The sequence below is a fragment of the Dipteris shenzhenensis genome, chromosome 6 (genome assembly GCF_047967505.1).
Source record: "Dipteris shenzhenensis isolate YYH24624 ecotype China chromosome 6, Dip_SZ_1.0, whole genome shotgun sequence".
NCBI classification, from domain to species: Eukaryota; Viridiplantae; Streptophyta; class Polypodiopsida; order Gleicheniales; family Dipteridaceae; genus Dipteris; species Dipteris shenzhenensis.
Window position 1 is genome coordinate 47,637,793 of NC_141601.1, and position 61,659 is coordinate 47,699,451.

At 40.9% G+C, this 61,659-nt stretch overlaps 2 protein-coding genes across 2 annotated transcripts in view; one reads left to right on the forward strand and one right to left on the reverse strand.

Moving 5' to 3' along the window:
• The window catches only part of LOC147901258 (stellacyanin-like), a 1,180-nt gene extending 572 nt beyond the window's left edge, over positions 1 to 608 (forward strand). The window contains exon 2 of the mRNA XM_087376264.1: positions 38 to 608. Coding sequence (XP_087232390.1) covers positions 38 to 432 — 395 coding nt within the window. The 3' untranslated portion in view covers positions 433 to 608. The remainder of the gene's footprint in view (positions 1 to 37) is intronic.
• A 49,852-nt stretch (positions 609 to 50,460) lies between these two features.
• LOC147901259 (protein transport protein Sec61 subunit gamma-like) lies at positions 50,461 to 51,631 on the reverse strand. Its single transcript, XM_087376072.1, has 3 exons — positions 51,423 to 51,631; positions 51,190 to 51,305; positions 50,461 to 50,669 (listed from the first exon to the last, which is right to left on the reverse strand). The coding sequence occupies exons 1-2, from the start codon at positions 51,514 to 51,516 to the stop codon at positions 51,190 to 51,192; spliced, it is 210 nt and encodes a 69-aa protein (XP_087232198.1). The 5' UTR covers positions 51,517 to 51,631; the 3' UTR covers positions 50,461 to 50,669.
• Between the last annotated feature and the right edge of the window lie 10,028 nt (positions 51,632 to 61,659).

The following is a 61,659-nucleotide window of genomic DNA, read 5'->3' on the forward strand; positions in this document are numbered from 1 at the left end:
TGTTTTCGTGGTTGAAACCCACTATGTGGCTGTGCAGATTTTCGTTACGAGAAAGGAGATCATTCGGTGCTGGAAGTGACTTTCAAGGATTACCAATACTGCAGGAATGCAAGGCCTATTGCTACATATGCAGACGGAAATTCTAGAATTCCTCTCGATAGATATGGGCCTTACTACTTCATTTGCGGGACACCAGATCACTGCTACTTGGGTCAGAAGTTTGAAATCGATGTCTCAGATCTTGAGCGCGGGTATTCGCCCCCAGCGAAACCGACCTCGCGCACTCTAAGCCCTGTAGAAGAACCAGCTGTAGCGCCTTCACCAGGAGATGCGACCATAGAAACTGCACCGAGCTCAGCCGCTTCCAAGCTAAGATCACCGATTTTCGCGCTACTGATTTTCGCTAGCCCTTTCGCTTCTACCAACTCGTGAAAAGTAGTGCCTGTCTGGATTTTGAGGTTTTCTGCTGTCTTGTTTTGGTCTGTTTATACTTGTATGAAGTCTTTCATGAATTTGCAAGAAAATCCAAGCCCGGAAAAACGGATTTCAAACAGTTCGAGACTCATGGATACAAAGGATTGAATCTCTTACACTCGTGCTTGCAAAGAAACAGCCTTCATGTCTCAAGGTTGATAGTTACTGGATAATTATTTTTAATATAAGTTGCTCATTGTGACATTTGTTTCGTTCAACTTATTTCGCGGTTAGCGAACTTAACATTGCTCTTAAAAATAGCATATGCCAAAGTTGAATGGATGTTTAACTGGAAATTTTGTAAAGAGGCCAGCAAATCATTACGGGGAGATGATTATTGAAGATGTTCATGCAATCCTACTCTTAGATTTATATACGAACAGGTTTGGTAAGACCTAGAGGAAAGAATTGGTCATATTTGGATGTGACCTCCCATAAAAGAAGTTTGTGAAGGACAATAAGACGTGAAGAAAGCTTTAGAGCATTGGAATGGAAATGTCCTTTGAGATCATGTAGAATATAAGTTTATGTGGGTTGTCTTCAGCAGTTTGAGAAGTAACCTTTCTATTGTTAAAATGGGTGACCTTTTTGTGAATTGTTTTTTATGAAAAATGAGAGGTTGAGAATCTTCAAACATATTTATCCTCAAGTTGAGCTTCATCATTAGCGATCCATGCTTTTATTACTTGGTGAATCTAAGGTTGGATGGAGAATTTTTTTGTGATCTGGATCAATGCTTTTCTCCCCCCTAAATTAAAACAAGGTGGCAAACCATTATAGTCTTGCTTTTAACAAGGTGACACAATCACTATGTCCCTATTTAGCAAAAATGTAAAGTAGCTTTGATAAATTTTATAATAAAATTTTCTAAGAACTTGTAAAAGTGAAAGGAAGTTGGAAGGAAAGGAAATATGTGAAGAAAGAAAAGTAGATGAGTGAAAAGAGACTAGAGAGGATGGGCCATTAAATATGAGTAGGGACTTGAGTGGAGACTCTCTTTTAAATAATCACATGCCTTTAATAAAGGTGGTGTCATACAAGCTAAAAGATAATAATTTATTCTCTCATAAGACTAAAAATGGAATCCCAAACACTAGCTTAAATGTAAATTAACATTAAGTAGCATTAAGAAGTCTTGTTAATTTAGATTTAAACTAATGCTAAGCAACGTTAAGAAAGTCAGCCTGACATTTTGAATTAGTTTTTCAACATTGGTCGTAATTATAGAGAGCTGTGATGCTTGCAACATCGACCTCAATGTGGTATGGAGTACTCAAAAGTGCCTTTGGTGGTGGAGATAGAGGTTTGAGGAGTTGTGGAAATTGCAGCTACCTGGGAAATTCAAATTCTTCTTATGGAAACTTATGCATGGGTGGCTTTCAGTGAGAAATAGGTTGGTGAGATGGATGTAGGTTAATCCACTATGTCCGTTTTGTGGGGTGGCACAAGAAAAAGTGACGCATCTTTTTTGGGAGTGTGAGCTAGTTAGGGAGTTATGGAAGAGAGTAGCCTTTGCTGTAGGTGCTAGTGGCTTATGGATGGGGCGTGCAGTAGGGCCCAATTGGCACTTGGCCTTGCTTGGGGATTTGGGGCATGCTCCCCCCTTGTTTTTGAGTTATTGGTCTTATGTACGGGCTGCTTTTTTATTGGTAGTCTGGTCTATTAGAAACCATTTGATCTTTCGAAGCCCCGCTCCGTTGGGGACGAGGGTGCCATTGGTGATCAGTGAGAGTAAGGAAAACTTGAGGGATATTGGAGTGTTGGTTGGCAAGAAAGATGAGTTGATGGGGCAGTTGTTGCAAGGTATGGGTGTCTGGATCTAAAGGAGGTTGTACTGTGAATGCAGTGTGGGCCTTGGGCGAGTTGTCCCTAGAGGTGGTCTATTTGTTTTTGTTATATTGGAATTTTTTTATTAGAAAAAAAAGTTTTTCTTCTTAAAAAAAAGAAAACATTGGTCGCAATTAGCAAAAAACATCTCCATCTTTAAAAATAAACCCTTCTAATACATCTTGATGTGCAGAGAAGTTGTACATCTAGCACTAGCTTATCTCTACTTTTGTTCATACTCGTAGTAAACTTCACACCTCTTATAAAAACCTTCCTCAACCCTAGTCCTAACTTTTATTAGGGGAGATTTGGGGTCTCAAAAGGGCCTCCAATTAGTATTTCTTAATTTCAAGGGATTAGAGAGGGATTTGAGGTGTACTAATGAGAGTGCTTCTTTGTGTGGGGCAATGGTACATTGAGGTGTACAAAAGGACATGTTGAGCATTTATGGGTAGGGAGACTTCTCACCCATGGTTTAGACTCATGATCTTCACTCCTAGCCATTGATCTCATCTACAATCCAAGGGATACATTCAAACTTGTGGTAGAACCCTCCAAAGCCATTAGATCAAGGTGTAGATCCAATGGATACCATCAAAGGATAGAAGGATCAAATCTAAATCCTTGAAAATGGCAAGGATCTAATGGATGAGATCAAAAGAGAAGGGGGTTCATTTTAAGCCATCCATCTAGAAATAGATCTAAGGGTAGAGATGCAAGGAAAAGGCATTGGAATCTGGGCCATTGATCTCAAGGATATCCAAGGGCTAGATCTAGGCCTTTGATTGGATTCTTTGATCTCCACCATTAGATCTATCCTAGATCTAATGGTCCACAACAAATAGCGACCTTCCCCCCTTTATTACATCTCTATTTTGTCAACCTTTGCTAGTTTGGAGCCCACCAAAGGTGCCTCCTACTAATTTGAGCATCTTAGGCCTTTGATTCATCCACCATCCACCTCCATCCAAGGGCCAAGGTTGATCAATTTCAAAATAAAGGTACCCATCACTACAAGGCATAGGCCCTTTTCCGATGAAAATGCTGACGTTTTTTATACTATTGTTTTTTAAAAAAATGACACAAATGTCGTTATAAGCGTCGAAAAAGAACGGTCGCTATATAAGCATCGCTATATAGCGACACTGATAATCGTTACTATATAGCGACACTGGTAAATGTCGTTATATAGCGACGATTAACAGAACTAAAAAAAAACATTAGTGGGGCTAAACAGGGCCATAGCAAGCCCTGTTTTGCCCCACTAATGTTTTTTTTTTGGGTAATTACAAAAAAAAGTTTTTTATTACAAAATTTTCCTTGCGAAAAGGGTGATACAAAATCGCTCAAATAAAATGATCGAGCAATGAAAGCATATACATGTTGAAGATATACAACATTATTTGTTACAAAATTACCCTTTCGAAAAGGGTGATACAAAATTGCTCAAACGAGCCGATATACAAAATGATATACATGGCGAAATATATGCAAACTACTACTACTACTACTCATTTGAATCGTCGTCATCGTCCTCCTCGTCCTCGTCTTGCTGGCCTGATCCTTGGTCCTCGTGAGCTGCACCTGCTCCCTGACCCTCATCAGGTGTGCCTGATCCTTGGTCCTTGTGATCGCTCGCCTTCAGTGATGGGATGCTCGAGCTTTGACCCTAAGAGTGAAACCATATTAATTGAAAATTAGATTGGAACTTAAAGAATAAAACAATTTAAAAAGTGAGATTATAAGTAGGAGTAGACTTATACCATCTGAGCAGCCATCTTAGCCCAATCGACTGTCACTTCCATTGCCTCCTGCTCAATAAACCACGGCTTTGTTCCTATGCGAAACATGTGTCGCGTCTTTGCATCTGTAGGAAGATGATCCATTGCAGCTTGCTGTGGATCCAATTTACGAGAGTTAGATAAAGTGCATGTAATATATAGTAAAACAAATAGAACAATACATTAAACGAGAAGTAGACTTACCACGGTTGCCTCAAACGCCAACCATCCGCTTGCACCAAAGTGTGAAGTACCTATGGCATCCAGCCGTCTCCTCGCAGCCCTCCTCTGACCCTTGAACATTTCGGGATGGTCCCTATTTTGCTTCTTAATGAACTTCCAATCAGCTTTGTCTACCCAACTGGGTTTAGCCATCCCCTTTGCGATGGAAGTATGCAAGGTTGATCTACGATGCTTCAAGACCAGACCCATGCGCTCTTGCATGTAATTATCATTAAACTCCCAATTTGGCGGGTTAGGGTATTTTTGCTTTAATTCATTGATGATTGCTTGCTTCTTTTGGTCATCTTGATATCGCCAATCAGTAGCAATGCCGCTCTTGAAGTGGTGACTCATCAACTGCCTCATGGTGGCCATCATTGGTTTGCCCTTTCTATCTTTTATTATCTCTTCGACAGGCGTGATTTGATAGGAGAGGTCCTCGACTGGGTAAGGAGGACTCATGGTAGTGGTAGAGTCAGAGCGAGTGGAAGGTGTGCGAGCGCTTCCGGAGCGAGGAGTAGCAGTGGGAGTAGGAGAAGGCAAGGGACTTGACTAATACTATGTCTCGGGACCAAGTGGAGACCTGTAGGGATTTGAGTGTGCTGACTCGTCTACATCTCCCGAGTCAGCACAACATAAGCGGCCCCTCCTACTCTTCCTTCCCTTATGATAGGCATGCGCAGGCGATGACCCCTCGGTCGAAGGGGCACGAGGGGATGGCTGGGTAGTAGGTCTAGCCATCAGTGTAGGAGAGGGAATTGCTAAGGTCCTCTGAGATAGTAGAGAGAAGAATCTCATTGCCTTCTCATCAGTCATCTGTGCTACAAACTTGTTGGAACTCCCGACAAAGGCATGGGCTGCTAGCAAAGGAGTTTCCCAAGGGGTAGTCGTAGTGCTACGTCTGAGAGGACTCGGGCCAGGGGTAGTCGCAGGGGTAGGCCCCTGAGGTGTTGCCTGAGAGGAATCAAAGTCCTTTGGAGCATAGAGATCATGATGTCTCCTCCTGCAAGGCTGTCCATACTCGTCGGACATGCAACATGATCCCATGTCTAACGTAGATATAAACACGAAAACAAAAAACAAAAACAAACATAAGCATAGGCATAGGCATAGGCATAGGCATATGCTTATGAAAAGAAGACAAAAAGAGAGGAAGAGAGAAGAGAAAGAAAGCACAAGCCTTCATGCATGAAAATTGAGTCCACCTCACTGCCTACTGTATCAACTATGTACGCTGTGACATTAGTCCTTTCAAACAAATCATTCATATGACCTGAAGACCCAAAAGATGCTTGTGGTAAAATCCATAAACCCATGAACGATTCATTTCCACACCAACAGTGTGCAGAAATATGCAGTGCTTATGATAAAAGAAGAGACTGATACATAAACCACAAACTTGAGTTCAGATTTGACTTCAGTTGTCATTCAGATGTATAAACATATAGGTTCCTTTTGTCAACATGACATTCTTAAATGCCCCTAAACAAATGCCTGATTACTACCTTGCATGAACCCTCAATCTGGGTGGACCACACATGATTTTCTGCAAAGAGCTCTCTATTACCAGTAACTCAACATTTTCGATATTTATAGGCCAGCATAACCATCCAACCTTTCAATCTTACAAAATTCTTCACACCGATAGCATTCTTTACTATCAAACTATGAAACCTATGAACTCCCATGAGAAACCATATATACCACTGTAAGAACGATTAGCTCTTTTTGGGCAGCAGCCATGATACTGAAGGGTGAGTTGGCAAGGGGCTCTTTCCTATCTAGCTTGCTAGCTAAGGAGGAAAAAAGAAGAGAAAGAAGAGAGAAGGAGAAGGACGAGAAGAGAAAGAAGAGAGAAGGAGAAGAGAAAGAAGGAGAAGGAGACAAATGCTTATGCTTATGCATAGGCAAATACATATGCTTATGAAAAGAGATTGAAAGAAGGGAAAGAGGGAGGGAAAGAGAGAGAAAAGGAGGAAAAGAGGAGAAGGATAAGGAGAAGGAGAAGATAAGCATAAGCATAAGCATGAGCATATGTCTCCTTCTCTTATGCTTATGCTTATGCATAAGCATAAGCATGTCTCCTCTTATGCTTATGCTTATGCTTATGCATGAGCATAAGAGAAGGAGACATATGCTCATGCTTATGCTTATACATGAGCATAAGAGAAGGAGACATATGCTTATGCTTATGCATAAGAGAAAGAAGAGGGAAAGGAAACAAAGCATATGCTTATGCTTATACATGAGCATATAAGCATAAAAGAAAAAGAGAGAAAAGAGGGAAAAGAGAGGGGGAAAGAGAGAGGAAAGGAGGAAAAGAGGAGAAGGAGAAGGAGACATATGCTCATGCTTATGCATGAGCATATAAGCATAAAAGAAAAAGAGAGAAAGCTTAAGCATAAAAGAAAAAGAGAGAAAAAGAGATTGAAAGAGGGGAAAAGAGGGGGGGAAAGAGGGAGGAAAGGAGGAAAAGAGGAGAAGGAGAAGGAGAAGGAGGAGACATATGCTCATGCATAAGCATAAGCATAAGAGAAGGAGACATATGCTCATGCTCATGCTTATGCTTATGCATGAGCATAAGAAAAGGAGACATATGCTCATGCTTATACTTATGCATGAGCATAAGAGAAGGAGACATATGCTTATGCTTATGCATAAGAGGAAGAAGAGGGAAAGGAAACAAAGCATATGCTTATGCTTATGCATGAGCATATAAGCATAAAAGAAAAAGAGAGAAAAGAGGGAAAAGAGGGGGGGAAAGAGAGAGGAAAGGAGGAAAAGAGGAGAATGAGAAGGAGAAGGAGAAGGAGAAGAAGAGGGAAAGGAAACAAAGCATATGCTTATGCTTATGCATGAGCATATAAGCATGAAAGAAAAAGAGAGAAAGCTTAAGCATAAAAGAAAAAGAGAGAAAAAGAGATTGAAAGAGGGGCGAAAAGAGAGAGGAAAAAAGGAAAAGAGATTGAAAGAGGGGAAAAAGAAGAGGGGAAAAGAGCATAAACATAAGAGAAGGAAGAGGGGAAAAGAGATTGAAAGAGGGAAAAAAGAAGAGAAGGAAAGGAGGGAAAAAGAGATTGAAAGAGGGGAAAAAAGAAGAGGGGAAAAGAGATTGAAAGAGGGAAAAAAGTAGAGAAGGAAAGGAGGGAAAAAGAGATTGAAAGAGGGAAAAAAGAAGAGAAGGAAAGGAGGGAAAAAGAGATTGAAAGAGGGGGAAAAAGAAGAGGGGAAAAGAGATTGAAAGAGGGGAAAAAGAAGAGAAGGAAGAGGAGAAAAGAGGGCAAGAAGAGGGAATAGGGGAAGAGAGGGTTCCTATGCCCGTCACTGCAGCTAGCGCTTAAGGCGCTAGCTGCAGGCCAATGCAAATAACAAAAATAACAAAAGGAAAAAAGAGGAAGCAATTTCTTACCTGGAATAGTCCCGCTCGGTGTTTTGTGGACTAGCCCTACAAAAGAGAGGAAACATACCATTTTTCAAATAACTAGTTAGAGGAAGGAGGAGTTAAAGAAGCAACTTCTCAAAGGGAAAGGATTGAGGAGACAAGGAGAAAGAGGAGGAAGAGAAATACAAAAAAGACTAGAAGAGGTGAGTCTTCTTTTTTTCACAAAATCTCGTTTTTTGTCTTTAACTCTTGAAAATCAAGCATGAAAACTAGCACATAGCCTTAGAATACAAGGAGAAACATGCTTCAACACTCACAAAACAAAATCTCACAAAAAACAAACCTACATTGCTCAAAGAGACTCACCTTTTTGAAAAACTTCTTTTCATACAAGCAAAGAGGGAAAGGGTGGAGAGGGAGCACAAGTGTTAGGAGAGGGGTTGAGTAGTGGTGAGGAGTGGAGAATAGAGAGAAGAAAAGCGAGGTCATCAGATATCAGGTGGGAGGAGAGATTACTTTTTTCACAATAGAGATGCTAAAGAAAGTGCCGCGTCGCAGAGTTTCGGGTTTACAACATCGCTATATAGCGATGCTGATCAGTCACTATATAGCGATGCTTATATTTATAAGCATCGCTATATAGCGACGGAACAGAGCAAATCATCGCTATATAGTGATGGAACAGAGCAAAACGTCGCTATATAGCGACGCTTCAGGATACTTATTATTTAAAGTTAAAAAAGAAGCTCATAGATGCTATTTTATTACCGTTAATATATTTCCTTGCAACTTATGTTGTGATTTAGAAGTGTGTAGATGGAAGGGATGAGTGGAAGCTCGTCAAATGATGCGCCAATGCCTGGGAGCACAAAGTGGCTTACGGAGAGGTTGTATTGTCATTGCACTCATTGCAAGTGAGAAGTACGACATCAACGTTGTATTATCATGCACCACTTGTGGATGTATGAGGAGGAGCCTGAACCCGTACCCACCATTAGTGTTGCACACGTTGATGGATTATCGGTAAGTCAAAGCTATTTAAGTTCATGGTTAATATTGGATACCATTATGATACGAAACCTTGAGACAAGATCTTATATTTACATGAAATATTAAAACAGGATGAGGAGGATGACGAGGGTACACATATACCTTCATACTTTGAGCAAGACTATAGTCTCCCGGATGATGATGAGTGTATGGTCGACATGATGGATTCTATTTTTAGGGGCACTATATCCCATGTACACATGATGTCAGAGTTTGAGGTCAAAATGCGAGAGTTGCAATCAACACAGTTGTACGAGGGTGCTAGGATGTCTAAACTACGTGCTTGTCTCTCAATCTTGAATCTGCAAGTAAAATATGGGTGGTCAGATACAAGTGTCTCGGCCTTAATGAGATTAGCTCCTACATTACTTTGACTCATTATTTGGATATTGTTTGTTTTGAGAATCATCATGTATGGATTAGTGTACCGAATCATCATTATTCGAAGCTTATGTATGTTTGAATTGTGATAGGTTGCTCTAAAAGATGTTGCCTCCACCAAATACCATGCTCGTATTAAGAGATGAAGTAAAGAAGATGCTAACAACGTTGGGTATGGATTATGATACCATCCATGCGTGCCATAATGACTGTATTCTCTTTCATCGTGAGCATGGAGATTTGGCTAGTTGTCCAAAATGTGGAGAACAATGATATAGAGATGACTTGTAGGGTGAGAAGATACCGGTAAAGGTCTTGAGACACTTTCCCATCATTGCAAGAATACAGTACATATTCCGATGCAAATCCATAGTGGAGTTGATGACATGGCATGCATCTCATCGGTTTACTGATGACACATTGAGGATTTTTGCAAATTGTGTAGCTTGTAAGCACATAGAATATTTGTGGCCAAACTTTGCGAGGGAGCCATGCAACTTACATCTTGGGCTCACCATGGATGGCATGAATCCTTTCGGGTTATGCTCGACATCTTGGTTGACATGGCCCATAGTCGTGGTGAATTACAATATCCCACCATGGCCAACAATAAAAAAGGGACACCTCATGCTTGCACTACTTGTGCCAGGGAAGTACAAGGCAAAATATATGGACGTGTACATGGCACCATTGATAGAGGAGTTATAGATATTATGGAAAGGAGTGCAAGTCTTTGATATTTCCAGAGCTCCTAGACATACCAATGATATTTTGGTCAGGGGTATCTTGATGTGGACCATGCATGACTACCCAGGATATGGAGAGTGCACAGGTATGTGGTTGTGTCTCTTCATGTATAATATAGGATTATGCTTTTATGACTCTCTTTCGCACGCATGTCTTATACTAACACATTCATGCACGCGTGCAGGACTTGTTACAAGTGGGTACCATGCTTGTCCTGTTTGTGGACTGGGTTTGAAATCACTTGCACGATGCTCCAAACATATGAGGAAAAATGTTTATGAAGGTCATGCTCGATACCTTTCGCTGGACCATCTTGCGCGTGGAGGTCAACTTGATCCACCACCATCATATTTGAACGCAAGTGACTGGATTCAGGCTTGGAGGGCAAATGGAGAGGAACCTTCTCCTGGTATAAAGAGGCTATCGATCTTTCACGAGCTTCCTTATTGGGGTTAGTTACAAATCAATCATCTCTTGGATCCCATGCATATCTTCAAGAACGTGGGGGCTACTATTTGGGCACACTTGGTTGGTTCCAAAGACTCGAGAGGAGTACGAGAAGACTTGCGTGCTATGAATAGGATGTCTCATTTGTGGCCCCAAGTGCATGCTTCGGGAAAAGTTGTCCTTCTGAAAGCAACGTGGATCCTCTCTACGAGGGAGGAGGCAATGGTCAAGGCAGACATTGCCTCTTTTCAAACACCGACAGGGTACATGCATTGCTTGAAAGGAGCATTTTCAAAGGACAATAAGCTTAGTGGGCTCAAGTCCCATGATTGGCACAAGGTCTTACACGTATTCTAAGATGTAGAATTAGTGTACCGATAATCGTGATGTGTTAATGTAATTATGATTATGTTATATTGTTGACATGACTTCTTTGTTGCTTTGATAGTTCATCCTCCCAATTACAATAAAAGGGTGCTTACAAGAAGATGTTAGAAATGTTATATTCAAGATCAGTGGTATTGTGAGGTATGCTTACTATCAAATCGCATTGATTGCATTTTCTTCAATTTAAGCTGAATAATCTGTAGACTGATTATGAAAATATCTTACATGGGCATGTGAAATAGGTGGATATCTCAAAAAAAGATCTCCATATCGAGCATCGAGAAGGCTAGGGTGGAATCCATCGAAGCCATATGCTTGCTTGAGAAGCACTTTCTCTTGAGCATTATGACAACTCAAGTCCACTTGCTTGTGCACATAGTTGATGAGGTGGCTATTGTAGGTACCATTCATAGTCAGTGGATGTTTTTTCTCGAGCAGTTTATGAAAACTTTGAAGGGATTTGTAAGACAAAGAGCAAGATGAGAAGCAAGCATGGTAGAAGGATGGCTTGTGCAAGAGTCATTAGTATATATCACGGAGTTTCTTGCATCCACGGATCCCGATATACCACAAGCTTGGCATAACAAAGATGATGATCGCATCGTTGGTGATGTTCCCCAAGGAAAAGGGATTGAAAGAAAGATGAGCGAAGAGAAAATGGAGAAATTCAATAAGTTTTGTATCCTCAATAGCAAGGAGATGCAGAAGTCGATTGAGAGATATGAAGCGACCAAAGTAGAAAGAATAAATGCAAGGATGAGGTTTAGAGTAATGTACAGGCGATCGCAACCATATCCATGGGATCTGGCTCTTCTCCCCACTCACATGTCACTTGATTGGCTACAATTGGCTCTACATAAAGCCGAACGTGATGGAGAGACAATAAACGAGCGCAAGCGAGAGTTATCATCTAAATGAGCACGAGCGAGAGTTATCATTTGGATGTATGATGCATGTAAGTTTCTTACCTCTTGACATAATTAAGTAATTATTTTTGGCAATATATGCTATAAAATGGATGCATGTTCATTGTTTTAATGATGCTCTTTTACAGTACAAAAAGTATAGTGCATTATCGTCATATGGACGACATTTTTGTGTGGAACACATCGATTCAAAGAGAGTCACGTATGATTGTGGAGTCATGGCTAACTTCACACAAGATAGCCGAGCAAGTGCTTCAGATACCATCTTCTCTCCTCACAATTGGATTATTGTGGAACCATACACGAAATCTATGAAGTTGATTTCAGACGATTTAGTATTTTCATTCTTGATATAAAATGGTTTAGAACTATTTACAACGGTCCCCATGCGATAGTGAGAAAAGATAGTAGCGGTTTCTTTGCACTAGACTCCACCAAACATTGGACCGATGAAAGTGATACTTTTGTTCTTCCCGAGCACTGTGAGTAGGTGCATACTAATGATTTAATTAATCGAAGCTTTCGTTCTTAAAGATCCATTGATACATGTACTTAAGCATAATTTCATAGATATAATTGACGACATTTGGCACCCATCTTCAATATAGGTGGTTTTTCATCCGGATCATATTGATCCAAGATGGTGGTACATGATCCAAGTTGCACCATGAAGTAAGCAAATTTTTGAAGATAGAGATGTGGATATGGAGATGCCACTACCAATGCCAAATCCAATTGATCCAGATGAATCTAGCGAAGAAGATGAAGATCACAATATGAGCCAAGAGGAAGATGCGCATAATGACATCGCACGGGAGGAAGATGGAGATCACAATATTGAGGAAGAAGACAACGATCATCAAGAATCACCACACTTTATTGAAGAAGATGATCAAGTACTTTTAGGTGAACGTACGATGCTAGACTATGATGATGATATAGGAGATCAACTTGGTATAGAGTTAGAGATAGACTTGTTTGGCATGTTAGACTTGGCTCAAGATGAAACCGTTGATGTAAATGATCTTCATTGATTTTTTTCATCTCAAACTTGGACATGAATATATGAGCTTCAAAGGCTTGATGTACATGCTCTCATACTTTTATTCTATCAAAAGATCAAACATGTATGAAAATTTAAAAAAAATTGCCATTAGAGAAAACTAACTTTTAAGGTCGATATGAGAAAAAAAGCTCTCTATAAAACGTCGCTATAAAAAAGTATCTCAGCGTCGCTATATAGTGACACTTACAATTTTGATAAAAGTTGCTATATAATGACTTTAGAAATCATTGCTATATAGCAACATTTGTCTAAAGTCGCTATATAGCGACCCTTGACGAGTCGCGCTTCTAATACCGACGATTAGCACCATGCGCATGCTACACATCGGTACTTAAACATCACAATAGGATCCATGTGTAGTAGTGCATGCCAATTGAGTAAATGCTAGGGGACCCTTAGCCCATGGGTTATCATAGTGGGTTCACTTGGTCTTAGCTCAATCCATTCCTTATGAGGCCCTTTTGAGACCCCAATTCTCCCCTAATGCCTAATAAGACTTTTTAGATTGTTTTTAATTTAATAAATGTTTAATGAGATTTGAATTGCTCAAAGGCATATAAAATATTGAGATCACAAATTTGAAATTGGTAAACTAAAACATTTGACTAGCTACGAAATGCATGGTATAACTGAAATGCTACAAAGTAATCATACTTTATATGCAATATTGTTTGCTATAACTAAAACATTATGGGATATAAGTTATCATGCTTTAAATTAAACCAATTGCATTGCTCCATTCTTTCATGTGGTAGCTCATGGGTAACTTATTGACCTATCACAAACTCAAAATATCACATCATAAAGTTGAGAAATAATTATTTTCAATTGAATTTTATGTACTCTTTTTTGTGTATGTTTGTGTGTACATTGAGGTTGTATATGTGGCTCATTATTGCTAGCCCGATCACATCTTAGCTTAGTCGACAAGTTTATATGTTATGTCAGCTAGGGTCAAGTGTGGCTCATAATTATCAACTTGATCACATCCTCCTAACTAACATGTGGATGTACCAAGATTTAGGTCTACTACTATGTGACATGCTTTAGCAAGAAAAGTAGACATGAAGATGTGCATTATCATGCTTTGTTAAAGATGGATTTGTGATGCATAGAGTAGTTTGAAAAGCAATAGTGTATACACACAATGAGGAGCTATGGGTTGTACAATTCCTATTTTAATGGTGAAAGTACCCATGATGCGTTTATGTGTTTTTCTCCCTCTTTTAGTACTTATTATCACTCCAAAAAAGAAAATCTCACTAATGGAAGAGTATATTTTGTTAATGATCATTTCCCATTGTTGTATTGATTATGAGTATCTTACTAGAGATACACTCATGAAATTTTGTCTACATAGCTTAAATCTAGCATGGAACTACATGCTTGAATTCATAGCTGATGGTGAATCTTTGCATGTCAGAATCATCAACTAAGGAAAGTCTTTATGTTGGATACACTATAACTATTTGCATCATTTAGCAAAGGTTATTTTGATAGGAACAACATTGAAATTTATTTTGTAAAGACTAAAATTATCAAAACAAGTAGAGGAAGCTTCATAATAATTGTTGATATAACTATTGATATAAACATCGATATATGCATATATCGATGCTTATATAGATGGTTGGTTTAACCCTATTATTGGTAAACCAGAGACATTTTTGACAGCTATATCAATGTTGACAAATGACATAGCTGACAAATTGTTAAAAAAATAAATAAAGGCAAATAGGCCCAATCTTCCCTAAAATTATATAATTTGTGTGTATGGGCATGTGTACCAATAACTTGGGGGTCACTTAAGAAATATGTAAGATAGCATGTGCGATCAATGGAAGGGGTTTCATATTTTTATGGAGTTATAGAAAATAACATACATAAGGGGTTTTTTAATTCAAAAAGTTAAAATTTTCATACACAAGGGATACTTGAATCATCTCAAAATTTATAGAAGGGGTGTATATAGGATCTGAAAATTCATAGATAGGGGGGGGGGTTAATACCCCTTGATCGCTCATGCTATATGGTGTTTTTACATAGTGCCCCCCTCAGGACAAATAATTTCTCAAAGGCACCTTGTTAAACTTTCCTTTGATACATACATTTGAGGACAAGCTACCATAGTAGCTACACCTTAGCCAACCCATAAAATGCTCCATCTCATAGCATGCCATTCTTGCTACATACTATTGGAGCCATCGTCATCTTCCCCCTTAGAGTCCTAGTCTAATGTACCATCCTCATCGTCACTATCGCTCATTGCACGGGGGCATGTTTTCACAAATGTAAAGGTCGGCCTCACAAGTCTACACGTTGAGACATAAAAGGTATATATTTAGAAGGCCTCTTGTAACATGCATGTTTGCATGAATTAAAGTTGGTTAAAGACTTGAGAATTTTTACATCAAAGAAGATACCATTGAAATCTATACCCATACGGCTCAACTTGTGGATGAGGCACCATGGTCATGTGCATACGTATATCTTTAGCGGTGAAATATTGGCTTGCCACATGCCTAAATACACATGAAGTTTTAGATTATAAGATACACAAGATAGATATGTAAAAGAAAAAAAGTAGAGAAAAATATAAGAAAAAGGAAGGAAATATATGCTACAAAGTATTCCATAAATCATGCTTTACCCGCCATTCATTGTCCCACTTTTTGGATGCAAGATTTTATCTCTCGTGTGTTGATTATGCTTGTTGGGGGTGTTCTTAAATGGCCCGCCTTTTTCTAGCCCTTTGGGATGACAACAAGTAGGCTTTGACTGGATGTGCAACCCTCTCTTGTGTCCTTTTGAATCACCTCCTTTGAATGTTTCAAGCAATCTACCATTTTTTTTAGCATCCACCCCAAGTCAAAGATGATATGATCGAGCATCAGCATCAAAAAATCCTCTTGCAATCAATAAAGAATATTCTTCTTCTTTTCCTTCGGTTGCGACTTGAATTCCATCATGAGTTCTCTGAATTGAGTGTAGCATAATTGCCACATTCATGAGACTATGGCATTCCCATTTACATCCATGATGATGCCCCCATCACACCATCAATGGCATATTGAATAGGGATATCATCATCAATGCGGGACATCATCATCATATGAGTGCTATCTAGCACATGAGCCATGTTAATGAGAGGTTCCAGTACGATGGGACACATGGCTCCTAGTGCCTAATGCTTATATTGCCTTTGTTATGGCAAAAGATTGAGACCAAATGCTCTTAGGCCTCTCATGTTTTTTTTCCATCTCTCACATGATTTACGGTTGCTCATAGGGATCCCGCTTGGGAAGAAGCTTTTGCACTTTAGCTCCAACTCCAAACTTCTTCTTTGCTAGACCTCTACTCCCTTCCAAATGCCGCTTGCCACATGGATCACTCTCACTAGAATAATCACTCCCACTAGATGCCACATAGAGTATAGTCCTCATCAAATCTAAAATTTTAATCATTCCCATTGGTTCCATAGCTGAAAGAGGGGAGAAAGGGATGGAAATTTTACAATAAAATTGTATAAAACATTAAGAAACTATGTGAGAATTGTCTAAATACTATATATAAATGTGTAAAACACAAACAAACTCTATAAACATTGCGTGAAACTATGTTAAAATGGTGTAGAACTTCGTAAAGCCATGTAAAGAGTAAAAAATGTTGTAATAAAAAAATAATCTACAAATACGTTACAAGGTAAAATGCCATTTCTCATTTTGATTGCATACATGAGAAGATATTATATGATTGTGTATGTTGTAAGAGTGCCATAAGGAGACATGTTCACACAACTAATAGGCATATTTGAGACTTTGAGCATTTTGAACCATAAGAACATGTGCAACATTACTTTATCGATCCCATGAATCAAAACTATTGAAGTATGTTAAAAGAATCACGAGAAAAAAGGAGAAGGGGTATCAGGGAAGCCCAAAAACATGAATCTTTACCAAAGTAGAGTGATCATGAGCAAGATGATGCAATGCATGATATCATACATGCATATTTTGAACTAGATCCAAGGAATGAACATGAAGAAGAGGATCTTCTAAGAGATGGAGTGAAGCTAGAACCACAACCCATGAGTCCTAAGGAGGCTTGATTAAGAGATGATGCAGATAGAATGTTAACATACATAGGATCTAAGACATGTATCACAACAATTCTTCTCATATAATATCTATAGGCTACCTGCCGATTTGACATAAGTGCCACCTCTCCTTTCTAGTAAGGAATCTTGTGAAGTTGTAATAACAGATTTGTTTAAGTATAAGCCAATTTGACATTTTCATTTTTGCATAGGTTTTCCATTTCACATACATTAGCGCATTGTCTTTGCAATAGTATGTGCTTCTAATAGCAATTTGGGGTTTCTTGATGGAGGAGGTCATGAGTCCCATCAACAAGCTATGCTCTTTTGTTAGGTGTGTGCATCTCAATATCATGAAGTGTGTTTTCTTCGATATGCATAAGTACATTTTTGAATATATTGAGAGTATCCTCGAACATTTAAATCTTTAAGATGATTCATAATTGTTCTCATTTAATTAAGGTGAGTGGCTAAGAATTCTCCTTCTCCCATTTGCAAACATAGATCTTGCTTTAAAATTATTTGGGAAATATTCACTCTTGACCCAAATAGAGTATCTAGGATGTTCCAGTTTTGGATGGCTGTTTTAAAAATATCGACACGATGGAAAAAATCTACCTCTAAGGCACGTCCAAGAAGCCTTGAATATTTTTAATTCTTAAGTTCCTAGAACTGTTGTCTGTCATTATTATTGGTAGGTTTCTCTTTTGTACTGGACACAACCCCCCACATCCCTTCCTTTATAAACAAAAGATGTACAAATAGCTATCAAGAAGGGAAATTACATTCATCAAATCTTACCACTGATGTCTCAAGTAGGGTGGTCTTAGAAGATTTGTTCCACATATTCATTTCCATTGTTATTGAAGGATCTACACACACAACAAGCATGTCAATGAGTAGTGCCTTCCTTCTTTGTGTGCTATGTGATCTTTTGACAGCTGGGGGCCCTAACGACCTTAAATCTTGGAGAACTTATGCAAAAAGTAGTCTTTGTAGTAGCCCGCATTCTCAAGTGCATAGGGATTATCGACAATTGTGTGCTATGTGATCTTTTGACAGCTGGGGGCCCTAACAACCTTAAATCTTGGAGAACTTATGCAAAAAGTAGTCTTTGCAGTAGCCCGCATTCTCAAGTGCATAGGGATTATCGACAATGCATCACCCTCCTTGCTTCGTGTGACAATATTCACTTTTGATGGATAGACCAATTGTGTTTTCTCACATTTAGAGCATCGACCCCTACAAAGATGCTTCAGTGCTGTGCCACGTGACCACTTCGCAAATCCTATGAGGTTATTTTTGTTGGTTTCATAGCTTCTCCTCATGCAATTCTCAGACAAGGAGATCATGTATCCTTATGTACACTCAGACCCTTCGAGCTGATCCACTCCCCATGACAATTTGACCCTCATGCTGCTCATGAACTATCAAATACATAGGTTCTTAAGAAGTCCACTGATACCACACTGAGGTTCAATTGCATGAATACTAACTCATGTGAGTAGAACTCTCAAAGAAGAAAGTGAGAGACTATTTGAACGATAGATAGCAAAATATGGCAACCTTTATTGAAAGCTCTCAATCTAAAAATACACTCTTAATAGATGCACATTTCTATGGGGCTTTTTGCATTTTTTACAAGTAACTCTTAGCCACAAAGGATGATACAAGAAAAGACACCAAGAGCTCCAAACACTTGGAGCATACAACACACTCAACACATAGACAGTTGAGAATGAATCTGAATATAAAGGTGTCAATGGAGAGCCATAGGAAGTCATGAGGAGAGCCATAGAAAATTGTAAGGAGAGCCATAGGAAGTCATGACCAGGAAGAAAAGTGTCACTAATAGCCAAAAACAAATCGTCCATCTCGGTGCTACCTTTACACATCATAGCTATCCTCTCCATGGATGCTGTAGGCTCTGATTTCATGGAAGAGCCAAGTAAAGAACCGTCTTAGGAATGTCCACTCGAGATGGAGTTACCAAGTTAGAGGATGCAGGAGCAAGTGCCATGTGGTAGTAGCCTTTTTACCCCTCCATAGACCTTAGAACTTTTCACCACCCCTTGGAGGTTTACCACACACATCTCACAAATGCTAAAGCTATCAGCAAATAGATTGTTTATTTGAAATTAAAAATAAAAGACGTGCAACTCAAAGTTCCCTCTAAAAAATTCAATAGAAAGATGAGATTCAAGCCAACATGGAGGAGTTGTTGCAAGGTAGACCAAGCCATTGAGCCCCCCAATTTGACACCCTATGAAAGGACAACTAGGGTCTTGACACTACACCTAGGGGAGTGACCAGTACGACTGGGGCACGAGAGACCTCAACAACCATTTTAGCCTAAACTCCCCAACAACACTTGACAAACACTAGGGAGGAGGCACAAAATCTTTCCCATTTAAGAGATCAGGCCAAAAATTTTTGATAGAGTAGTATTAATAGAGCAATGAGCACAAGAGGTGACTCGAGTGCTGGAACTCATGAAGGATGAGCCTAAGTTGAGCCCAAGCTAAGCCCAAGATGTCCAGCCTGACAAAATATGAAGAGGGGAGAGGAGAAGAGTGGAGATGAGGAGAGAGGGCACACCTAGAGAGCACACCGCAAATGACTAACTGTACACTAGATTTAGTTGAAAATGTAGAATATATACAAACCCATTTAGGGTTAGGTTTAGGGCATCTAACCCTTTCCTTTATAGCACTCTATATATGTTAGTGCTATGCACATGTAATCACATGATGTTGAGTTGATCTCTCAACATCTCCCCCTTAAGATCATCATCATGAAGTAGGCCTTCCCTCAAGATGATGATTATGGGGAATTGAAGAAGGATTGAGCATTACATTCCATCACACCCCTTTAATGGGAATGTCCTTCCTCTGCGTCAAACCAAGAGCTTGTCGGTGTTCTTGAAAAGCTCTTTATCGAGTGGTTTGGTAAAGATGTCTGCAACATTCTCTTTGCTATCACAATGTTGTAGTGTGATGTCACCAAGTAGCGCTCTTTCTCTGATGAACTGCTCTCTGACATCAATGTGCTTTGTCCTGGAGTGATATACTGGATTCTTAGCCAATGCTTGAGCCGATTGATTATCACAGTATATGGTTGTTGGCTTTGATTCATCAAAGTAATCTATTTTTGGCAATAGTCTTCTGAGCCTCACATGCACCTGTAGTGAGTGCCCTATATTCTGCTTCAGTCGAAGGCAAAGAAACAGCTGGCTATTTGTTTGAAAACCATGATATACCACCTTGACCAAGGAAAAATGCATATCCCTGTGTGGATCTCCTGGTCTCATGGTCTCCGGCATAGTCACTATCATAGTATCCATGCAACCTTGGATGACTTCCTATGTATTCTATCCCAAATTATCTTGTACCTCTGATGACTCTTTTGGTTGCATTCTAGTGAGACTCTTTGGGATTTCCCATAAGCTGTGCAAGTGAGCTTATTGCATAACAATTATATGGCCGCGTGATAGTTAGATATATAAGAGATCCGATGAGCTGCCTATAGTACCTGTCATTGATTGTAGGCTTTTTTGAATCTTTTGTAAGTTTCAAAATCTGTTCCATGGGAGTGGCTGCAATCTTGTAATCTGCCATATGAAACTTCTTTAGGAGACTATCAACATATTTCAGCTGACCCATAAAGGTGATGTCTAAATCTCTTTAGAACTCAATACCAAGAAAATAGTGCATAAGTCCAAGATCTTTCACGTCGAACTCTACAGATAAGTCTTGTTTCAACTTTTTGATGAAGCTATCCTTGCTTCGGGTCACAATCAGATCATCTACATACAAAAGTGCAATAGTAATGTCTTCCCCTTGAACTTTGTAGTAGAGAGTATGATCCATGTATCCCAGATCAACAAAATACTTGTCAATTTTGTTGTACCAACTTTTGGGTGCTTGCTTTAAGCCATAGAGACTTTTTCTTGAGATGGCAAACTTGATTCTCTTTTCCTGGTTCAACATAACCTGCTAGTTGTTGCTGTGGGGGTTAAAGGCCATTGTGCCTTTACCCCAGTTATGTACAATACTCAAACACATATATAAATGAATGAAAAAGAAGATTAGGGTGTTCTACACCCACTAAAACTTGTGTGGATCTCTGTCTCTCTCTCTCCCTCTTTCGTTCTTACTTCCATTGAGAGCACTCTCAACTGGTATTAGAGCCCGGGTGATCTAGCTGAGCATGCGTGAATGCCTGGAAGCTCAGGAGCTCTGTGGGAGGAAGGAGAAGCTTTGTGGGTGACTTTACTTACATCCAAGTGTGCAGAGACCTTGGAGAAACCTTTGGAAAAGTCACTTTGATTTTGTGAAGTGGTTTTGAGAGCCTATTAAGTGTTTTCAAAGAAAAAGTCATTTTTTAAGCTTTTCCCTATTCCATTCGATGACAGAGACTCTGTATTGACTTGTAGAGGCAACTATTGCTTGCTTTTGGTGTCCATTTCACTTCAGGAGCTTGGAAACACCTTTATTCTTGAATCTGGAATCATTTCATTGGATTTCTAACTCACTGTGTCAGTTTCTACGTTTTTTCGCCTGAGTGTTGGAACTCAAATTTGGAGCAACCATTTGCAGATCTATGAGTTCTAGTGGACTCAGGAGGTCCTAAAACTTCTATGTTGCTCATCATTCGCACTCCGGTGGAGTTTACAAATAGTTGTGTTTCCAAAAACGTTTTTCAATCCATGTGTTGGACCTAGTGATTGAGATCACAGTTTCTAAAACCGTCTGTCCCATTGCATTTCAGATGCCTAAAAACCCCTACCTATCAGTTCTTGCGCAATTTAGTGGAGTATTTTCAGAGTTATAGATCTCTGTGTATTGGATTTCGTCTCTCTGTTATGCATTTTTCATTCTAAGTTTTGAAACCTTAGATTTATGCCACATGGCAGCGGATAAGTGTTGACTCCCATTTTTCACTCATCGGTTGGGATTTTGGAGTTCTAGCATAAGAGAGATATTTGCAAATTTTCTTGCTGAGTCTGATTATGCAATGGCACCCATTTTTTGAGGCATCTCAGGTTCTATTTTTAGTAGCGGTCATTGCCGTGGGACCATGATTTCTTGAGCATACCTTATGCAGATCACTCTGGTTGCAGTTTGAGCCATGTGCACTCATTTGTGGTGTGATTGCATTGTAGTGGATGATTTATAGGCCAATTGGATGCATTGTGATCCTTATTGGATGCACTGATAGGCCCATATTGCCTTGTGGGATGCTATTTTTTATGGATGCTTTGCACATGGATGCTATTTTATGCTGAGGGACAGCTTTGACACATTGTAGGTGATGCACTGATAGTGTTATGCTCTCTTGGATGAGATATTATTGATGTATATGCCCATGGACAGTGTTTATGCTTGAGCCATTTGGCACCTATTTGCATTTTGGATTGCCATTACAGTTGGCATTTTCTTTTGGGCTAGATTTGCTCATATGGATGCATAGTACATGCACATGAGTCAGCTGCATCTTTTGATGCTTTGAGCTTTGAGCTTTGGTGATATTTCACTCTATTGTGGCATACACATTTGGGTGCACCTGGTATTTGGTGTGATTCTCTCTTGCAGGCACTAGCATTTGGGATTTTGCTTTATTTGCATCATGGCATCCTCTTCCATGTCTGAAAAGGAGTTTTTCAACATTAAAAAGTTTAATGGGACAAACATTTCTTTGTGGAAAGAACAAATAAGGGACGTGCTTATTCAAAAGAAGCAGATTAAACCCTTGGCAAGGATTGAAGCTAAGCCTGCAAATATGTCTGAGGATGATTGGAATGAGTTGGATGCATTAGTAAAGTCTACTATTAGACTTCATCTTGTAGAGTTAGTTTATTTCACAGTAGTAAATGAGTAGACTACGAAAGATTTGTGGAAGAAACTGTGTGCCACTTATGAGAAGGAAACTGCCTCTAATAAAGGTTACCTCATGAAGAGGTTGTTTGAGCTGCAAATGAAGGAAGGGGTCTCCATTGCTTCCCACTTGAATGAATTCAATCTTATTTTCAGCCAGCTTCAGGCTCAGAAGATGAATTTTGATGCAAAGACTAAGGCAATATTTCTCTTATGTTCATTGCCATCCTCATGGGATACCTTCCATACAACTGTCAGTAACTCTGCACCTAGTGGAGTACTAAAATTTGATGATGTTGTGGGTACCTTGTTGGCGGAGGAGATTAGACGGAAGTCTATGGATGGCAACAAGCAGGATGCAGCCTTAAATGTGCAAAGGGGCAGATCACAATTCAGGGGGAAGTCCCAAGAAAGAGGGAAGTCTCGTAGCAAATATAGGGCACAAAACATTGAGTGTTACCACTGTGGCAAGAAGGGCCATATGAAAAAGGATTGCTACAAGCTGAAAAGAGAGCAAAAGGATAAGAAAAAGAATGCAAATTGGGGTGCAAATCAGAAGGAAGAGAGTCCAAGGGAGGACAAAGGAAAAGTGAAGATCGAGGAGATCAATGCAGTCACACATGATCGTGACAATGACATTCTCTTCATGTCTAGTTTATCTATAGAGTTTCTTACCACTTCAGATGATGCATATTCTCAGGATTGGATTTTGGATTCTGGTGCTTCATTCCATGTTACTCCCCATAGGGAATGGTTCTCCACTTATGACAGTGGAAAGACAGGTTCTTGGAAATGACTATGCATGTGACATAGTGGGAGTAGGTGACATAAAGTTTTCTTTTGCAAATGGGTCTGCATTTGGTTTGAAACATGTGAGACATGTGCCTAAGCTGACCAAGAGTCTTATTTCAGTGGGCCAACTAGATGATGCTAGTTTTCATACCACTTTTGGTTTTCAGAGTTGGAAAATTTAGATGGGCTCTATGCTTTTGGCCAGGGGTGCCAAGTGTGGGACTTTGTATCCCTTACATGTATCAGGGGTGTTTGATCATGTTGTTGCAATAACCGAGCAGCCAAGTACTTCTTTGTGGCATTGCAAGTTGGGGCACATGAGCTAGAATGGAATGAAACTCTTATGCCATTTGGGTTATCGCATTTGAGTTTCTTTGATTTTGAATTTTGTGAGCACTATCTCTATGGGAAGCAGACTAAATCAGCCCATAAAAGAAGGGGGAAGAAAGAGTTTGAAAAGCTTGATTTGGTGCATTCAAACGTATGTGGTCCCATGCCTACACGGTCATTAGGCAAGGCTGAATACTATCTGACATTCATTGATGATGCAACTAGGAAAGTGCGGGCTTATGCTATAGCTCGGAAGAGTGATGTGTTCTGGGTATTTCAAAAATGGTTGGCCTTGGTTGAGAATCAGTCAGGTAGAATGCTTAAATGCCTATGGACTGACAATGGTGGAGAGTATCTCTCTCATGACTTTCAGCATTTCTGTGATACACATGGGATTAAGAGGGAGCTCACATCCCCTCGTACTCAAGAGAAAAATCCAATTGGAGAAAAGATTAACCGTACCATTCAAGAAAGGTTGCAATGCATGCTTTCCAATGCAAGTCTTTCTGGTGGTTTTTGGGCTGAGGCAATGAAGACTGCAGTGCATGTGATCAATAGATCACCTAGTAAGAGTTTGGATGGTGGTATTCCTAAAGAGGCATGGAGTGGCAAGAAGCCCTCTTACTCTCATTTGCATATATCTGGGTGTGAGGCATATGCACATGTGCCAAAAGAGCTTCGAAAGAAGCTAGATCCCAAGTCTAGGAAATGCATCTTTCTAGGTTATGGTGAAAGTGGAGAGATGGGCTGTCATCTTTGGGATCTAGAAGCAAAGAAGATCATACACAATCATGATGTAGTCTTCAATGAGAAGAAGATGCATAAGGCACCCATGAGGGATGTGGAAATGAGAAGAATCACTTTCCAGGATGTGAATCCACCTACATATGTTGATAGATAGCAAGCTATCCATGCACCAAATGTGCAAGAAATGGTACCACCAAGTACTCCCATAGGTATACAATCAAGGGTAGATGATGGATCATACACTGGTGGAAATGATGAGCCAAATGTGGCTGATATGCAGGTGGGACAGCAAGCTGAAATGCCCTTGAGAAGATCATCTAGAGTGTCTAGACTGCCTGATAGGTTTGTTCCAGGGGTAGACTATGTGATGCTTACTGATTGCGGGGAGCCTTCTTGCAATAGAGAGGCTATGATGCGCAAGGATCAACACAAGTGGGAGTATGCTATGCAATCAAAGATGAGTTCACTTATGAATAATAAGACTTGGGACTTGGTTTCTTTACCACATGGAAAGAAAGCATTGCCATGTAAATGGGTCTATAAGATGAAGGTCACAAGTGATGATATGCCTAGGTACAAGGCCTGTTTGGTCGCTAAAGGGTTCAAGCAAGAGAAGGGTGTGGACTTTGATGAGATATTCTCTCTGGTTGTGAAGATGACCACACTTAGATGCATGCTTGGACTAGTGGCAACAGAGGATATGGAGCTTATGCAGATGGATGTCAAGACAGCTTTCTTGCATGGGAATCTGCATGAGGAAATTTACATGGTGCAGCCGGAAGGGTTTGAAGAAAAGGGCAAAGAGCATTTAGTTTGCATGCTGAAGAAGAGTCTCTATGGTCTTAAGCAAGCACCTAGAGAATGGTATCAAAAGTTTGATGCTTTCATTCGGTCCCAGGGTTTTAGAAGAAGTGAAATTGATCACTGCCTCTACACTAAAAGGGCTAAGGATAATAGTCTGATACTCTTGGCACTATATGTGGATGATATGCTATTGGCTAGCAAGAATACTTATGAGCTAGATGCATTAAAGGCCAAGTTGCATGAGGCCTTTGATATGAAGGATTTGGGACTTGCCGGTCATATTCTTGGTATACACATCACGCGTGATCGGAGTAGGAAACTTCTTTGGCTTTCACGGAAGGAGTATGTTACAAAAGTATTGCAGCATTTCAATATGGAGGGGGGGAAGGTAGTGAGTACTCCATTGCCTCCATATGTGAAACTGAGTCATATAGATAGTCCCAAATCAGATGAGGAGAGGGCCGTGATGGCCAAGGTTCCTTATGCATCAGCGGTTGGGAGTCTTATGTATGCTATGATAGCTACTAGACCAAACATTGCATTTGCAGTGGGAGTTGTTAGCCGGTATATGGCTAATCCAGGAAAGAGGCATTGGGAGGCAGTTAAGTGCATCATGAGGTACATGAAGGGTACCAAAGAGATGTGCATCTACTTTGGTAGAGAAGACATGCGTGTACTTGGATACATAGATTCAGACTATGCAGGGCATCTGGATAGTAGGAGATCCACTTCTGGTTATGTGTTCACCTTTGCAAGTGGTGCACTGTCGTGGATGTCTCATGCACAAAAGTGCATTGCTTTGTCTACCATAGAGGCTGAGTATGTTGCAGCCACAGAGGGTTGCAAGGAGGCTATATGGCTTGATTTGCTAGTGGGAGATTTGGGGATTCATACAAGTGTACCGACATTGCATAGTGATTCTATGAGTGCTATTCAGCTAGAACGGAATCCGGTCTTTCATGCAAAGACCAAACACATTGAGTTCAGGTACCATTTCATCAGGGAATTTCTTGAGGACAAGTGCATAGAGATTGTCAAGGTTCATACAGATGATAACCCTGCAAATATGCTGACGAAGAGTCTACCTAGCCAATGGTTTGATTATTGTCATGTATTGTGAGCATTGGATAGTATGCTCCCTGGTTGTTTTCCCTTAAAGGCACATTGTCCTTTAAGTGGGAGGTTGTGGGGGTTAAAGGTCACTGTGCCTTTAGCCCGGTTATGTACAATACTCAAACACATATATAAATGAATGAAAAAGAAGATTAGGGTGTTCTACACCCACCAAAACTTGTGTGGCTCTCTGTCTCTCTCTCTCCCTCTTTCATTCTTGCTTTCGTTGAGAGCACTCTCAATTGCATGTAGACTTCCTCGTCTAGATAAACATTGAGAAATGCATTCTTGACAGTGAGTTGATACACATTCCATCTGCTGAGTGTCATTAGTGATATCAAGAATTATATGGAATCCATCTTTGCTACTAGAGCATAAGTCTCATCATAATCTTGACCATACTGCTGTGCAAATCTTTTTGCAACTAGTCTAGCTTTGTATCTTTCAATGCTTCCATCTGGATTGTACTTCACTTTGTATACCCATTTGTTTTCTATGGCCTTCTTTCTTGGTGGAAGGTCGCATAATGACAAAATATGAAGAGGGGAAAGGAGAAGAGTGGAGATGAGGAGAGAGGGCACAACTAGAGAGCACACCACAAATGACTAACTGTACACTAGATTTAGTTGAAAAAATAGAATATATACAAACCCATTTAGGGTTAGGATTAGGGGATCTAACCCTTTTCTTTATAGCACTCTATAAGGTTAGTGCTATGCACATATGATCACGTGATGGTGCTATGCACACATGATCACATGATGTTGAGCATGAACTCTCAACACCTTCCCTCAAGATCAACATCATGAAGTAGGCCTTCCCTCAAGATGATGATTGTGGGGAATCGAAGAAGGATTGAGCATTACATTCCATCACACCCCTTTAATGGGAATGTCCTTCCTCTGTGTCAAACTAAGAGCTCTAATCGGTGTTTCTCGAAAAGCTCTTTACCAAGTGGTTTGGTAAAGATGTCTGCAACAAATACTGCCATAAAGATTGTATTTCACTTTGTATACCCATTTGTTTGCTATGGCCTTCTTTCCTGATGGAAGGTCGCATAATTCCCAAGTATTATTCCTATGCAAAGCATCCATTTCTTCATTCATAGCAGTTTGCCATTCTGGCTTGTCTCCTACGTCTTTGAAGTACAATGGCTCTTCTATAGCCATGATGGTAGTCATAAGAGCATAGTTGGTGGTTTCCACCTGAATTGCATTGCCTTTCTAAGCATATGTCAATCTGGCTGGAGGTCTACTTTCCCTAGTAGACCGTCTGAGTTGTTATGGCTCTGCTTGGGGTGTTGCTGGCAATTCTTGCTCTTCTTCATCAACCTATTCTGTAGATGACTGTGAAGTCAATGCTTCTATCTCTTGTGTAGATCAGGTTTTCCATTCTGATTCCTCATCAAAGATTACATCTCTGGAGATAATGACTTTGTGGTTGATGGGATCATACAATTTGTATGCTTTGCTTTCTTTACTGAAGCCAACCATGATGCATTTGCATGACTTTGCATCCAATTTTTCGTGATGATCATCATGTATGTGGGCATATGCTATGCAACCAAATATGCGGAGATGCCCAATGTGTGGCTTGTGTCCAGTGAATGCTTCATAAGGAGTCATACCCTGTATCGGTTTGGTAGGAAGCCGATTAAGCAAGTAGTTTATAGTGGCTATTGCTTTTGCCCAATACTGATTCGGAAGATGTTTCTCACTAAGCATTGCTCTAGCATTGTCTGCTAAAGTACCATTCTTCCTTTCAGCTCTTGCATTCTGTTGAGGAGTATCTACACAAGTGAATTCTCTTCGAATGCCATGACTTCTGCAAAAGTTCATAAATGCTGAAGACATGTATTTACCTCCTCTATCTGATCTCATGACCTTGATTCTTTTGCCTATCTGGTTTTCTACCATGGCTTTGAATTCTTGAAATTTGGAAAACACTTCAGATTTCTCTTTCGGAAAGTAGACCCAACAATATCTACTATAGTCGTCGATGAAAGTCAAGTAGTAAAGTGAACCATTGATGTTGTGGGTCTAGGCATAACCCCATACATCTCTATGTATCAAATCAAGAATACCTCGTGCACGAGATGTACTTCTGACAAAGTTGGTTTGCTTCTATTTGCCGAAGCAGCATGCTTCGCAAAATTTTCCAAGAAACTGTAGCTTCAGAATCCTAGTTGCCATATTCTGATTCTTGAGATCTAAAAAGTACTTGAAGTTGACATGACGATATCTCTTGTGCTACTTTGCAGAAAGTGGCATCTATTGTGGTTGAGCTAACATGGCATGCTTATCTGGTAATGTAGCTAGCATTCTATATAAGCGTCCTTCCTTGACACCTTTTGCTACTATCTGATATCTTTTGGATTTATCTCTGATAGTGCATTCATCACCGTTGAAGATGACTTTGTAATTGTGTTCCGTCATTTGACCTACTGACAAAAGGTTCTTACTGAGCTTTGAAACATAGAGCACATCTTTCACTAATCCTTTCGTACCAGTGAAATTGTTCATAGGGATAACGCCTGTCCCTTAAACTGGATTCAATGTATTGTCTTTTTTGTAGATGACATTTTTCTATGAACCATTCCTGATGATTTGTCATGTGAGATGATGCACTGCTGTCGATCTACCAAGGATTCTGTTCCACTTGGTCGACTTGATAGCTGAAATCCTCTTTGGGATTGAAATTAGTGTCTGAGTACACTGTATCAGTTTGATGCATTTCCTCGCTTGTAAGAAACATATTTCCATGTTCATTTGCAAAATGATTGTGACTAGAATGTCCATCACGATGATTTCCTCTACCTCGGGAATTCCCTCGATTACTGCTAGATTGACCACCTTGGCCGTACTACTTCTTGCGGCAATCTCTTTCATAGTGTCCAAACTTGTGACAATAGTTGCACTGAATGTTTGACACATTGGTGGATGCATTCCCTCGTCCTTGGAATCTTCCTCGATTGGAATGATTTCCTCTTTGCTGATTCTGATGTTGTTGAGGATGACGCTGATGCTGATGTTGATGCTGACTTTGATTTTGTTGCTAATGATGATCATTTTTCTGATATGATCTACCTCTGCCTTTGCCTCTGCCTCTACTTCTTTTTGAAGCTCTGAATGCCTGATCATTAGAATTACCTTTACATGCTTGAATGGCCTGAGTCCTGAGTTCTTCACCAAGTAGAACTGACTAAAGTTCTTCCAATGTCGGAATTTGCCATTGGATGGGAATACTCTAGATTAGATTCTCGTATCCCTCTCCTAGTCCATTTAGAATGACTTGAACCATTTTTGCAGGTTCATAGTATCTCCTACTGATGCAAGTTGACTGTTGTAGCTTTTATGTGGAGTAGATAAGCACGATCGGTTTCACTGCTGTTGTGAAAACTCTGGTTGATCTGGTTTCTCAAGGTGAGAATCTTGGATTTTGTGTTCTTGGACTCGTAGAGAGCTGCGAACATATCCCATGCTTCTTTTGATGTCTTGACTGTGTTGAGCTATCCTAGCATGACATCTTGCACATTCTGCTTGATCAAGTGATAGGCGTACTTGTCTTTCTTATCCCATTCTGCCTGAGCTCGGGCAATGGCAAGATCTGCTATTGGTGCGGAAACTATTTGTGTAGATGTAGATCTCATTGTAGATCTTGTTGCTAGTGCTGTGACAACAGATGGAGTAGAGCTACTTGTGGCTATATTGGCCAATGGTCTAGGTGTAGACCCATCGACATACTCCCATTTGTCATGAAGTACAAGAATGGTCTCCATTCGATATTTCCATGTATCATAATTGGAGTTGTCTAACTTAGTAGATGCCTCCAGATTGAGGTTGCTAGTCGACATGGTGCAAGAAATCTACTCAAAAGTGTCGTGAAAATCTCTGTATGAATCAATTGCAAATACACTGACTATGCCAAGTGAAATCTCTGAACTATCGGTGAAGATAGAAGTGTAATATATAAAATTTGATTTGGATTACAAGGCTTGTGGCAATGATGCCGGGAATAGCCAAGAGGCTTTACAAGGCTAAAATGATGTGCACGATGCCGTGAGATAGCCGAATAGGCTTTACAATGGTGGCATGTGTGTGTGAAATCAAATGCTATCTGCCCACTAAAACAATCTGCAATGCCTCTGTACTCTGAAGTCTGCTCACTGAATTGATGAACATAAGGTTTCAGGTAATGTAATGATGTGAAACCGTATGTGAGCGTATGGACTACTGACTCCGAGTAGGTACTAGTCGGGAATTTCGGGCATGGCTTAGATTGGCAACTTGGGGAAATTCAAAGCGTCCCCTCTATGGCAATCCAGTGATCTAGATCTATACCAATCGTCGATCGATGAAAGAATAACAAATAATTCCTTTTCTTTTGTTCTTTTTAAGTGCTGGGTCAGATGCGTCGATGTAGAGGCAAATGTGTGTGAAGGAAGTGGTTTTGTCGACGAGGCTCAAATGTGAGTGTAACTTGTGCCGAAATGTGCATCTGATGTGACGAGCACGTAGAGCACAAAAAAACAAGTGAATTTTGTTTTCGGAACGCCCTCAAATTCTTCCTGGATCAAGAGATACGACTTGATCTAAGTGGAGGGGCAAAAGGAGTGCAAATGGTGCTCGATGATGATGTGTCACTCTGGGTCACATGCAGTGTGATGTGGCATTGTGCCTAGCAAGAGGTGTGCCTGTGAAGCCCTATGCTGAGGTGGCAGGAGTGGTCACATGAAGTGACTGTGGAGCACTGTGTGTGCCTACAGAGGTCAGTGCTGACTCGATAGCTAAGGTGGCACTACTGAGGTGGCACAAATGATGATGTCAGCAAGGTGATGTGGCAATGATGATGTGGCATTGATGATGTGTCAATGATGATGTGGCATTAATGATGTGGACTACAGACGTGGCAAACAAGGTGCTGACATGGCAAGAGGATAGGGTGTGACATGTGGCAGATGGATAGGGATGACACATGGTAGCAAATGGAACAAATAGAGTAGTTTATTCAAGAGAGGAGAGGCTTTTATGATGGCAACTGATACAATGCATGTGCCCCAAAGGAGAGCATCTCCAGATCCACAAATCACTCCACTGATCTCTCAATCAAGCCCTTGAATCTCTCAATCACTCCTAATAGAACCTTCTACCACCTAGCTTGGTCACACCAGCCACCATGTGGTGACACACAAACTCACACAAACCTTGTACCCCTTGGTACACCCCATTACATCAATTTGTCCTTCATTCCCCACCACAAATTGATGACCTCATTCCTTAGGAGTAGTACATGGGATGTTCCATGGCTTGCCCACCATCATGTGGTAACAGACATGGACCCAACCTATGACTCACTCCTAGGATTCTTGGTTTACAACTGGAGGATTGGACAATGACTATGTATAGAAATACCCATGGGTCCAACAAGGTAAAAACTCAAACAAAGGACTAACAATCATTTAAGGGGGACATCCCATGGTAGAGAACCTTATTGACCACACACACAAACAACTTAGAAAACATATGGGTCATCACCCTTGTCAAGATTGACTTGGGTGGTGAAAGTAGTGAGAGCTTTAAGATCCTCTGGTTCTTCTTTTCTTCTTCTTTCTCTGCTTCTTCCATAAGGTCTGCTTAACATTTCTTCTTTGCATAGCACTCTTTCTCAAAATGTCTAGGTTTTCCACAAAAGTTGCACTTCATCTTGCTCTTGTTGGTGGATCCCTTTAAGTTGCTTTTGGCCAAATATGGCCCATGTTCTTTGTATTCATTCCTCTATTTGATTATCCTATCCTCTTCCAAGAGGGATGCCTCAATTTCCACCAAACTAATCTCTGGTATATTGGTGAGAGTAGTGACAATAGTGCCATATTCCTTAGTTAGGCTTTTGAGTAAGATAGCAATTACATTGTCATCATCAAGATTAAACTTGATGCTAGCTAACTGAGTGAGTATGCTCTTCATGGAGTTTAAATGTGAAGAGATGGATTATCCTCTATCCAATTTCAAATCAAAGAATTTGATGAGCAAGCTAAACTTGGAACACTTCCCCTGTGCTCCAAAGACAAGCTCAAGATGACTCCATGCAGCATGAGCAGTCTCACAGCCATCAATGTGGTGGATAAAAGAATCACTCAATCCAAGAGCAATTATGGCTAGTGCCTTTTTATCCTTAGGGAGCCATAAAGCTTCTCCTTCCCAAGTAGTTGGTTTCTTTTCTTTTCCATTAGCCACATTCCAGATCCCCTTTTTCATGAGAATAAATTTCAGTTTGGTCTACCAAGTATGAAAACCCTCTCCCTCAAACTTATCTATCTTGGTTTTGGAGGCCATAAGGAAGGTCTTACCACTGATGTGGCAATGTCTATTCCCTTACAAAGATAGCATTCAATTCAAAATATATCATAAATGCATCATGAGCATTTACCAAAACTATCAAACTGCAGGCCAGTGCTCCAAAGATCGACTGAAAAATGCCTCAGATCACTTACAATGGTCAAACATCCAAAAGCCCAAAGATAACTAAGATAATGATGAAACTTTCTAGCACTTAACCATATTCAATGGTTCACATTAGAAGGAAATATCACTGTTACCCTAAATTGAATAGTGTGAAATTGGAGAGTGCAATTGAAGCTATAGAAGCAAGTAATGAATTGGCTTTTATAATGGAATGAAAGCTCTTTTATGAGAGAGGAGCTCCTAGAGAAGAATTGTGCAATGCTACGTCAGAACGTTAGTGAGAGATGCGCCATTTTCGACTGGTTTTTTCACCAATACGCCTCAATTACTAGAGCATTTGCCTTCAGATTTGAACTATGGATAGATATTGGTGTTGCCTAGCCTCCTCTAAGAGGAATTATAGAAATGTAACTCTAGCAGGTCGCATTTCATGAAATGGCATGGACTATAGATAGTGTCGACATGGGTAGAGGAAGCTACTGTTTCCTAATTCCTCCTAACCAGGGATTTGCCCTAACATGAGGATGCTTCAACTCAGAGGACATGAAAAATGGCTTAGAGAATGGAGAGAACAAACCTAAGCAAATTTCATGGAAGAGAATGAAGAAAAAAGCTTCATTTGGGGAAGATGATGACATGGCACTCAAGGAGGGCTCAAGGAGGGTGAACCAAGCTCTGATACCACATGATGGAATAGCATGAAGGATTCAACAAATGGAACAAATAGAGTAGTTTATTCAAGAGAGGAGAGGCCCTTATAAGGGCAACTGATACAATGCATGTGCCCCAAAGGAGAGCATCTCTGGATCCACAAATCCACTCCACTGATCTCTCAATCAAGCCCATAAATCTCTCAATCACACCTAACCTAACTTGGTCACACTAACCACCATGTGGTGACACACAAACTCACACAAACCTTGTACCCCTTGGTAAACCCCATTACATAAATTTGTCCTTCACGTCTAACCTTCTAATGGTTTCATCTCTGTGAACCATTCTTGATGCTTTGTCATATGAGATGATGCACCGCTGTTGATATACCAAGGATCTTGATCTGCTTGATTGACTTGATAATTGAAATCCTCTATTGAGTTGCAATCAGTGTCAAGATACACTTATCGGTCTTCTACATTTCCTCATTTGCAAGGAACATATTCCCAGGTTCATTTTCATAATGACTGTGACTAGAATGTCCACCACGATGATTTCCTCTTTTGCAAAAATTCCCTTGATTACTGCTAGATTGATTGCCTTGGTCTAACTGCTTCTTGTGGCAAACTCTTTCATAGTGTCCAAACTTATGATAGTATTTGCACAGGATGTTTGTCACATTGGTGGATGCATTACCTCATCCTTGGAATCTTCCTTGATTGGAATGATTTTCTCTTTGCTGATGCTGATGTTGTTGAGGATGATTCTAGCTTTGATGTTGATTTTGTTACTAATGATGACCACTTTGCTAGAAAGATCTACCTTTGCCTCTTCTTCTATATGAAGTTGTGAATTCTTGATCATTGGAATGACCTTTACGTGCGTGAATGGCTTGAGTCCTATGTTCTTCACTTGGTAAAACTGATTGAAGTTATTCCAGTGTCGAAATTTCGTTGGATGGCAATACTTTGGACTAGATTCTCGTATCCCTCTCCTAGTCCATTCAAGATGACTTGAACCAATTCTACGGGATTCATTGTCTCTCCTGCTACTATGAATTGATTGTTGTAATCTTTGATTCTGAGTATGTAAGCATGACCAGATTCACTGCTGTTGTAGAAACTCTGGTTGATTTGGTTTCTCAGTGTCAAAATCCTAAAAGTGTTTTTGGACTCATAGAGATTGTTAAAGCGAAGGTGTGAAGTAGAGAAGATGGATCCAAAAAGCACATGCATCTTCTTTGATGACATTATTACTAAGTATCAAAGAAGACCACTACATCTACACCACATGTGCCTTGCACAATTCGCGAGCGAGTACTCACATGACAAGAAGGCCACAAGAAAGAAAAGAAAAGAAAAGGTAATAAGATTTAATAACTACAGCAAGAGTAAGGACCCCAAGGACCACTACAAAGAAGAATGCCTTGTATACCTACCTTTCATCAAAAGGGAACACACTGTAACAGAGAGCTTCCAACATGGCATGACTTATATAATGAGAACAAGCAAACCATCAAACATAATAGATTCATATTTAATAAAATGTTGCTACTGTGACATGAAGTTGGGGGTAATAAACTTCACACACCTCTTCACTTCCTACTACTTTCAAACTGAGTATACCAAGAGACCACACCATACTATCCTCCCTTATATGAGAATGAAGATGGTAACATCCTAAGTGATGTTGTACTCAAGCATAGGGAGAAGGAAAGGATCATCAGTGGAGGCCATAATCTCAGAAAGCCGGTTTGTGCCAAAGAAAAGAGCGATACGTTGTTGAAAGAAGATCTTATTGCTCAACATGACATGAATTGATATATATTGAGGAGTTTGAAGGGGCTAATTGGGTCGGATGGGTAGGTTCCAAGAGGAAACATTGCACCTCCTTCATAGACACCTTTACACTTAGCTCAAAACACTCTCCAAACTATCATAAGACACAGAGACCCATAACTTTCAGTAGAGACAAGATATTAAATATTCAAATACATATCCAAATGCACTTGAAATTGGCTTCACCTTGATATAAGTTTCATAAGAAACAGAGAAGCGGTCAAAAAGATATGGGCAGTTTATTGGACGGGGGTAAAAATTATTTAAAAAAGAAACAGTCACACACAGAGAGTCATAGATTTTTGGTTTTAAATCTAATACAATAATTGAAGACATAGCATGATGTTTCTTGAAGAGATCTTTGCATTGATATAAGTTTCGTTCGAATTGGACCACCGAGAAAAAAGTTATGAGCAAAATACTAATAGGGGGTCAAACAGTCATGAAAAACACATACTCCTTCTACTGGTGCTGACTTGGGAGAATACTACCTCCATGCTTAGACTTCATCAACGATCTGAGTCCCAGAGAGGTCCTTAGGAGGGAAGTAAGAGCTCCCTTTGTGGCTTGGGAAATAGATAAACCATGTATGCACAATGAGCAGCCGAATAGACAACACTTTTGAGCACTTTGGAAGAGAAAGCAATGAAAAAAAAAGGAAGAGACACTCAAGAGAGAGAACCTGAAAGACCTTCATTACCAATAGATTGAGACTCCACTCCAATGCAACTTAAAATACTATAAACACCAGGAAGAATAAGAGGTTTCATACATACAAGAGGGAGCGAAAGCTCCAAGACTACTCATAGAGAGAAAATAAACGAGAGAGATAGACTCAAGAGTCTACATAAGAGAATATCTACAAGAGGGAAAGAAGGCTCATGGAAGAGGCTTGAGGAGACTAGTGCTACAGCAACATGAGGGAGATAGACTCAAGAGTCTACATAAGAGAATATCTACAAGAGGGAAAGAAGGCTCATGGAAGAGGCTTGAGGAGACTAGTGCTACAGCAACATGAGGCCTAATGGTGGAAGAGATGATGAACAAGGGAGAGGAGGGCTCCTTTTATAGAGATTTTATCACCCCTGCTTCACCCATTTACAATTGCTGCCTATAGATTCTTTTCCCCATCAATCACATAAGCATGTACGTCACCATCCATGTCCTTTTTGGCTACTCTTACCATGTGTCCCATTAAAAGATGCTCAAGACTCTTAAAATATTGAGAAAGTCAAGAGTCTCCCTACATGGAGCCCATAGGGACCCTCTCTTTTCCATATGTCCACGTCCTCCTTATTCCACATAGGAATTCTAGAAGGATTCCTCTTGATTCCACACGCCTCCACATGCCTCCCACATGCTTGGCATGTGGCCTCTCTTATATTATTGGAACACATGGACATGAGCCCACCTCTTTAGATGACTTACTCTTCCTATTTTCTAAAAACCCCATAATATCCCATACACAAATAACTCTCACCCCATAGCAAGGTATTTATCATTCATACACATGGTATTTACAATGATCCATTCCACTCATACTCTCAACCCATACAATATCTTAGAAAATAGAAATAAGTGAGAGCTGCTAGGCTATCACTTGATACTCAAACTCTTATCAAACATAGAAGAAAACAATACCAATGCCAAATAACAAATATCAAAATTTGGTGTCACATCTTCCCCCCCCCCCAGCAGGTCCTCTGGTGCATCCGGGTATCACCATGTCATCAACATCCTCAAGTTGATAGGTTCCATTTGTGAATTTCTTTTTGACTCGATATGATCCCTCTCACCGGCCAATAAACTTTTTTTCTAGCTGCTTGTCCAGACGGCTATCAAATCTCATGTCCAAATCTCCTTCTGCAATATCTTTCTTCTTGCATAATTTGGTGTTAAAACAGGCCTTGTGCCTTTTTTGAGAAGCTTCCAAGTTTTGTAAGGCCTGTAATCTACATTCATTAAAGGCTTCTAGTTGTACCAAGCGTTGAGCATAGGCATCCTCCTGTCCTTTTCTTGCACAACAGCAGTGCAAAGACTATGTATCTCCAATTCAATGGACAAAATGGCTTCTATTCCATACACTAGTTGGAATGGTGTAAACCCAATAGCTAGCTTGTGTGTGGTTTTATAAGCCCATAAAAATTCTACCAAGTGCCTATCCCAATGCCTTTTCTTGGTTTCTACAAGCTTTCCCATTGAATTGCACAACAATCCATTTGTTTTCCAGCCAAGCCATTATATTGGGGATACTAATGGTGTGGACATGCTATGATTTATCTTTAGCTTATGCACCACATCTTCGATTAGTTCATTTCTAAAAGAGGTTCCTCCATCAGTGAGAATTTCCAAAGGACAACCAAAGCGTGAACAAATTTGGTCAAAGAGAAATTTTGCAGCTGTGCTTGCCTTGCTATTGACTATGGCCTTGGCCTCTGTCCACTGAGTCGCATAATCTGTGGCCACCAATAAATAATGCTTGCCCTGAGATGAGTGAGGGAGTGGTCCCACAAAGTCCAACCCCCACCTCTCAAATGGTCCATATGCTAGAATGGCCTTCAAGGGCCTAGGAATCAACTGTCACCTTCCAAACTTTTGGCATACTTTACAACTTTGATTCTCCTCGTCTCCATGGGATGGACCACCCAATGAAGCACCTTGTCTTTTCCCAATTTATAAAGAATGTCATCAACAATAGTATAGGGACAAGCCTTCCTTACCAATCTCTACTTTTGTTGTGGAGTTAACCCTCGAGGAACTATGCCTTCTTCCACATATTGCTGAACATCTTGCAGTTCTAGCCATCCAGTGTCTACCAAAGAAACCACCCCCCAGTCTTGTACTACAATGGCTTGATTAGCTAACACTAGTTGGAATGGTGTAAACCCAATAGCTAGTTGGAATGGTGTAAACCAAATAGCTAACTTGTGTGTGGTTTTATAAGCCCATAAAAATTCTACCAAGTGCCTATCCCAATGCCTTTTCTTGGTTTCTACAAACTTTCCCATTGAATTGCACAACAATCCATTTGTTTTCCAGCCAAGCCATTATATTGTGGATACTAATGGTGTGGACATGCTATGATTTATCTTTAGCTTATGCACCACATCTTCGATTAGTTCATTTCTGAAAGAGGTTCCTCCATCAGTGAGAATTTCCAAAGGACAACCAAAGCGTGAACAAATTCGGTCAAAGAGAAATTTTGCAACTGTGCTTGCCTTGCTATTGACTATGGCCTTGGCCTCTGTCCACTGAGTCGCATAATCTATGGCCACCAATAAATAATGCTTGCCCTGAGACGAGTGAGGGAGTGGTCCCACAAAGTCCAACCCCCACCTCTCAAATGGTCCATATTCTAGAATGGCCTTCAAGGGCCTAGGAATCAACTGTTGCCTTCCAAACTTTTGGCATACTTTACAACTTCGACACCATTCATATACACCCTTATGGAGGCATGGCCAAAAGTAACCTGCATTAAGAATTCTCCTCGCTGTGCTTGCTAAAGCAAAATGACTAGAGCATTCATGACACATTTCTAGGATTCTCCTCATCTCCATGGGATGGACCACCCAATGAAGCACCTTGTCTTTTCCCAATTTATAAAGAATATCATCAACAATAGTATAGGGACAAGCCTTCCTTACCAATCTCAACTTTTGTTGTGGAGTTAACCTCGAGGAACTATGCCTTCTTCCACATATTGCTGAACATCTTGCAGTTCTAGCCATCCAGTGTCTACCAAAGAAACCATCCCCCAGTCTTGTACTACAATGGCTTGAGTAGCTAACTCATCTGCCTTTTGATTTTCTTTTCTGTTATATGAACAAACTTGCAAAAATCAAACTGACTACATAGTGCCATAGCCTTTTGATTAAGCTGCTTCAAATGAGGACTTCTTGTCTTGTAATTCCCTTGCATTTGCTTTATAATAAGCGGAGAATCTCCTCTTACTTCCAATTCTTTAACTTGACTTTGAAGACAACACTCCAAACCAAGAATCAAAGCATTATACTCAGTTGCATTGTTAGTTGTGATACCTGGAAGCTCTTGTCCTCTTGCCCACATCTATTGACCTTCAGAATTCATCAAGACTATCCTCCCGGCTCCTTGTTGGCATGAAGGACTAAAAGCCTCATCAAAATACAAAACAAGAACTGTTGCTGGTGTATCCCTTTCATCTTTAATGTTCTCCTTACATTTCCTTTCTTCTCCTAGATCCTCCCATCCTATGAGCAAATCTGCCATAGTGGACCTAGTGGTATTTTCAGTGACAAAAGAGAAAGAGAGCTCTTGAAGCTCTGACAACCATTTTGCAAATCTCCCCCCAGGATTAGCTTGCGAACTAGATATGCTAATACAGACTGAGAGGTAAGGAAGAAAAATGCCTGAGGTAATAAATAGGAGTGAAACTTTTTGACTGAAAACACCAAAGAGAGGGCTTGCTGCTCCATTTCTTCATACCTTGTTTCCACCTTTGTAAGCTGTCGGCTGGCATAATAGATGGGTTGCATTCTACCAGCCTCTCCTTTTTGTAGCAATACAACACCAACTAAATGTAAAGATACACTTGGATTTACATAAAAGTCTTGAGACTAATCAAGGGGCTTCAATATTGGGCCCTTACTCATGGCCTCCTTAAGTTATTGAAAAGACTCTTGTTGCTCCACACCCCATTGGAAAAAAACTCTATTTCTTGTCAACAAGTTCATGGGATGCACTATCTTTGTGAAATCATCACAAAAGCGTTGATAATACTTGCTCTTTTCTAGAATTCTGCGAAGACCAGTGACACTCTCAGGACTTGGCAATGCCATGATTGCTTGAACCTTGTCAGGATCCATTTGCAGGCCTTCTTGAGACACAATATGCCCCAACAAGACTACTTTTGTTTGAGCCAAATGACACTTGTTAGGATTTAGACACCCTTTTGCTTCATCAATCCTAGCTAAGGCCATCTTTAACTTCTCCATGTGATCTATGCACCGAGAATAAATGCAAAAATCATCCAAGAACACCCTTATGAACTTTCCCAAGTAAGGCTCGAGCACTTGACTCATGAACCTTTGAAATGTAGCTGATGCATTGGTTAACCCAAAAGGCATTACTCTGTCAGCAAAAACTCCCCAAGGTGTGACAAATGATGTTTTCTTTTGATCTTCCTCCTGAATACAAATTTGAAAGTACCAAGAATACCCATCACATACAGAATACATCTCATGCCCTACTACTTGGTCTAGTATTTCATCTTGGAATGGCAAAGGAAAATGATCCCTCTTAGTGCATGCATTCAAAGGACGAAAGTCCACACAAAACTGCCACTTATTTCCTTTCTTTAGTGTGATAACTATAGGAGATATCCATTCTGAATCATCAATAGGAAAGATGAATCCTGCCTTAAGTAGTTGTGTTACCTCTTTCTTTAGTGCCTCAGCTTGGATCACCCCTAATCGCCTTAAGCATTGCACAACTAGCTTGCTTTCTGGCTTCAACTCAATCTTGCTCTCTACAAGAGAGACTGGTTGAAGCTGTGAATAGCTTGTTGCAAAGAGACATGGAAAATCATCTAACATATCCAAGTACTGGAGCTTCTCACTACCTGATAGAGAATCACCAAGAAGCTCTTCATTGCGTTGGCGTCGTTTAGTGTGCTCCACATCCTCCACATAAAGTGTCTCTATAGGATCTTCTTGCACCACCACCTTGTTCCTTCCTGACTCGTCTCGATCAACATCAAGACAAAGACCAAAGGCCACTCCTTCCACCTCACCCTCTGAGCTGGACTCTTCAGAGCTATGCCCTGTCTCTTCTTGTTCATCGGTTAAGTCAGAGCTCGAACTCTCTGATGTTGAAGAATCCTCCTTGACAACTTCCTTTTTGCGGCTTCTGATGTTGTAGCGCACCTTCTTATCATTTCCCTGCAAAATCAATTCTCTAGTATCCCACTTTTAAACAACCTTCACCTTGCATAGCCAAGGCTTTTCCAAAATCAATGGATAGGCATGTGCATCTAGCTTGGTAGGGATCACCTGAAAAGTAGTCGACACAAAAATTCCACATACATCCACTTCTAGATTCTTCACAACTCCCAAGGTCTTAACCCTGGTGTTGTCAGCCAATTTGATTCGATAAGGAGAGGTAGTACTAGAGTATTTTAAATCAGCATCTATCATGGTCTTCTCACTCATGGCATTAATCGATGCACCTCCATCAATGTACACATGAGAAATCACTTAACCATCAATGATCACATCAACCATAGGTACATCATCACCACATCTATATCTACCTTTTTAACAATAGGAATGGCACTTTTCTTCTTTTTCTTCTTTGACACTCTTGTGCTTACTAGCTTTCCCCATTTCTTCTGTAGTTTTGGAGACAAAGCAAGTAATTGACCAAAGGTGATATGAGCTTCCTTTTCTTTAAGGTTAGACAAAAGTCATAGCTTCCAATGTCTTGTCTTAAAGGAAAGTCTGATTGGCTAATTCTCCTTCTAGATGCCTTCTTTTTCTTACTACGGCGTTCCTCTTCCTGATGTTCCTCATCTACTTCTTCCTTGCTTTCTTCTTCTTCTTCTTCTTGTGCTTTACCACGTCCCTATTTAGCCATCATTACCTCTCTTTCCTCATCCCCTGAAGAATCTTCCAACAAGGATACTTGTTAATCTAGGACACTCAGGGCGATAGTGACCTTTTTTATTACATTCATAGCAAGTGATCCCACTCTTATCTTGAGGCCTATCTTCACTCTTTGGTGCTCTAGGTTGTCATGCATTAACCAAATGCAATTTCAAATCAACAACCTCTGCCATCAATTGGGAGATATTATGATCTAACTCAGAGGACTTTGGTACCTGAGGAGTGCCCATTACCTCCACCTTAGAAGTTGAAGCTGTTGAAGACACGAAAGAGGATTCGATCTTTAGAGAAGCTTCTTTCTTGGTCGCAATGTGAAGTGCCTCCACATATGTTGTTGGATCTTTACTCATTACTTTTGAGCGAAGACGAGGCTTCAAAGCCATAACAAATTTGCTCATCTTTAAGTGCTCTATCCCTGAGAGACTTTGAGGGGCCGATGATGCACAGGGATGTTTTTATTGAAGCTATGCTTATATATTAATATAAAATCTTGGCGAAAGTTTTAAGGCTCATTTTTTGTACTTCCATAATATTGGTAGAATGCATCACTTTTTTAATAGATTTTCTTTTGAATTTTGAAGGGAAAAATGTAAATCTTGGCAAAACTTTAAATTTTTTTGCATAAAAGTTTCAAATGATGGCGAATGTTCCAAACATTTATTTTTATTAAGGAATACAAACTTTACTTGCAAATATAAAATTTTAGATTCTTAATGAAACTAACTTAAAAAAATCATCCATGATGATGCAGATGCCAAAACTCGCAAAGCTGCCCTTTCATACTTTGTCCATAAAGTTTCATATCGGATTGCCAACATGGAGACCATCTCACTCTCTCCTTGATAGAACCAGTCCAATTGCAACATCAAAGCATTTGGTGACTCCACTACCCCAAATCTCTGCTTCATTGCAACCACCACTTGGTCCCAGTCCTCCTTGGTAGAGTTTGGCAAGGTTGGCAAGGTTGATGCCAACTAAAGGCTACACCTTCAAGAAAATCAGGCAAAATCTCTGCCTGATCCTTCATGGACCATCCAGAAAGCCGGCATCCTCGAACAAAATCCCAAAGATAAGACTTTGAGTCTTCTCCTTGGGTCCCTCAAAACACTGGAATCTTCACCATGATGAAACACAAAAAGGAAACACCAAGATCCAAATAATATCCCAAATGAGATCCAAACAAGATCCCACAGAGCCTTAGTATACCAAGACCAACTTTTTATGCATAACCACTTGTTGAAAACCCTCCATAATGTGATCCTCAAAAAAATCTTCAAAAATAAGTGACCAATCAGCACCATGAAAACATTGTGTATACATACATTCAAGAATCACCCTTCTCACAATTGAAATTGCACATAATAGCGTCAAGATATTGTACTCTTCATCATTTGCATAGCAAAAGAAGTTGAAAGCATTAAGAATCACCACTCCTCTGTTATAGTCGAAAACTACCCAAAGACTTAACTCTTCTTCACACCAAGCTGCCAGTGCATGAAAGAATCCCCAATCTATCATTGTGCCTACTGCCGTTGTTGTCAATTCACCAACATATTCAACAATGCAAAAATAAAGGATATGATCATGATGACCATGCGAATAGCTTGAGCATCACCTTCACAATCTTCTAGTTCTCTTAAACGCACTGTAATCTCTTCTAACAGAGTTCTTCCAGGCATCTTCTTTATCACATCAGAAAACACATGCTATACTAGGCATAACATGTAACCAAGTACATCCAAGACCATTTAGTAAGGTGGGATGAATCCAGTACCAGACGTACCCAGTGTCTCCACCAAAAGATGTGACATAAAGTTGGGGGTAATAAACTTCACGCACCTCTTCACTTCCTGCTGCTTTTAAATTGAGTGATAGAGACATTCATCATTGGGAAAGGGACATTAAAAAGATGCTTTTATACCAAGAGACCACACCATACTATCCTCCCTTATATGAGAATGAAGATGGTAACATCCTAAGTGATGTTGTACTCAAGCATAGGGAGAAGGAAAGAATCAGCGGAGGCCATAATCTCAGCAAGCCGGTTTGTGTGAAAGAGAAGAGCGATACATTGTTGAAAGAAGATCTTGCAGCTCAACATGACATGAACTGATATATATCAAGGAGTTTGAAGGGGCTGATTGGGTCGAATGGGTAGGTTTCAAGGAAACATTGCACCTCCTTCATAGACATCTTTATACTTAGCCCAAAATACTCTCCAAACTATCATAAGACACAGAGGTCCATAACTTTCAGTAGAGACATAATATAAAATATTCAAATACATATCTAGATGTGCCTTGAAATGAGCTTTGCCCTAATATAAGTTTCATAAGAAACAGAGATGCGGTTGGAAAGATATGGGCAGTTTACTCGACGAGGGTAAAAACTGTTTGAAAAAGAAACAAACACATAGAGTCATAGATTTTTGGTGTTCAATCTAATACAATAACTAAAGACATAGCATGATGCTACTTGAAGAGATCTTCATGTTGATATAAGTTTCGTCTAAATCGGATCACCGAGCAAAAAGTTATGAGCAAAATACTGACAGGGGTCAAACAGTCATGAAAAACACCTACTCCTTCTACTGGTGCCGACTTGGGAGAATACTACCTCCATGCTTAGACTTCATCAATGAACCAAGTCCCATAGAGGTCACCTAGGAGGGAAGTAAGAGCTCTCTTTGTGGCTTGGGAAATAGATAAACCATGTATGCGCAATGAGCGGCCGAATAGACAACACTTTTGAGCACTTTGGAAGAGAAAGCAATGAAAAAAAAGGGAAGAGACACTCAAGAGAGAGAGCCTGAAGTGACCTTCATTATCAATAGAGTGAGACTCCACTCCAATGTAACTCAAAATACTATAAACACAAGGGAGAAGAAGAGGTTTCATACATACAAGAGAGAGCGGAAGCTCCAACACTACTCATAGAGAGAGAATAAACTAGAGAGAGATGGACTCAAGAGTCTACATAAGATACAAGAGGGAGAGAAGGCTCATGGAAGAGGCTTGAGGAGACTAAAGCTACATCAACATGAGGCCTAATGGTAGAAGAGATGATGAACAAGGGAGAGGAGGGCTCCTTTTATAGAGATTTTGTCACCCTGCTTCACCCATTTATAATTGCTGCCTGTAGATTCTTTTTCCCATCAATCACATAAGCCTGTATGTCACCATCCATGTCCTTTTTGGCTATTCTTACCATGTGTCCCATCAAAAGATGCTCAAGACTCTTAAAATATTGAGAAAGTCAAGAGTCTCCCTACATGGAGCCCATAGAGACCCTCTCTTTTCCATATGTCCACATCCTCCTTATTCCACATAGGAATTCTAGAAGGATTCCTCTTGACTCCACACTCCTCCACATGCCTTCCACACGCTTGGCATGTGGCCTCTCTTATATTATTGGAACACATAGACATGAGCCCACCTCTTTATATGACTTACTCTTCTTATTTCCTAAAAACCCCATAATATCCCTCCCATACACAGGTATTTATCATTCATACACATGGTATTTACAATGATCCATTCCACTCATCCTCTCAATCCCATACAATATCTTAGAAAATAGAAATAAGTGGGAGCCGCTAGACTATTACTTGATACTGAAACTCTTATCAACCATAGAAGAAAACAATACCAATGCCAAATAAAAAATATCAATTTTTGGTGTCACACTACCAATAATAAAATTCCCATTAAGCTCATCCGAAACGACAAGACAAGATGAGCAACAAGAAAAATGTGATATTGGTATAGAAATAAAAGGCTTGAGTAAGAAGAGAAACGCTGACCAAAGTCAAGCCAAGACACAAGGCATGATGCAAAACACAGAATCTCATGAAATCTTCACGAACTTAAACAACGACCAATGTATAATAGTACATGAAATTATGCTGAAAAAAAGAAAATATGGAAACAAGTAGTTCATTCTCTTCCTATTTGGAAATGCGGGAACATGCAAAACTTACACTCTGCACATGATAGACGTGATAGTACAAGCACTATTACGACATTACTCACATAAAGAGAACACAAACGTTGAACTCCCACGAGTCCTTCTATTGGCATACATAGGTAAAGCATCTTTCAACACTAACGGAACAATAATTCACTTTGCATTGCACTCGCCGCTTCTCATGTCCAACTACACATGCCTTTCAACGGAGACATTACAATACCTCTCAGCACTATACCAAAATTTGAAATTGCTAGTCCTAGATGAAATTTCACTGAACACCTTCATTGCCATTGACATGCATATGTGAGAGATTAAGCATAACCACTCATAACTATCAGAGGTGTGGATGTCCTGTTGAGTGGAGATCTGTGCTAGGCAAGCCCGACAAAGGATAGCTAGATTTTCTCACAAAAAATGGCAAGAAGAGGTCACATACTACAAATTGATTAAACCAATGAGGTAGCAAAACATACAATATATTAACATCATCAACATAATAACATTTGGACAGCAAATAAAAGCATACGTCGCACTTAAGGATAAACACAACAACGATGTTTTCACCATTCTTCGAGGCAAAGAACACATTCTACAAGTAGTGTACAAGAGGGATAAAACTTGTAGCAAGTCAATACACACGTCAGATGATCCAAAAAACACAGCTGGCTTGCATTCAAAACTACAACTGAAGGTGGGCATGATTGTTGAGATTTGTTTAGGAAATCTGGACATTTAGGATGGCCTCGCCAATGGGGCTGATGGAATTTTCATGCACTATACTGAACACAAGACACATCAAGTAGTGTGGATACAATTCAATGACATTTGGATTGGAAAGCTAGCAAGACTAAGACTTACAAACCTCCATTCGATGGACTCACTATCATCATACTACAAACCAAACCTAACAGTTCAGAAACAAGAATATTACATCCAAGTAGGGGTTCACATCCAGGGAGGGGTTCAGTGCCTGCTCATACTATTTCTAACAAATTCACTACAAGAAATAGTTGTACTCAACGTCTACAAACATCCCAAAACAAAAGCTGAAATACTCATAAAAGCACTACAGTCAATCATGTCATTTATCCCACATGAACGAATTACTTACATATTGGAGACTGTAACATTAACTTAAACAAACACATCATTGGAGACTTTAACATTGACTTAAACAAACAAAATCATGGGGCATCACAATTAAACCAATTCATGTCACAAAACAACATGCTTCAGCTCATCCGCACGAATACTACAACCCACAATTCTAGAATCGACCACATTTGGACAAATGAATCCAGCCATGATACATACACAGGAACTAACTTCATCTATTGGTCCGACCATTCGCTTCTCTATACTACCATCGATGTAAAATGACAAATAAATGACAATAACATTCAACATGGGCAAGCCCTATGAATGAAACTCATCTTGTTTTGCTCTCTATCAACGTTAATTGCGGCAGTCCTCGATTATATTGGCATGTCTTCGGCTTCAATGTTCTAGTATGAATTTTCTTGCTCGAATTTCGAGGGGAGGGGGGGGGATTGTTGGCGGAAATCCTCTCATGGGGGGCGCCTTTGAACCTTGGAGGATTGGAGACTCTTACTTGGTGAGTTATGATTGGCTCATGGACACACATATGGTGTGTAACGAGGAAACTCTTCATAGATTGGGCAATTTTTGTTGTTGCATTGAATTGAAATTGAAAGTGACAATCGAGTCCCGATACGGGGTGAGAATCTTGAGCTGCACTTGGGCTTGAACTTAGGATCGGCACATAAACACCCATATGTTTTAGCCACTTGGTTTAAACGCTCTTGGCACAGGCAATGTAAGCTGTTACATGGCGGTGTGGAATTGTAATCAGCGTATACATGGCGGTTTGGAGGTTTCCAAGACCTCGTGGTGCAACTAAGTGTCTATTAAATGGACACGATGGCGAAATGCTTAGTCTTTTTGTCCAACCAATCTTCATTCTAATGAGAGTTGACAGCATCTGCAGTAGCTGCTCTTGTGCTTAGTCTGAGTGTCAGGTTGTTTAGATGAGTCTCTGTGTCGTAGGGTTCTTTTTTTATGTAGACACAAATATTGTAGATATCTGATTAATAAAGAGTCACCTTTTTGGTTCTTCTGTGTACCGAAGAAGAATCTCAATTTTGTTGTCTTACATCTCGTGTTTGTAATCCAGTTTTGATTAATCTTGGTGCATAGGCTTTAAAAGCCAAGATATATCTCCATTGAAAGGGAGGCATGAAATTGATGGTGATCCTACGATCATAATAGGGGTCCGGGGATCATAACAAGAATTGTAGGGCAACGAAGGTCAAAGCCAAGCTGAGCATAATATCAACAATTGGTTGCTAATACTTGGCTTGCAACATCGCATTCTCTATCATACTACTTTGTCAACTTGCATTTGCACCAGGGGAGATACTTTGGAAATCATGTCTACATGTGTGTTGATATTTGAAGGGTACGACCAAATATGAATCACCTACTAGAGTAGAATTGACTTCCATGGGTATGGTGATTTGGATTGGCCAGAGACGTGGAAACACAACAATCCATTTTTGAATATACTGTTTCATGTGAGGTGTTGGGGCCATCTCATGGCTCAATGAGAAACAACACAATGGCTATGTCCTCAACAGAGGCAGAGTATTGATCAACATGTATGGCTTCATGCAAGTATTTATGGTTTACCTTGAAGACACGGTCTTACAAAGGGATGAAGCTATGAAGGTCTCGAGGTTCCATGCTAGGATGCAACACATTGAGGTTCATCAAGACGCTGATCAAGGATGGATTGATAAACTTGATCTATTGCCAGGTGGAAGAGAACGTCATCAACATTTTCACCAAGGCTGGCTATTGTTAGTACAACATGTGGGTTATCGGGTTGACATCTACCGTTGACTATGGCCATCCCAATACTTCCATGGATTCTTAGTAGAAGTTTTCCATGTTTGTCTATCACTGAATTTCCATTTGTAGAGGACCATTGACAATCATCTCATTAGTCCCTTTCCTCTTAGCAATGTAATCATCCTTAACATCCCATCCTTCTTGAAAGATAGCGATATTTGTGAGTGGGGGCCATGACAGCTGATTGATCACCTTGTCTAGGGACTCACACGTTGTAATGACCATGGGTCTTTCTCACGAGTGGATAAAGCATTCCCATCCAACGTTTGTCATAGACCCACATTGAGTCGATGACAGGGCAAGTGATAAAAAGCTAAGCGGAATCCGAACAAGAACCCAAACAAGGATCCAAAAGGCAAGAGTCTTAAGCAAGACCTAGATGACACGTAATCCTATAGACATCTAGAACTAGGATCCGAAACTAGATCCAAATATGTGACCCGAATATAATTTGACATACAAGAGTCCCAAGTCCAATACGTAATCCTATACTTGACTTGAGCCAAAAGGCAAGAGTCGCCAGTTAGAATCGGATGATGGAAAAACTTGTTGACACCTTGGATGATGAATCAAAGTGTTAATTCAAGGCTTTAGGTCCTCGATTGGAAATCAAGAGTAACCTTCTTGATCGGCGAGATTGATTTTGAAACGTGAAGAGGCACTTCACTCTTTGTTTGACAACTAAACAAGAGTTATGGTCTTTTGAAAGTTTAAGGCCGCCAAACAACATTGTGATTTTCGTAAGTTCTCCACCCCTGCCCTCCCTAAAAGACTTAACTTTACTAGTACAAGGCATCAATTACTAGTTATAAATCCATCTCCTTAAAATCATAGCTAATACATATAACGTATATTTTAAGCTGAAATCGTACTCTAAAATTCTCCTAGCAACAACTCCATTAAAAGTCCACCTTAGCTTTATTTAATCTAATGTGTTACCTGAGAACTCATCACAGCGATGTAAGGCCGAGTACTACTTCTATATGTCAAGTGCTGCCTGTAGAAAATAGATTGCAAAGATTGAATACATAGCCTTAGCCCTATGGAAAGTTCCTGATAAAGGAGAGTAATCAGCTATAACCCAAATACATCCTCAATAGATAATGTGAGACAGCAATAGTAGGCTAAAACCTGACATAATTACCCTTTATCTGACAACGTCGAGCATGCTTTCTAAGAGTACCTTCCCCTGCCTTGCCTCAAGGAAAAAAAAATTGACCAGGCCATCTGCAACTTTTTCTTGGCTGTAGTCAACTTTAGGCAGAACATGACTGAAAGGCAGCTGTTTGCTAGAGACAGCCCCAACAGTTCATACAAGCTCCACAAAGCACCAGTTCGAGTGTTATTGCTTAAGTCTTATTAGTACTTGAAAACTCATTAGCACCAGTTAGTAGAAGTTCCTTTTCCATATGACACCTACACAGCATGATAATCATCATGTCTTCTCCCAGGGAGAAGGGAGAGAGAGAGAGAGAGAGAGAGAGAGAGAGAGAGAGAGAGAGAATGGAGCATCTGAGAGCGTAAACAAAAACAACACTATTTCATTGAAAATTTGTAGCACATTCATGTGCATGAGTGCCTCGGACAAGCGATACTAGCTCACTCTTGATATCAGGTTCTTCACCTCAACCATTCAAAACCCATTTCTTTGAAAGAATGAGGACTTCAGCTTGTCCCAAAAGCGGTTCTCTTCAACAATGTTAATTGCCTCCAAATCTGACCTGTTACACCTGCACAGTAAAAAAAGTTTACTACATCACACAAATGATCAAATGCTAGTTTATCTTCAAAAAAGAAAACAGAACCGCTAAGATCTAGTAGATGCTACCCAGTACCCATCCGCACCACAGCTATTTGCTTTATCTCCCCTATCGTGACTACAGCAAGTATTTGAAGCATGCAAAGAGGATTGTTTCCTCCAAGCAATGCATACATTCAGCTTGAGCAAATGCTGCTCATTGAATGACAGCTACAACAGCCACGCATTGCACAAATTTTGTCAATTACAAGAGATCAAGACCCTGCAGGCTCGGCCCAACTGCTCATTTCTAGCTTGAGAAATTTCCAAAACCCAAACCAGAGAATTCGACTTCAGGAAAGCCGAATCCTCTGCAGTAGACTTCGTATCATAAATCTCCGTGCATGATGTGTGGACGGATAGTCCTTGGAATATCCGTGTTCCACGGGATTTAAAATACTAGAAGCGAAAAGACCTGCTAGTCAACAGATAGGTTTAAAAACATTACGCACCTATCCAGAGCCGACAATGATGTTGTTAATGGGGATGAAAATCAACTTCACGAAAAAGCCGACAAAACCCATGACCACGAATCCGATCGCCGTCCTGAACGCGACCTTGGAAAACTCTGCACAAATTCAGGGGGAGGAAAGATTAATTCTACGTTGTCAAGCAAAAATCCACAACGCAATTCACACAACAAAATCTGACCAAAACAGAAAAGGCAACGAAAAGGGGGGAAAACCTTTGCGGTCAGGCTTGTGGCAACGCTTGACGAGGCGAAAGCTATCCTTGGCAAAATCCTTGACGGGCTTGACGACGCTATCAACAGTGTCCATGGTGGCGAGATCGAGGAATTTACAGATCTGGAAACTGGTTCGATTTGACGCCGGCAAAGTTCGAAGAGAAAATAAATGTGAACAACGGAGAGGTTGGGTTTATCTTTTCATTGCTTCTTCTTGCAAGTTTGACTTTGTCAATATTCACTTCAACAATCCGACTCCCTAAGGCTCTGCCCCAAGGCTCGGTCGGCTTTGAAATCTCAAATAATCGGTCAAAACTATGATTCAACTTTGACACTGTTATAGATGATTGAATTGGCGCATCCCCACCTCCGCATTTGCCTCGGAGCTCGCTCCTCGTGTTCACATCTTGTCGCATGTAGCGTTTCTGACCAGACCATGGCTAGGTGGGTAGATTTACAAAAACTATGATAGAATTATTGTCTATTGCGTACATCTCAAAGGGACTTCAGCAAGAGTCGAAACTATGATATAATTGGTGTCTATTGCTGGAGTCTCAAAAGAGGAGCTATGGTGGTAGCTCAAGCAGTAGGGCGTCCGCTTATCCGAGCGGTCGCCCTCGTTCAAATCCTGCTCAGAGCGCATAGGTCCTCGACAGCTCTGCCCCTCGATCGGACCTTGGTGGCAAACCATGGTGGGTCTGTGGAAAAAAAAAAGGTCTCAAAGGACCCCATTATATCATAGGTTACCGAGTCTCATGGTGGAGAAATAGAGATAAGAGTGCATTCTCCACTTGGTTTCCTTGTGGGTGACTTGAAAACCAAGAATTTCAAATATAGATGAAAAGAGTATTGTATCTTTGACTTTATATGAACTGTTGTTGATACTTTGAAAAAGCCTAGATGCCCACACCAAATGCTCCATCATGGAACACATGCAACTAATTGTCCCAAAGTGCTACTGGAACAAACACTCGACTTTGGAAAGGTGGCTTGTAGAAACATAGCAAACCATCTACCACTAAAAAATATAGATGTGATATTTATACGTTGAATCTTTTTACAAATCTTGTCATCTTGACTCGTGTAGATTTTCAATGCATCAAATGAAGGTATAGGAGGAGGATCTTGTGGAAAAAGTAAAGGAGGACATAAAAATTTCTTGCAATAATCATTTGAAGTTGATCTCATTTGAGCAACAATTGGACAACAAGACAAAGTGATTGCAACCTAATTTAATTTTCCCAAGCTTGTAAGAAAGATCAAAAGAATAATCTTGAAGAAACAACACTGCTACATGGTAAATTTGAAACTCAAACTGAGTATGATATGCATAAGGATGTATCTTTAAAATAGACCACACTATTAGTAGAATTATGATTCAGTAGCAGTACATCTAGTTTCAAGATTTGTGAGTAATTAGATGACTTCAATGATAAGCCTCCAATAAGCACATTCATCTTATTTGCAACAAAATTGCACAATGCAATTGATCAGATGCATGACTTCATATGAGAAATGGCTTATTGAGATTAGGGGGCCTAAGAAGAACATCTTCTTTCAATATTTTGCTTATTACATTGAAAGTTTTTTGGTAGGGAGATATCTTGGCATTTTTGAGAAACAACTTCTATAAAGGCATGGACCTAGCACAGAAAATGGCCATTCTAAGACTTCTCTAACCTTGTTTCGCATTTTTAGGGATTGTGTAATCTTACATAGTTTTACTTTAATCATTTTAAATTTGGATGGAAGCATTGTCCTATTATAAACTCCTTTTTGTATACACCTTTTGAAGTCTTTTTATCTCCTCCTCCTATGACGTGTCCTTATAGTCTAACTAAATTAATAAGTTTACTAAGTATTTTGAGAAACTGGGGCCCCATGTTTGCACCCCTAACTTAAAGGCCATTGAATCCAAAGTACTATGTAGGTTAGTGGCCAAAGGCTTAAACACATCCCCTAAAACCCCCTAAATCCAGATGTTTCCTTAAATGAAAGCTTGTTGAGATGGGATGACCTTTCTCAAGTTTAAAGAGCTAGAGACTCTCTTGGCAATTGTGAGGATGAGAAGCATCTTCCGTAGTAAAATCCATACTGTTCAAAACATGTCATCAAAATCCTCCTGGCTTACCCCTAACCTTGAGAGTGATATAAACTGCCTTATGAAATTCTTCTTCATAGCTAGGTTAGACAAAGCTAGCAACTCTCCTTTTTTCCTATGTTAAAAAGTAGCCATGCAACTAGCCTTGGATAGATGCAATAGCAAAGACTTTGTATTCCAGCAAAGCTCTTGGAGTAGCATAAAAAACAGCTCAGCAAATACTCACAATGTAGAAAGATTTGTGGGAATTTTATTTCCCCATTCAACTTGAGACCCAAGACTCCATCTTATCTCATGAGCTAACATTATTAGGCCTGGTTCCGTCCTTTAGTGGATTACCTTTACTCTTTCCTCTCTATAAAGCTTGAATAAGGACAAATTTAAATGGATTACTAGTGCAACTAACTGTGTGTTCTTGAATATCACTAGCTTAACCCCACATCCTTCCTTAGAGTGATCCAAGATACCTTTAAGGAGATATGCCAGGAAAAAAAGGACATCTCTAGGCTCTCTAGAGTCCACACATTCTTCCTATTGAATATGCAAATCTTCTCATGACCTTGCCTTTAGCATCCCTACAACAATAAATCACCTCTTTGTAGCCCACATTACTCTTTGTTATGAAAACATTCCCTTAACAGGTGAGGATAGTCTCCTCGCTAATCTGCTAAAGATTGCTAGTGTAGCCTTTTCTAGAAGGTTCCTTTTAAACAAATATGGAGAGGGAGACAAGAAGAGTTGAGATGAGGAGAGAGGGAACAACTAGAGAGCACACCACAAATGACTAATTGTACACTGTATTAGTTGAACAGAATGAATATAAACCCCTTTAGGGTTGGGGTTAGGGTTTCCAACCCTTGTGCCTTTTAGCACTCGTTTGTGTTCATGCTATGCACATATGATCACATGATGTTGAAATGAATCCTCAACACCTTCCCTCAAGATCAACATCATGAAGTAGCCTTTCCTTAAGATGATGATTATTCGGAATGGAAGAAGGACTGAACATTACATTCCATCACACCCCTTTAATGGGAATGTCCTACCTCTGTGCCAAACTAAGAGCTTGTCAGTGTTTCTCCAGAAGCTCTTTCCCGAGTGGTTTGGTAAAAATATCTGCAATTGTGTAGTCTCAACGGTGACTCACGTGTCATGAGGATCTTGAAGGAATGCTGATGGAGCCTCCACTCCAAGCTACTCCTTGTGAGAGCAATGCATGAGCCATCCGCGTGTGTCAGTGGCTCCCATATTGTTGCAATATGTTTCCATGAGAGAAAGAGGGAAGGGGGAGAAGGGAGAGAAGAGGGAGAAGGGGAGAAGAGAGGAGAGAGTGAAGGGGGATGGAGTGGAAAAGACAAAGGCACTATAAGGGAAACAAGAGAACACCCAAAGACACTGTTGAAGAGAAGAGGGAGCTTGTATTCCAAACTTGTGCATACAACAATGAAGACCAAAGTCAACAATTTGGCCTTTTATACAAGTCACCTTTTGAAGGGAGGGCTGATTCTTTTCCTTTTTGCACTCTCCCTCTCTTTACATTCACAAGCCTCTTGGGCCCACAAGGTGCCAAGGCATCTTCTCTATCCTTTCCTTCCCCCTTTTTATTGCAGCTCCTATTGTTACGCTTCTCCGTGTGCCAAAAATAGCACTTGTGTTAACGATATAAGAGCGCTTGGGACAATCTGGGCATTGGGAGGTGCTCCTACCCTAATCCCCAAATAGTGGTTGTGTTAGCCTTGCCCATTTGGGTCTTAAGCCATTTGAGCCGCAAAACCTGGATGTGAGGCTCAAAACTTCGATTGGCGAGGTCGATCTTAAGCCATTTGGGGCTCAAAACCAATAAAGCGCGTAACTGAAAACCTGTAGGGCCTGTAACTATGATCCATCCATGGCTGCGGCCGTTGAAGTAAATCATGAAGCCTAATCACCTCTAATCACTCATTACCATGCATTCTGTGACTGTACCATGCATTCTGTGGCTGTGGCTATTAACATTCCCCCTTTCCTATTGCTGTGTCGCCCTCAGATCAACCGCGTTGCAAGAGATAGGTGCAGAGGACTGCCGTCTGGAGGACTTCGTAGCAGTCTAATTGGTGGGGGTGTGATCCGGGTGAAGTACGAGCAAAATTTCCAAAAGTAGGTGGCATGCATGTCCTCGTATGTACGAATGTGATGGCCATGGAGATTGCAGACTCGAAGGTAGAGGCAGAGGTCCTGGAACTGAGAGATGCCAATGTTGGGATTGAAGACAATTTGGTTGTTGAGATTATGGAGCTTGTCGTCAATCAACTGATTGTGGTCGGGGAGATCACGGAGGAGTAAGAGGATGAGGCAGTTGCAGTGGACCACTAAATGACTGCGGGGTCAGGAACGGAGTTTAGTTGTCATTGAATGACTAGAGGTGGAAGCAAAATCCCTCCTATGTCATTTCCTTCAAAAAATTATACTTTGGGAAGTTGTACAAGATATTGGGGTCCTTCTGTTGGAGCTCCCAGAATTGGGCCCCACCGGTCCAATAACGTTCCATGGGCATGTACACAGGATGGATCTGCTAGTTGTCATGTGTACTGCGATAGTAGCGTCAAAACTGCTCCTTCAAAAAAGAAATGCGCTAGCAGGGTCGAAGGCTGGCATCGGAGTTGGTGAGGGGGAGAGGAGCATTGGGAGCTAGGTGGTAGCCGCCGTGTGTGCGCTTCGGATGGGTCCACTGCCAGTCATTGAAGGAATGGATAATAAACTTTGTAAGGGAGCGAACCTCCATGATTTTGTAGAGGTGGAGGCAAGAGCCTTTGAGCTGCTTCTTGAGATGGACTGAGAGGTTTCATGCTATGTAGAGCTTGAGTTGGAGGCATTGGAGGAGTACTCGGGGAGGTTTGTGCAAGGGAGTGGGGGCGGGGTGGGGTGGGTGGCTTGCTAGGGGGGTTGGGTGGGATCAACAGGAGGCGGATGTGGGATTTCGGCAGATGGGGCAATGGAGTTGAAAACTGCTATGGTTTCTTGCCCCCCCTCCTCGGTGACTTCTTCGGGATATGCTACGTGAATTGTTTCAAAATTGCTAATCAAGGACTCGAGCGAGTCCTAGAGAGCTTGTAACACCCAGTTGTACATAATGATTATGCCAAGGGGATGATAGGTGGTGGAGCGGTATGCAACTACATGTCCTTGTGTTTGGACCGCGGAGGCCCAGCCATAGGTTTGCACCCAGTTGAGGCTTGGAGGCCATCGGGAGTGCAGACCCATGGGCTGAGTTCATCGAGCTTGGCTAGTTGCATCACGTCATCGTCTTGTGGGGGGCTAGAGTGTATGTGGCTAGTTTGGCTAAGACCTCATGGTACCTTAGAACTCCTGTTGCTTCCGGTCTTCCAACACGGATTCCTTTGGGCGACCAGAGGTACGTAGGTGCTCATTGTCTACCTGCATAGTAACGGTTAGTGCACGCTCCTATGCCAAGAGGTCCTGGAGGGTCTGAATATGCTGATCGTATTCCTCTAGGAGTCTGGCTTGCTGCTCTTCTACTTGTTGCGGTGCAGAGGCGAGATTCTACCTTGTCCACTTGGTCCATGAGAGTTTGGACTAGGGATTCATTGGCAGAGAGCTCGTCTTTAAGCTTTGTGATGGAGAGTTCCAGCACTTCGACCTTGTGATACTCTTCCGCATTGCCGAGGGTGGTTTGCCCTATAGCTTGGGCGGCGACCATTAGGGTGTGGCTGTCACGCATGGAGAGTTGTACCTGAAGGAGAGTAGAGGAGAGCTGGGAGGCATACATGTTCCCGCCATCTTTGTAGAATCGTTCTCGCCACCTGTGGGAGTTGGGCCATCGCATCAAATAGTTGCAGCTCCATTTGACCGGCACTGAAGAGCTGCTCAATTGACATATTACTGTAACTGCCCGCTGTCTGATATTGGGGTGCACTACAAAATGGAAGGGCTTTGGTGAGCCCTACCCACGGGGATGAGGCAGTGACAAAGGAGATGGTCTCCTGAGGGTGGGTAGTAGTAGTAGCTGAGGCTGAGACTTGGGGCACAAAGGGGGTGGCCTAAGTATTTTGGGCTCCAGGGTGGAGGACAATGTGGACAGTGTCATCCCCGAGGAGATTGCCGATGTGGATGGGGTCCTCAAGTACGGCCTTGCCCTTGGAGAATGGATCGGAGTGAGCCATTCGGTGCTGCCTATGTAGGAATGCTTGCACCTATCGGTCTTTGTACAAGGTGAGTAACTAACTGTGGAGGGGTTGTTGAGTGGGGCGACTGGCAGGGGTGGCACTTGGCTCTCTATCCTTGATCTCTTAGGTGGTACAACCATTGTCTCCTCTTCATGGGCTGGCACTGGTCCTATGGCAACTTTGTCGGCTAGTCCATAGCCAATTGACGGTTGTTGTTGTAGTATATGATAGAGTACTGGCATGTATAGCATAGGGTTGTTGCCACGGACTTCGTCGTGCATCTTGAGGTCCTCCTGCATTTGGTTGCACAACTAGTCTACCCAGTTGGTGACCTGGGGGGTTGACAGTATTGTCGGGATGTTGGGCACAATAGATTGGTGGTGATCCATATGTTTGACCTGGGTCAACCACTGGAGAGTGCGTGCTGACTTTTCCAACTCTGGCTTTATGATCTCTGAAAAATGGATGTGCCCCTTGCTCTTTTTTCGATCATATATGCAGATTTTGTTGAGGGCCTTAGGCATCTTTTTCTTTTTAGCATATTTGTTGGCAATGATTGGGAGGTCGAAGGTTGCTCGCACCACATCCACGTTGAGGTGGTAGAAATGGGGGGTGCTTGTGGTGTTGCATAGGATGCTGACGTTAGTGTTAGAGTTCTAAGCTTGGAGGAATTATCCTAGTAGCCTCATGTTTAGGTGATAGGGGAGGCGGTCCGCCACCATGGAACCAAGATCTGTCAATGTGAGAGATGCCTGAACCTCCGGCTCCTTGAGCGCTTGATATGCTGTTGCATTGTGGTAGTCGAGGGTGTAGTCATGTCCCTCGTAGGCATAGCGGGAATGGATGGCACATCCCTTGAGTTGCTACTGGAGCCAAGCCTCTCTAAGTAGCGAGTGTGTTTGTGATGGCACAATCTTGTATTCCCCTTGCATGGGGGCAGGAGTGCGCTTTCTAGATGACTTGGAGGGAGTGGTGCCAACTGCCATATTCTTGCACGCTGACCTCACAAGTCCACAGGGCACCTAGTCAGTTCACCACGTGTTTCCCTTTGTGTGACATCCTCGACATTCACAACCACCTCCTTCGCCTTTTCCTTTTTCCTTTTTTTCTCGTCGACCACTGCCTTGTCGACCACCGCCTTGTTGTTATCCCATTGATCGTCGCCTTCCTCCCACCATTCCTCTTCTTCCACCCTTTCTGGCACCCTAAGTGCCTTTGCTCCTCAGAGAGTGGTCATGTGGTCTGGGTGGATGGTATCCAACCCTCTACTAGCCTTGAGCCTATGCTCAAACTTCTCCTGGCATTCCCATACCAAGTTCTGAGTGTCTATTACGTGTTGTTTTTTTTGTGGCTGGGTCCGAATAGGTTCCCTTATATTGAGGCGGGGTTGTGAGGCCTTGGGCCCGCACTGGCTTGTTTACATCTGGGTATGGCGGCATACTCGGGTGGCTGTCTCCTCATCTAAACTATCTTGGATGCCCTTGGATCAGCACTTGGTCTCTGAAACCATCTGTATGCCCTCTGACATCCCAACAGAGGACCTCCAAGCAGAGGAAGAGATCTCGACCCAGCAGGCCACCCACTCAGGAGGCACCTACAAATCATGAAGATAAAGAACAAGAGATATATCGGCCGTAATCACCCATTGTTGACCGTGAATGTGAGAGGGTGTATTGGCATACAAGGGACTCGTGAGCTGCTAGTGAGAGTGCTCTCAACGGAAGCAAGAACGAAAGAGGGAGAGAGAGAAACAGAGAGCCACACAAGTTTTGGTGGGTGCAGAACCACCCTAATCTTCTTTTTCATTCATTTATATATGTGTTTGAGTATTGTACATAGTCGGGGTAAAGGCACAGTGACCTTTAACCCCCACAACCTCCCACTTAAAGGACAATGTGCCTTTAAGGGAGAACAACTAGTGAGCATACTATCCAATGCCCATCAATACACGACAATACTCAAACCGATGACTAGGTAGACTCTTCGTCAGCATATCTGCAGGGTTATCATCTGTATGAACCTTGACAAGCTCTATGTGCTTGTCCTCAAGTACCTCCCTGATGAAATGGTACCTGACCTCAATGTGTATGGTCTTCGCATGAAAGACAGGATTCCGTACTAGCTAAATAGAACTCATGGAATCACTATGCAATGTCGATACACCTGTATGAATCCTCAAATCTCCCACTAGCCGATCAAGCCATATTGTCAAAGAGAGGGATCAAGGGGGATCAAAACACCACAAGAGAGACATAGGATAGCAAACACTCAATCTATTGCAAAACGTGTATAATCAACAATACATGATAGGCTTCTTATATAGAGAGAGCCTTTAGAATAGTCAAACCATGTGGGATCCTCTCATCCACATCTCTCCTTGTGGATATCCTCAATCCACATCTCCACATCATGTAGTCCACATCCTAGGGTGGCTACTTTAATTCTTTCCTATACCATACCTTAGCCCTCTAATCTATGTTCAACACGTCCCCTTTGTGCCATGATCCTTTGGCTACTGCAAGGTGGTCAGATGTGAGTTACAAATCCATCACCTCCCCTTAGTGCATGCATTGCTACTTAAGGTGGTCAAGTGTGGCTTTTACATGTCAATACCTCCCCTGGGTGCTTTCATAGCTACTCTCAGGTGGTCAGGTTTGATTACAAAAAATATAGGCAAGGTTGGCAAGGTTTTTGCTTTTCAATACATTCCATTGATGTCACCTTTTGGCTCATGGCTTGATGATGACTCCACGTAGTTGACTTGTTGATTCTTCAATCTGCAATCTTCTTCCTTGTGTCCGAGCTTCTTGCAATGGTGACACTTTGGTTTGTTCTTCAATCTGCAGTCACTTTGATAGTGACCCATCCTTCCGCAATGGTAGCATTTCACTGATGTTTTGCTGAATAGTGCTTGTTCTTCATTATAGCTGTTGTGTGTTGCTGTCGATGTTGATGTCGATGCCTTCAACTCTCTTTATTTTTCAAGAAGAGAGGATACACATTCTTCAAACTTTGGATCTGGCAAATTCTTCAAAGTGGTTGTCAATGCACTATACTCTGCAGGCATGCTTTTAAGGAGAATTGCAAGTGCATCTTTCTCTCCTACTTTTGCATTTATGCCCTCTAGTTGAGTCATAATGCTTTTGATTTTGTTGACAAATTGTGCCATGGATTCATTGAAGCCCATGTGCATACCATAGAATTCAATCTTAAGATGGATTTCTTGGTTTTTGGCTTTTGCACCAAACACTGTGTTCAACTCATCCCATGCATCCTTGGCATGATCTTTAGAGTCTATATGATGAATTATGTTTGGACCCAAGTGCAATCCAATGAGTGATAGTGCTGCTTCATCTTTTTCCTTCCAAGCATCATTTTGTGCAGTGGGTATGTCTTCTTTTACAATCTTCCAAAGCTTTTGGTGCATCAAAAGATATCTCATTTGTGTAGACCATGTGTGAAATCCATCCCCGGTGAATTTCTCAATAGTTGGAGTGCGGATTGCCATTGCAAAGGTCTTACCAGTTGATGATATTTTCAAATCTGGCAGTGTCTAACTGTATACAATGATTCTGACATGACAGGCGCGTAGAGCTCGAAAAGACGATCACTTTTCCTTTTTGCAGCGTGTGCAAATTCTTCTTGGATTGCAAGTTATGGCTTGTCGAAGTTTTGTGAAGAAGAAGGCCTTTGATGATGTGGCACATAGATTCACATGCTGCTTACAAACTGTGCTTACAAAGGGACTGTGCTTGGGTAGCACTATGCCACGTGGCAATCTTTTAACCAGACTGAGTTAACTCAAGTCTAAGAAAACCTAACCATGGCTAAATCTTATCCTGCCACGTGGTAAACTTTTAACCAAATGAGATAACCCAAAGTTTAAACAAACCTAATCATTGTCACATCCAATCTTGACACGTGTCAATCAATAGTGAACCTTGGACTTTGAAGAAAACATTCTGTGATGCGT

Coding starts and splice junctions, on each gene's coding strand:
- LOC147901259 (XM_087376072.1), bottom strand. CDS start 51,516: ATGGACACTGTTGATAGCGTCGTCAAGCCCGTCAAGGATTTTGCCAAG. Junction 51,306..51,422: donor CCACAAGCCTGACCGCAAAG/GTTTTCCCCCCT, acceptor GAATTTGTGCAG/AGTTTTCCAAGGTCGCGTTC.